The sequence below is a fragment of the Triticum aestivum genome, chromosome 2D (genome assembly GCF_018294505.1).
Source record: "Triticum aestivum cultivar Chinese Spring chromosome 2D, IWGSC CS RefSeq v2.1, whole genome shotgun sequence".
NCBI lineage: Eukaryota > Viridiplantae > Streptophyta > Magnoliopsida > Poales > Poaceae > Triticum > Triticum aestivum.
Window position 1 is genome coordinate 4,099,030 of NC_057799.1, and position 72,089 is coordinate 4,171,118.

The 72,089-nt window shown below is 44.2% G+C and overlaps 2 protein-coding genes and 3 pseudogenes across 2 annotated transcripts; 2 read left to right on the forward strand and 3 right to left on the reverse strand.

Annotated features, from left to right (window-relative positions):
- Window positions 1-10,842: 10,842 nt before the first annotated feature.
- On the reverse strand, window positions 10,843-15,101 carry LOC123048131 (desmethyl-deoxy-podophyllotoxin synthase-like; annotated as a pseudogene).
- A 1,654-nt stretch (window positions 15,102-16,755) lies between these two features.
- LOC123048132 (zealexin A1 synthase-like) lies at window positions 16,756-18,488 on the forward strand (annotated as a pseudogene).
- Window positions 18,489-29,744: 11,256 nt separating this feature from the next.
- LOC123048133 (tau-cadinol synthase-like) lies at window positions 29,745-34,353 on the forward strand. The gene is made up of 6 exons (XM_044471295.1): window positions 29,745-29,837; window positions 30,678-30,789; window positions 31,022-31,391; window positions 32,754-32,889; window positions 33,452-33,700; window positions 34,072-34,353. Exons 1-6 carry the CDS (start codon window positions 29,745-29,747, stop codon window positions 34,351-34,353), a joined length of 1,242 nt encoding a protein of 413 aa, XP_044327230.1.
- A 21,863-nt stretch (window positions 34,354-56,216) lies between these two features.
- LOC123048134 (desmethyl-deoxy-podophyllotoxin synthase-like) lies at window positions 56,217-57,116 on the reverse strand (annotated as a pseudogene).
- A 10,555-nt stretch (window positions 57,117-67,671) lies between these two features.
- On the reverse strand, window positions 67,672-71,934 carry LOC123048137 (cytochrome P450 71D11-like). The gene is made up of 2 exons (XM_044471296.1): window positions 71,029-71,934; window positions 67,672-68,295 (listed from the first exon to the last, which is right to left on the reverse strand). Exons 1-2 carry the CDS (start codon window positions 71,929-71,931, stop codon window positions 67,672-67,674), a joined length of 1,527 nt encoding a protein of 508 aa, XP_044327231.1. The 5' UTR covers window positions 71,932-71,934.
- Between the last annotated feature and the right edge of the window lie 155 nt (window positions 71,935-72,089).

The window sequence follows — 72,089 nt, forward strand, 5'->3', positions numbered from 1 at the left end:
GACTACCCTGAATGTCAGATGTGCTACAGGCATCATTCAGGAGGTGCATGTGTTTGCTGGTAGCGCTATGAAGAGAACGATCAGGAAGAGAAAGAGGCGCATGCTGTCTGTTATGGCGTGGATACAAACTGGTACGCCGACAGTGCAGCAACAAATCACATCACAGGTGAACTTGAGAAGTTGACAACACGGGAGAAGTACAACAGAGGCGACCAAATTCGCACGGCAAGCGGTTATGGTATGAATATCACTCACATTGGTAGTTCAGTTGTTAAAAACCCCATGAAAAATTTGCACTTGAAAGATGTCTTGCATGTTCCTCAAACATCAAAAAATCTTGTTTCCATTCATCGATTCACCCTTGATAACAATGTTCTCATGGAATTCTACCCTTATTTTTTCTTGGTTAAGGACTTGAGAACAAGGAGAATCATTCTTAGAGGACGGTGCGTGGGAGGCCTCTATCCACTCATATCATCATCATCTTCATGGTCCAATAAACAAGCCAACATTGTCACCAAGCAATCATCATCAAGGTGGCATAGTCGTTTAGGTCATCCATCTTCAGTCATAGTTAAATATGTCCTTAGCAAAAATAAACTCTCTTATGAGAATAGTGTTGAGTCAGTTTGTGATCCGTGTCAACAAGCAAAAAGTCATCAATTACCTTATCCCATCTCTACTAGTGTGTCTACTGCTCCTCTACAACTTATATTTTTAGATGTATGGGGGCCAGCCCCTACTTTAGTTGGGAGATTTTCTTATTATGTAAGCTTTATTGATGACTATAGTAAATTTACTTGGATTTATTTGTTAAAGAAACGGTCTGATGTCTTCCAAGTCTTTATCAATTTCCAAAATCTTGTTGAATGCAAACTGAACTCTAAAATCATTGCTATGCAAAGTGACTGGGGTGGTGAGTATGAAAAATTGAACTCTTTCTTCCAAAAACATGGCATATCACATCATGTTTCTTGTCCTCATGCTCACCAACAAAACGGATCTGCGGAAAGAAAGCATCGTCACATAGTTGATATGGGGCTTGCATTGCTCGCAAATGCATCCATGCCACTTAAATTTTGGGATGAAGCATTCTTAACTGCCACATATCTTATCAATTTGCTTCCAAGCAAAGTTATCAAATTTGAAACACCCATTACACGACTCCTTGGTGTCACACCAAACTACACATCTCTTCGTGTTTTCGGTTGTGCATGTTGGCCCAACCTTAGGCCCTACAATACACGCAAACTTCCTTTCCACTCCAAAAAGTGTGTCTTTTTAGGCTATAGTCCCATGCACAAAGGGGTTAAATGTCTTGATGTTCCTAGTGGTAGGGTCTACATATCCCGAGATGTTGTTTTTGGTGAGTCCGTGTTTCCGTTTGCATCACTTCATCCCAATGCCGGTGCACTCCTTCGCAAGGAGATTCTTCTTCTTCCTCCACATCTTCGGTCTTTTGATCATGGGGGCGACAATTGTACTAATCAAAGTGACGATATTTCTACTGGTACTTGTTCTTCTTTGTTGCCTGTGCAGGTCTCTGGAGAAAACGGGGCTCAAAATGATCAAAATCCTGAAAATATAGCCCAAGTTGATCCTATATTGCATGCTGAGGAAGAAGACGAACCTGGCACGGACAACGAAGGTGATCCGGCGGCGCTTGGAACACCTGTGCGCATGCAGACCTCGGATCGCGCGAGCAGATCTGCCTCGGATCGCGCCTCTGTGAGCTGCGGCAACGAATCAAGGGAGGGCCACTCCCGCGCCGCCACCTCAGCAACAGGCGGGACCAGCAGCGGGGCTGGATCCCCCTCGCCCCGCATGCTCCTGCAACCGCGGTCGGGCAGTGGATCTGCTATGCCGGCCCGGGCGGTTGGCCCTCGTGTGCGTACCGGGGAGGCGGCCACACCAGCGGCTGCAAGATCATCTGCGCAGGAGGCGACATATTCCCCTATGTCAGCACATGCAGACTCGTCATGATCTTCTGTGGGGAGTATTCCTGAGGTCCAGCCAGCAGCTCCTTGACGGGTTATGACACGTCTACAGAAAGGTATACGGAATCCTAAAATAAGGAAAGATGGAACTATACCATATGGAATGTTGTGTATTTCAGGAGAACCAACAACGTTGAGTAGTGCACTTGACGATCCTAAGTGGAAGAAGGCAATGGATGAGGAATATTCTGCACTTATGAGGAACAAAACCTGGCATCTTGTACCAAATCAAAAAGGCAAAAATATCATCGATTGCAAATGGGTGTACATAATTAGAAAGAAGGCAGATGGCTCCATTGACAGGTATAAGGCACGTCTAGTTGCAAAGGGCTTTAAGAAACATTATGGTATTGATTATGAGGACACCTTTAGTCCTGTTGTGAAAGCTGCAACTATCAGACTTGTGCTAGCCATTGCTGTATCTAAGGGTTGGAGCCTAAGACAGCTAGATGTACATAATGCGTTTTTGCATGGTGTTCTGGAAGAGGAAGTGTTTATGAGACAACCACCTGGATATGAGGATAAGAAGTCACCACAGTATGTTTGCAAGCTTGACAAAGCACTCTATGGTCTAAAACAAGCACCCAGAGCATGGTACTCCAGATTAAGCTTATAGTTGAAATATCTTGGTTTCATTGCCTCTAAAGCTGACATGTCTTTGTTTATTTAGAACAAGGCTGGAGTAGTCATTTTTGTGCTTATATATGTTGATGATATCATAGTTGCAAGTTCTTCACAAAATGCTACTAATGCACTTCTGCATGATTTGAGCTCAGAGTTTGCCTTGAAAGACCTAGGTGACTTGCATTTCTTCCTTGGGATTGAAGTCAGAAAAACTCAAGATGGTATTGTGTTAAATCAGGAAAAATATATCATTGAGCTTTTGTCTTGCATGGGAATGAAGAATTGCAAGCCAGTACCTACACCTTTATCTTCCTCAGAAAAACTCTCAGCATATGAAGGTGAGCCACTTCAAGAAGAAGAGAGCACATGGTATAGAAGTACTGTGGGAGCATTACAATATCTAACTCTCACGCGTCCAGATATCTCATTTGCTGTTAATAAGGTTTCTCAATATCTGCATGCTCCTACTTCTGCGCATTGGTCAGCTGTCAAGAGAATTGTAAGATATGTGAAGCATACTATGGGAACAGGACTTCATTTCAAACGTTCTGGCTCCTCTCTGGTGAGTGCATTCTCTGATGCTGACTGGGCAGGATGCAGTGATGATAGAAGATCAACTGGAGGTTTTGCAGTGTTCTTCGGGTCTAATCTTATTTCTTGGAGTGCTAGAAAGCAAGCAACTGTGTCACGATCAAGCACAGAGGCTGAATACAAGTCCTTGGCGAATGCAACTGCTGAAATCATTTGGGTTGAATCACTTCTTGAGGAATTGGGGATCAAGAAAAATCATATCTCATGTTTATGGTGTGATAACTTGGGAGCAACATACTTGTCTGCAAACCCTGTGTTTCATGCAAGGACAAAACACATAGAAATTGATTTTCACTTTGTGCGAGAAAGGGTTGCAACAAAGAAACTTGAGATTCGGTTTATTCCCTCTAAGGATCAAGTTGCAGACGGCTTTACAAAGGCTTTACCAGCAAGATCATTTGAGGAGTTCAAGAGTAATCTTAATCTAGGATAGTTAAGATTAAGGGAGGGTGTTAGAGAATATTGTTCCGTTGTAATCTCCAACTCCTTTCCTTCACATGTTCTACTCAAACTCTTGTAATCTTCCTTATACGCCAAGGCTTGGCTTTGGCCACATCAATATATACGAGACCGCGGCTCCCCTCGAGGGAGTAGGAACGCTTATCATCTTACAGGAGGGAGTACTATTTTTAATATTTATATATTAATGCAATTGTCGATATACTAATCGATTAACATGAAATAGGATTGTATATCACATTGGAGAACTTACAACAAAGGGTGTAGCAAAACCAGATTGGACAAGAAACCATCTATAACCATGTATGCATGCCTCGCCAAAACCTCGCAGGAAAAAAAAAAACGGATTTCTCATCTTATGCCGAGGTAGGGACGTCTTAGGATTGATCACATTCGAACGCGTTTGTGATTGTGTGAGCACTGAAGCCATTGTCGGCGAGGGTTGGAAGGAGAATAAGCGGCAACCGGGATGAAATGCCATGTGTTGAAATCAAGGATTTTGACCTATTGAGGTCTTGAGTCAAGGTTAATAGGTTAGAGGCATGTGGTATTTTTTTTCTCAGGTTGCAATGCATGGGCTCTTTTGCTAGTTATTCTTTATCAAAACACATGATGGGATCCTCACAAAGAAAAAAAACGCACATGATGGGATGGTATAATAACAATACTAATGGACCCAACAGACAGCGTCGTCGTGCCCCTATCGAGGATATCGGCGATGATGTCCCGCATGCTGGAGCTTGACGTTGGTGAACCAATGCCCCAACAGCAACGAAGGGAAGTGCTCGGTGAGGAAGAGGCCAGCCGGCGGGTCAATGATCTTGTCGGCCCCGCGGTGGTATATATGTCCATTCCTCCATCCCCTCGGATACCGCCAGGCTGGTGATGTCGTTGCTCAGCGCCGCCACCTTCTTATTGACATACACCGCAGCGGCGCCTGCCGAGGCCGCAACGGAGCGTACTCGACCGACCACCTCAGCGATTGAGACCGCAATGGTGGGGTCCTTGCAGAGCTCAAGGAGGGTCCGTGGCCCATGCCGGCGACACAACTCCGGGATGGTGCTGACGATGTGCTGGAAGCTGCCGATGATGGGGGGAATCCATGGTCCAGGAGGTAGCTGCGGCTTTCTTGGGTTGTTGCTCCCGCCGCCGGCGAACTTGAGAAACAAAAGATATAATAGGATGGATAGAGCTATGAAACATAACATAGCCTCCATGGCACACATGCAGCTAGCTTATGCTCAGTTCGTTGCTCAGCCGAGTGATACATAATATAGTGAGCTAGCATGCGCACATATAGGAGGCAAGGTATAGACGGAACATGCGTGGAACATAGCCGAGAGAGACCTTTCAATGGGTAGAAGCCATAGCCGCCGGCCATGAGTGTCAGCACATACGTATAATGTAAGGTACATACGGGGATCATGAGTGGAAGCCATAGCCCGTGGTTGGTTCGTAGAGAAAGAAGGAAAATGATAGCAGCCTGCTGTCGGTGCGCTCCCATGGATCTTAGCAGCCGGAAAAGATGGTAGCTCACAAAGCCGAGAGGCCTTTGAATATGTTTCCACGTCCTTAGTCGTGGGAAACTTTGACCGCACAACTGGCTAGTAACCAGATTAGTTCTATATATATAGCTTGTTCCACTAATGAAAGTGCTTCGTTCCATTAGATCTCACACATGTCTTGATACGGAGTACAATATTATAGGAACCTCCAACACACACATGTCCCCACAACCCCACCTTCCTATGACGGTATAACATCTGAGTCCGAACCGAACATGGTGTGTGTGTGCGCGTTCAGGGGTGAGCGTATGTGCGTATATATGAGCGCTTTAGTATACTATGTTAAAAAAAGAGATGAATCTCACTAATTTATTTGTACATGCATGCATGTCACATTAAAAAATGAATGATCACCTCAACATGCAACCTTGTATGCAAAACACCCACTGCCACATGCAACCATGCATGAGAAAATATTTATAATTCTACTTATATTGAAGAAATATTTTTCAACTATACATAATAAAATATAATAAGTCATGTGTATTTTTTTAATTATGATTCACATGTTATTAATCAAAATATTCATATTCCACACTATCAAATCTCACTGAAATATATTGCAACCGATTTCTGCAGCAATGCACGTGCTATCACCTGGTATTCATTAACATGGCAAGTCAATTTCCCTCAATCACCAATGATTTCAGTTATAGATAATATAATTCCTACTTACGCGAACAGAGAAAGTTAAAACCCAATCCTATATGCGGTCTATAGTAGGGGAAAAGTGAGTCGATCGCCCATTGACAAACAAAACATGAATCATTTCACAACGCTTGTTGTCGGTTCTTATTTACTTTCTCGGGTTTTGTAATTTTCTAGGTTTTTTCTTTTCCTAGGTTTCACTTTCCAATTTCTAGTTTCCCGCTTTTTCCTATTTCCTAATTCCTTCATCTCATATTAATTGACGCTCAAATGGATGTACCTAAACATATTTCAGTGCTAGATACATCCTTTTGAGGGTCAATTATTATGGTATGAAAGGAATGTTTTACCCTTTTAAGTTTCTTTTGAAATTCCATTTTATTTACATATTTGGTTTTAAATATGTAAATAATTGGCCGATATCATGGGCATTATTTATAACATGTGAACACTTTCGACCTATGGCCAAACATTCTTTACATAAATGGAATTTTTGTAATATAAATGACCATTTATCAAGGGATGTGCACATTTTTTTATAATTACACAACCATATTGAAAAAAATACGTGAACACTTTATTAATTAGACGAACATTTTTTAAATGGATGAACACTTCTAGTTACAAGTATATATATATTTTAAATATGGGAATACTTTGTTGTAGATTCATGATTTTTTTAAAACCCTAAAATACTTTTTAAAATGAAACAAAGTTTTCTTATAATATGACAAAAATCGTAAAAACTATTTTGACTTCCTCAATTCGATACCGAATGCTAAAAATCAGTGGCGAAGCCATGCATGAGCTGTGTAGTCAAATGACTACACAGCTTTTTTGGCAAAAACACCATACAATAAGTATATATCATGCAGAAAAAATTATAAGTACATACATATGACTACACAAGTTCGAATTGACTACACATGAATGAATTCCTGGCACCGCCACTGCTAAAAATGTAAATATATAATATCTATCTCTGTTTTTTTTCATATGCACATGTTGTTGGCTCTCTTTTTGCACGAACCTCCAGGTTTTTTTAAACCTTGGTTCTCTTTTTGTACAAACGTGCAAGTTTTTTAGCCTCAGATGTGTCAAGCCAGGTGGTATCGTATCAACATCGATGTGCTAATGGGCATATGAGCAGTACGGGTGCTAACGCCCGCAATAAGTGATGTATAGTTTTCCCCCGGTTAGAGTAGTATAATTCTGTATGTCAATATCTGGATTTGTGATTGGCATGGCCGGTCCCCCGGTCAAAATAGTAAAATGTGGCCAATCCTATTAGACGTCCGCAAATTGAGCTGGCTCGGTCTTTGCTGTTTCCTTCGAGTTGCTGCTCCAGCGTTTTGTTTTTTGCTTTTGTGCTGAAGTATTTTTCCTGTTCTTTCATTGTGCTTCCATTGTTTTTGTTGGTTTCCTATTGTGGGTTTTGTTCCAGATTTTCCGTGCTGTTTCATTTAGCATCACTGCTGCAAGTTTTTCTGAGTTTTTTGTTGTCGTTTTTCTTTTCCGCTTTTTTGGTTATCTATATCTGTCTCTTAACTTTTTCTTTTTAAAATAAAAGATGGACATTTTTAATCGTAGTGCACATTTTATTTTAACATTGTAGACATTAATTTAATAAAAAGTGAACATTTTTTATTACAGGATGACATTTTTTACATGGTGATCGATTTTTAATTGCACCACGAACATTTGTTAAGAACGGTGAAACAATTTTTTATACACAGTGGATGATTTTTAATACATGGCAAAGATTTTTTAAATATGTGCTGAATATTTATTGGAAGACCCAACGAACTATTTACTATGCTTAAATAATTCTAGAAAAACCATGGCAAGAAAACCACAAAAAAAAATCACCAACACATGAATGTACCACCATCTCTCATAAAAGATAGTGAGGCTGACACTGGGAAGCCACATCAACCAGAACTGGGCCCTCGGCCCATCATTGCTAAAGAATGCGCCACCTCTCATATATGACGTTAATGAGCGTTACATAGGAGGTCTCATAAAAAGTGGTCTATTGGCTGCTTCAAGATAATACGCAAGCTTCTGAAGTTTAAATTTTTATCAAAGTGGACCCAATACGAAAGCCCACATGAAAGGCTTTAGGGCGAGCATAGCCAAAACTTTTCATTAGTAGATCTCTAGCTTGCATATTTTTCTCAAATAGTTGTTCTAGTATTAACAGTATGGAATAACTACATTCTAGAATTTTATAGGGATGCCACATGGTTTTAGTTTTTGCGTGGTCCTGGATGCAGATGAGCACATCCTTAGTGTCATTTTTATTTGCAAATCACCTTTGTAAAGTATTTGAAGAAAATAGGATACTTGGTTCCACAACCGAAGGGGTTGAACTTGGTGGCTTCCCACACTAGTAGAAAAAGGGCATTTAGTCCCGGTTCATAAGGGCCTTTAGTCCCGGTTCTGGAACCGGGACTAAAGGGTCGTTACTAACGCCTCCCCCTTTAGTCCCGGTTCTTACACGAACCAGGACTAAAGGCCCTCCACGTGGCCGCTGCCTGGAGGTCCACCTTTAGTCCCGGTTGGTAACACGAACCGGTACTAAAGTAAATTTTATGATTTTTCTTGAAATTTTTTTTTGAATTTTTTTATTTTCTTTTTTGATTTTCAAATTTCTGAATTATTTTAACCTTCAATCTCTAATTACCCCTCATCACTGCTCAATTTAACATCTAATCTCTAATCACCCCTCATCATTCTAAATCATCTAACTTCTCGGACGGTCACCCATCCTCTCACTACTCCAGCCTGAGCACGCTTAACTTTCAGGTTCTATTCTCCCTCGTTTCCAAGTCTGCACTTGTTGTTTTCCTGACAATAGTAAGATGTCAATCCTATTAACCCTCAGGAATTTAGCTTGAGCATGAAGTCACACATTTCACTGTTTGAGTTTGAAACTATTGTTCTAAAAAACAATAATTATTTAGTAACACTAATATTTCTTGAATAAGTAGTTTGACCAGATTTGACCAAAATTCAAAAAAACTGAAATAATTATTTAGTAACACTAATATTTTTGAATAATTAGTTTGACCATAGTTTGACCACAGTTTGACCAGATTTGACCAAAATTCAAAAAAACTGAAATAATTATTTAGTAACACTAATATTCTTGAATAATTATTTAGTAACACTAATACTTCTTGAATAAGTAGTTTGACCATAGTTTGACCAGATTTAACAAAAATTAAAAAAAAGAAATTTGAGCATAACTTTTTTTCCTTTTAGAATTTGAGGATTCTAAAAATTTGCTAACAGGTCGGCCGTCAAAATCGGATGCGGATTTTCGTGCTGAACATTTTGATATATTATACTTTTTGCAAAACATGTCCAAATTTAAGTTTTTAAATTTTCCTAACTAGTATATGTAGTAACATAACTACATCTGGAAGGATTTTAATTTTTGAAGTTTTTATCATTTTCTTTTGCTTTTTACAAAACTGAAAAACCGATCCACCGGGGTGGGGGGGCAGAGTTTGAAAATGGGACCTTTAGTACCGGTTCGTGCCACGAACCGGTACTAATGCCTGAAACCCCATTAGTACCGGTTGGTGGCTCGAACCGGGACTAAAGGTCTAACCTTTAGTACCGGTTGGTGCCACGAACCGGTACTAATGGGCATCGCACCCTTTAGTCCCGGTTCGTGGCACCAACCGGGACTAAAGGTCCCATTTGAACCGGGACTAATGCCTGTACGGTGCCCTAGCCGCTCGAACCGGGACTAATGCTCACATTAGTCCCGGTTCGTAATGCAACCGGGATTAATGCTCTTTTCTGGCCGAACCAAAGGCATGTTTTCTACTAGTGCCATAGGAAGATACTGGACAAATTAATATGAAAACTAGAGAACATGGAAGGTATGTTACACTCGTAAAATAAGAGCGTGAAATGTTTTTTGAAAGTACTAATACGTTTGTGCTAGTGGCTATCAAGTTGTTCTTGCCAATACTCCCAATGAAGTGGAAGGAAGAAAATCCATCTCGATGGTCAAGCCACCATTGCAATATTAAGACCACTGATACCAGAATAATCCGACCATTTGAGCAACATGGAAGATGCACATAATGTTGACAATTGTTTAGGAGATTCCTGAATGTACAACTTCCATCAAAGATTCCAAAGTTTCTATGTTGACGAGCCAACTTAACATCTTCATAATTGCCAAGGTATATGGTGTTGTCACAACTACAAGGTGGTCGGGTGTGCACAGCAGGGATAGAGACATATGATTGTCTGCATATTTAAGTATGGTTGATGTCATTTGTGCGTGGAGAAGAAAATAGATATGAGGAAGGAAGGAAAGATGTCAATGGTGAGGTGGCATGGTAAAGCAAGTGATATGAGTGAGGCAGTGATCGACTGTTGCTATCGGGTGCCGGCCAAAGGAGGTAGAATGGGTGGATGGGATGCCAAGAAAATAGTTTTAGTGAATTTATCTATAATTTTTCCTAATATATTTTTCTAGTACAGACATGGAATGTGTGTCATTCCATTATTTTGGTCAATGCAATATATATAGGACAAATTTTATCTACCACCAGTGGTAGTTACCACCACTTGAATTTTATATGTTATATGTAGTATCTATCAAATCGGAGAGTATGTACGCTTAATATGTAGTATATAAGAATGTTTAGGTAGTATATATACTATTTTTTGGTAGTATGTATCTTATTTTGAGTATGCTCTCTTTTACGTACAAATATGTACGTATTTCACAAATATAAGAAAAACCATGGGCCAACTTGCAATTTTTCATATAACTCACTTTGGAGTATCTTATATATAGTATATGAACATACTTAAAATGATAAAGTAGAATATATACTACCACATGGTAGTACATGAGACATGTGGGGTAACTACCCCCAGGTGGTAGGATGGATTTTCCCCATGCATGACCATTTCTCTATATATGTCTACATGTCCTTGATGCATCCACGTGGAATAGCTATCAGTTGTAGGTCAGAACTTCTACCTACAGTCATCCCAAATTTTTCAGACATATCCAATGACTCTGGACTTGCCCCACCAGGAAGCACCCAATCAAAGTGGTAGAGCAGGTTTGCCAAAGTGATCTCTAAGGTTGATGCGCCGAATAGCATCCCAGGACATTGCCTTCGTCCAGCACCAAAGGGGGTGAATTCAAAATGTGTCCCATTGTAATCTAAGTTGTTGTTCTCAAACCTCTCTGGCAAAAAGGCTTCAGGGTTTTTCCAGTACTTTGGATCCCTAGAAACTGCAAAGACATTAATTAATATAGTGGTGCCTTTAAGCAGCTCATAACCCATAATTTTAAATCCATTCTGGCCATCCGTGGGATTAGTGGAGCTGGTAGGTGCAACCTAAGAACCTCCTTAATGACCATTCGCATGTAGTGGAGGTTTCCAAGGTCACTATTTTTTATGGTTGTTCGATCTTGACCTAATACTTTTCTTATCTCTAGTTGAGACTTAAATATTGTTTCAGGATGACGGACGAGCTCTGACATAGCCCATTCCAAAATTGTTCCTGTGGTATCTGTGGCACCAGAGAATATATCCTGCAAATGAAAATTAAGGTATGTTAAATTAGATCATACTTCTATATGTCGCACTTATAATGAAACAATTTGTGAAACAAAATATATCATTTGAAAAATTGTATGTGGTATTTTGAAGTGAACTATAGGATTTTTTACATACTTTGAAGCCTAAATCCCATTACAAATATTTTGTGAACATTTCGAGGCACTCAAGGCAAGTAACTTCTCAAAGTATGATATCATGTGAGGCCATATGCCTCCCCTCGGGTTACACTTGACAGAGAAAGAGGTGAAAGATCACAATTGCAAAAATGGGACACTCAAGTTTATGAGAATATGATTTCTGAGTGGTTTGATCAGGATGTTTGTTTATTCTTATAGAAAACATCACCACTTTATAGTCGATGTAGGCATCTCTATAGTGGCAAAAGGAAAAAAGCAAACTTAATAAAGCAACATAGGTTATCTTCATGATCTTTCACAAAATTCTTAGCAGCGCATGATTTCCTCGATTGCTAATGATGTGATGAAACTTACAAAAACCCATTTCATGCTAGGAAAATATTGTGGAAGGGCTTATTATTCATGGGTTGCATCAAAAGACAAGGGATTCTCAAAATTGTTTTTGGCGAGACTTATGACACTGTAAAGTGGATGTTCGTTCCACAACCAATGTTCATGGAATCTTTCGCCTTTATGTGATGTCACTTGAAGGTAAAATGTATGCAAGGTGGGTTCTTCGGTGTGAAAATCAATGATGATCTAGAACATTAATTCCAAGAATAAAAAGATCTCCATCAAGGGTTATTTATTTTCATCAGTGTCGCTCAACATTATGGCGGATATGTTGGTTGCAATATTAAAAGAAAGAAGGATTAAGGTCAGTGCCATGGTGTTCCACCCAGGTGGGTCATGATAGAATATATGTACTCATTATGAGGTTCATACCCTTATATTGCTACACCATGAAAATGGATAGGCAAATAACATGGCGTCCGTGTTATGAGTTTCTTTGAAAATACTTAACAGTAAAGATTATAATTTTCCACAAGGGTGAAATCCCATAAAGCTAACGGATATAGTGTGTGGACAACATCAATGTCTAGGTGTTTGTTTTGTCAAGTATGTTTTTTTCCTTATATTATCTTGTATTCGGATCTTCTACATGTGTCTTCACAATAGTGATTGGAAAGCAAGAGACTATTGAATTCATTCACACTATTTTTCACATGTTTATGAGGTCATTTCTGAGATATCCAAGCAGAATCTAGAAGAGATCCTATTTCAGCTCTAGCATCTACCGGCAGAGCAAAAACTCAAAAATACAAATAAATTTACCAAGAAGATTCATGTGTCTAGGAAAGAACTAGAGAGGTCTTAGAAGAAATGATTTGAATTTAGGACTACTATCATTTTAAGAAATTATTTTTAATTCCAAAAAGGTTACAATTTGTGATATGATCTCCTAATGTATATGTACTCATGGAGTGTGCCGCTTTCTCTTGCAAAGTGTGGGACTATGCATTAAATTTGCTTCAAATAGCCCACTCTGTTTTGATATATTTTCCTTGTTTTAGAGAATTATTGTTTGTATCCAGTTTTTTCTTGGATTTCTTTGAACAAGTTTGCTAATTTGTTCTTCAAGTAGTTTTTTTAGGAAATAAAATCATTTATATACTTCCTTTAGCAAATGGCCTGGAAGTATCGTGATGCTTAGCCATTCTTTCTTTTGTCCGACCTTTTTAAACATTCTGATAAATATAGGAAAACGCCAGTGCCTAGGTGGAAAAGATGGGCTTTAAAATGTCGAAAGGGAAAATAAAGAAAAATAAAAGTGAATGGATTGAAGAGTAAATTGAGCTAGAAAAATAAATAAATATGTGTTTTTCCTTTTTATTTGATGACTGAAAATAAATAATCTACAAAATAGGTACAAATGAACTCTGAGAAGACCAGGAATAGTAACATAGGATATTTGGAACATTTAAAAGATCGGACAAATCTTCCATGGTCAAAAACCAAGCAAGTATATATATGTGTATTTATAACTTTATATTTCGACAATTAGAGAAATATATTTATATGTCTTGTCAGGTAGTAATATGGTCTGGCCATACGTAGTGGACGGGTGTACAATGAGCATATGGGAGCCAATGATAAGATATTGTAGTTGGCTACCATGAAATTTATATTTCTAACTAAGGTTTTTTTATTCCAGTTTTTTTTGGGGGACGGGCTAGAATACCTATTTTCGGTAAATCATGGAATATTTTAGATTGAAACTTTTGAATGAATTATTTAACTTTATGTTGCATTAAAATATATACTATTTGACATCACTTAGACGAATACTCTCTTCTGTTCCATTGGTCAGCACATATGCATGGCCTTCTTCCCATAGTTGCAGAATTGTCATAGACACCGCACGTTTACACCAGTAATATAGTTGTGATAATACATGCATACTTATCCTATTTGACACAATTATAGTGTTTCAATTCAAATTCATTTGAATATTATCAAGTGTTACCACAGTTTCTCGGCGGTCATCAAATTTTCCTGTAACAGGTGGATTACCAGAAATTCTGACCAGAAAGAAATAATCTTGACATATATGACATAGATAATGGTAACTAAATGGTTAATGATTTAAGTTTGTCGGGACAAAAGTAATCAATCTTTCCTATCTGGTATCATATGTATGCATCTGTTACGAGTAGAAAAAGCTTGCTTGTTAAGAATACTCACAAATAAGACGGCGCATATGCTCTTTGTGGTTAGAGGGAATTCCAACGAATCATCGTTCTGTAGCCTGAGCAGCACGTCCAGCAGGTCCTCGTCATCGGTGCTTGAGGCCCCATCACCAGCAGCTCGCGCGGCCTTGCGCTCCTCAATCACGTCGGCGATGATGCGCTGCATGCGGCCGTAGCTCTTCTTCATGCGCCGCGCGCCAAAGCTGAGCCACCGTGCCAACCGTGACGACGGGAAGAGGTCGACGAGGCAGAAGCCGCCCAGCAGGGTGAGCACCACGTCCAGCTCGTGGATGTACTCGTCCTGCTGCGTGAACCTGCCGCCGAACACCGCCTGCGACACGACGTTGTTGCTGAGCTCCATCATTTTCTCGCTGATGTTGATGCTGTTGCGGGCCGCCGCGGCGGTGGCGATGTCAGCCAGGAGGTTGCCCACCTCCTCTGGCCGGATGCTCTCCATGCGCCTGACCTGCACGGAGCTGAGCAGCTCCACAATGCAGACCTTACGCATCTGGCGCCAGTGGTCGCCGTAGGGAGCAAAGATGATGCCCCTGCCGCCACAGCCGGCGATGTCCTGCGTCGGGGTGCCCGGCCGGGTGGCAAACGTGAGGTCGTTGGTCTTCATCACCTGGGCCACCGCCTCGGCGCTGGAGACCACCACGGCGTCCACCTCGCCTAGCTTGAGGTGCATCATTGGCCCATATCGGCGACACAGCTGCGTGATTTTCCGGTGTGGGACGAGGCTGACTACGTGGTGGAGGCTACCCATGATCGGGAGAGTCCATGGCCCTGGCGGCAGCTGGTGCTTCTGTGGCTTGTTCTTGCCGCCGGCGAGCTTGAGAAGCCAAAGGGCAAGCGGCATACCTAGTGCTACGAAACACAAGCTGAACCACCCCTCCATAGCAGGCAGCTTGCATTGGCAAGTGCAGTGGTAGTGGTACTGATAACTTACCTGTCTGGACTCTGCATATATATATAAATGTATAAAAGCATGCATGTTCTTTTTCTGGCGAGAGAGGAGCTTTCTCTCTCCGGCTGCTAAGTGAGTATACAGTATGAAAGTTTGAGCCGTTTTCTCTTGTCAATTGGTCTCGGCGATGGGGTTAGTACAAAAGGCATTACACGCATCAAACTCCACTTTGTACATTTCAAATCAATTTAGTTCTAATTTTTTCCCAGTTAAATTTCTCTATAGAAAAATTAATGAGCTAATATGTAGGAGTACAACACAACCAAACTATATTTAATGATGCATATAGTGGAACTAATTTGGGATTGTAAATGTTGACTTATAACAAAGCTCTATGACTTTAAATAAGTTATGGCGAAGAAAGAGAGAGCGGCGTTTGGTTCCTGGGCTTAGATGAGCCCGGGTGTGAACAGTAAATTCGTTAAAATAGCAAAAAAAAAATCCAAAAATCTTTTTTTGTGATGAAAGATGTTTGAGTGCGAGATGTCCGTGCCAAATTTGGTGAAGTTTGGACATTTTAGGAGCTGTCTGCAAAAAAACAATCAGGCATGTGAGGAAGTTTGATGTTCTGCACTGTTCGGAGGTCGTTTTGTCTCTTTTGACAAGGCTCATCGAATGTCCAAACTTCACCAAATTTAGCACGGGCATCACGAACTCAAACATGTTGCACAAAAAAATTGGAAGCTATGTGGTGAAGCTTCTGGCAATATTGTTCTGGTTTATAGCACTATGGGTCTGGTTTGGTTTGTGATTGCATCTTCCTTCAAAAAGCATACAAGTTGTTTTTTCCGCCAGATGTATCTTTTAATACTAAAACATACATGCTCTTTTTCTGGCGGCTATGTGGCGAAGCTTCCGGCAGAGAAGGTTTCTCTTTTCTGGCTGCTAGCTGAGTATGAACGTTTGGGCCGCTTTCTCGTTTCTGGCTGCTAGCTGAGTATGAAAGTTTCGGCTGCTAAGATTGCAAATTGGTTTCCCTGGGTTAGTGCAAAAGTCATTAGAAGCATCGAACTCCACCTTCTCCATTTCAAAGTAATTGAAGTTCATGAGCTAATACATACAACCAAAGTTTTAAATAGCGCGCTAAGCCACTTCTAAATGCTATAGCGTGCTATAGCGATGCTATAGCGCGCTATTTAAAATGTTTACTCATGTATTTGGACAAAAGACCCTTAGCGCAAGACCTTTTCTAAACGCTATAGCGTGCTATAGCGGTGCTATCTCGCGCTATTTAAAACTATGCATACAACACGACCAAAGTACATTTGATGATGATGGTGAATTATGCCTGATAGCAAACCTAGGAATTTATATAATTTAGAGCGAAGAAAGAGGTCTAGTACTGTACACTATTTTTGTCATCAGCAATCTAGCCGCCAATAATTTAAATTTTGTCATACTATCTTTAAATTTTGTCATCAGCAATCTAGCCGTCACCAATTTAGTTCTGTACACTAATACATCTCGACTAGTATATAGTTGCATACACTAGCCAGTTCATGAGTCATCAGGACTTGGAGGTGATCACATCACATACATATACCGCGTCTCACTCCAAGCTGCGCTTGCCAACAGCTTGTAGCCTGCCATGGAGGGCTGGTTAAGTTTGTGTTTCATAGCACTATGCACGCTAGTGGCCCTTTGGTTTCGCAAGCTTTCTTGTGGAAACAGAAAGCCACGGCTGCCTCCTGGGCCATGGACTCTTCCGATCATCGGCAGCCTCCACCAAGTCGCCAGTGTGCTCCCGCACCGCAGGATGATGGACTTGTCACGTCGGTATGGGCCGCTGATGCACCTTATGCTCGGCGAGGTCCCCACGGTGATCGTCTCCAGCGCCGAGGCGGCGGCGTTGGTGATGAAGACCAACGACCTCGCCTTCGCTGGCCGGCCGCACAGTGCGACGCTGGACATCTTCAGCTGCGGCGGGAGTGGCATCGTCTTCGCCCCCTACGGTGACCCATGGCGCCAGATGCGCAAGGTCTGCACCATGGAGCTCCTCAGCTCCAAGCAGGTGAGGCGTATGGACGGCATCAGGCCAGAGCAGGTGGGCAACCTTCTCCGTTATGTCGTGGCCGCAGCATCCACGGGCGCCGCCGTCGATGTCAGTGAGAAGGTGATGGCGCTCAGCAACGACGTGGTGTCGCGGGCGGTGTTCGGCGGCAAGTTCCCGCAGCAGGAAGAGTACCTATGAGAGCTGGATGAGGCGTTCGTGCTGCTAGGTGGTTTCTGCCTCGTCGACCTCTTCCCGTCATCGCGGCTGGTGCGGTGGCTGAGCAACGGTGAGCGCCACATGAGGAGGAGCTATGGCCACATCCAACGTATCAACGCCGACGTCATCGAGGGGCGCAAGGCGGCGCGAGCTGCCGCACAGGACGATGATGACTTGCTGGACGTGCTACTCAGGCTGCAGGAGAAGGACGCGTTCACATTCCCTATGACCACGGAGAGTATAGGCGCCGTCTTATTTGTGAGTAATTTTCTTTATGCTTCTTATTAATCTACCTATGTTATATCATATGTGCAAAGTTTTAATGCAAAAAGAAAACCCCTAGATTCATCATTTCATAAATGTGTTAGTCTCAACTTGTTTCATAGATTTACAAACGTAAATTGTTGTATCTGAATTGATTATTGTTTCGTACTACTACATATGCAGAAACAATATATAAACATACATACCACAACAATACTTTTCAGGACATATTTGCAGGTGCCACTCAGACCACGGGAGTTGCCTTGGAGTGGGCGATGGCTGAGCTCGTCCGTCATCCCGAAACCATGGCCAAAGCACAGCTTGAGATCCCAGAGGTGCTAGGTCAAGGTCGAGCTGTGTTTACTAATAGTGACCTCGCCGGACTCCATTACATGCGGATGATCATTAAGGAGGTTCTTAGATTGCATCCACCAGGTCCTTTGATCCCCCGCAGGGCCAGGGAAGACCGTAAAGTTATGGGTTTTGACATGCTTGAAGGCACCAATGTATACATTAATGCGTTTGCAGTTTCTAGGGATCCAAATTGTTGGGAAAGTCCTGAAGAGTTTAAGCCTGAAAGGTTTGAGAACAATAACATGGATTACAATGGGACATACTTTGAATTCACCCCCTTCGGTGCTGGTCGGAGGCAGTGCCCTGGCATACTTTTTGGCACGTCAACCATGGAGATCGCTTTGGCAAATCTTCTCTACCACTTCGACTGGGTGCTTCCTGACAAGGCAAATCCAGAATTTTTGGACATGACCGAGAAATACGGGATCATCGTAGGAAGAAAATATGACCTACAATTGATACCGATTTCCCATGGAGGTTTCCATGCCATATAATCATAGATGGATGTGCATTGCCTCATGATATGTCTGTATTTAGTTTGATGTATAGCAATATATGTTGTTGCACCAATAAGAATAAAAGAACCTCGTTGAACCTGCAATATATTATGGTGGATGACACAGACTATTGATTGTACCAAAACACAAAGTTTGGACTTTTTAAATTGCCCCAGTGAAGTGTTGTAAGGACCATATTTCAATCTACTTTCGTGGTCTGATGTCCTCCATGTAAAATTGAAGGAATGGCCTATAATTTCTTTCTTTTTTTGCTTTCTTTTGTGTCCCTTTGGAAGATCTACTGTCAGGTTTATCGATTGAAATCTAGATCCTTTGGACCGACTTTGCTAACAGTTATGGCCTCGCCCAAGGGCTCATCGGTTACTGTCTTGGCATGCTTTAGGCCAAATGTAGATTGAATTATTATTTTTAATATTCTCTAAGATCTTGCACTATTGACACACTGGTTTGGTTTTCCGACCAACTTTCCTCATAAAATAAACTGTTTCCTTATTATGAATCAAAAGGAAGTGTGCGCTCTCTTGAATAAAAAAAAGAACAAGCAATTATTTCGCTCAACTGATCTTCTGAACGGGCTACCATAATATCTTGCCAGATTTTTTTGGCCCAGTGTCGTATCCACTATATTGAGACTCTATTACTCTATGGTCTATAGACCATAAGCAATCACTCTCTCTTTTCAGTCCGCTCTCGCCTTCAACTGTCACTGATTTGTTGTCAAAATTCGCTATCGTCGAACTCTGAGTAATGATCGCCATGGTGGCAACTAATATACCGTGTTATCTTCCTAACTCCCAGCTCACTCAGTGTGTCGCATAGCGACACGTCTTAAGTTACATAGCGACTTAATTGCATGGCCCCAACAATTGTTTTCTCTCTAACCTTTCTCGTTTAATTGCACACCAACTCGATAGTGCTGCTTAATGGATCAAGTGCGTACCGCTAACAAATAGTATGGTACCACTTATTATATTTAAATTCTGCCTCTGTTTGTATAGATCCATGGCAGAATGTGATTGCTAGGTTTGGTTGGCAGACATGGAACAACATATGTATGGCCGTAACTTTAAGGAGGCGCATACAAATATTTATGTTCTTGTGTCAAAGAGCACCTTTGTTTCTCAACGAATTTATTAAATCATATAATTAGGCCGTCCGTCTGTATGTAGTTCCAGAAGAGTGGGTGCAATTGGCATGTAGAGACGTGGGACATGTCCATCTTAATACTATACTATTGAGTTGTGACTGCCTGTGTGACGTTTTCATCCATATATCTTAATAATGCACTATAGTTGAATGTGACTCCGCCGGCTGCTAACAAAGCAACAAACATGAATGCATCCGTGCAATTGGCGAGCAGGTTGTCTTGAACTTGGGTGCATGCCACCAGCACGCGGTTGCTAATATGCATCATGCATGCATCTAGTGCGTGTCACACAGAAGGAGTGCTCGTAAAAGATATATGCATTGTCACGCCCACGATGGATCTGTGCCTTTCTGGTACTCTAGCCTTGCAATGTTTTGGTTGGAGCGGCTGCTATGAAACGTCAATGCAATCTACGCAATGTTGTCTTTGGCCCACTATCAATCATATGAAGATAACAATAAAACATGTGGTCAGAAAACATTGTCATACTCAGACCATGCTGAAAAGCATACATATTCCATTAAACTATACTAATAAATCAGACAAAAAACTAATAAATCAGACAAACATCGATTAGTAAATGAATTACAAGACCTGAATAGCAAAAGAAAGGTGCATTTTAGTTATGAATGCTAGGTACCTGTAATTTTTTGTTTTCATTGATTTTTTATTTTGTCGCATACTCTATCAGGTTTAGAGAAATATGATCTTTTGGTATTGAGCCGACTCTGGAAGTCAATTCACCTTGTTTTACCTCCTAAGTATATGTATAATGTTCGGTCATATATATTGTTATTTAGGGCTTACTACGGCCCAAGACACGAGTGTTTTTCTATTGTTTTTCCTCCCATCCTCACCATGATCTCGACTACTGGTTGCCTGGTACTTGTCCTTGATTTCTCTTCTTTTTATCCACTTAGATCCGTGGCCATCTGAATAGGATTTAGCTCACCCTCGCGAGACCAAATTTAGATTCATGGCGCAATGTGATTGCTAGCTTCGTTTGGCAGAGATGGAGAATTATCCTGTCAACTTAAAGGAGGCCCTTACAAATACTACATGTTCTTCTTGTATCTGAACGCAACTACATTTCCAAAGGTAGCAACACATTTAAAAACTCACATACAATTAATTAGCACGGTACAAAGTGTGCGGGCACGTAGGGAGGTGAGACATGTCTATCTAATCTAATGGTAATGTGTTGACGTCCGACTGTCCTGTGACGTTTCCGTCCATATTATCCTCTAATAATACATTGTAGTTGAAGGTGACTCCTCTCGGCTGCTAAAAATGGAGTATGAATGCACGCATGGATCTTGAACTTGTTAGACTAAGTATATATTAGATATACGTGTTGTAACACAACTTGTATTTGTACGGTTCCCTCTTATAAATATATGACAGCCGTACCCACCAAGGGTATCGAGCATTGTTCCAAACCCTAATACGTTTAACATGGTATCAGACGACGCGTTCGATCCGCGTCACGCTTCCGCCGCCTCTGCTGCCGTCGCGCCGGCCCCCGCCGCCGCGCCGCCTCTCCCCACTCTGGCGATGGAGTCGCCGTTCCTGGTGTCGCCTCCACTTGCCTGGGCCCGATCTACTGCGTCGGGATCACAACCTCCCGTGCCACAGCGATCGCCTGCCATGCTGCCGCCGCCCCGGTCGCCTGCTGCGCTTCCGATCGCGGCCACCCCGATCCAGTCGCAGGACGCGCCTCCACCACCGGCCTCCTACGGCGCCAATGGGCAGCCAGCCTACGGTGGTCCTCCAGCCCCGGCCCCGTACCACGATGCGCCGCTGGCCTCGGGGCCCTATGGCTCTCCCATCCAGGCGCCGTACGGCGGCCCGTACCCGGCGCCCTACCTCGCGCCGTCTGCTGCGTCGTATGCGCCGTATGCTACTCCTGCCCCGACGTCCTACGCCGCTGCCCAGATGTATGCCGCTCCTCCTGCGCTCCCGTATGGTGCGCACTCCTCGGCGGCTTATGGCCATCATCAACAACCATCGGCCGATGCACTAATCCCATATAGTGCTGTCCTGCCGCCTGGTCCGCCGCCTGATCTGCCGCTCTCCGCGCCGATGGCCGAACCAGGGCCTTTTCACTTCGCCCATCTAGTGACGGTGAAGCTTTCTGCTGATAACTATCTCCTGTGGCGCGCTCAAGTGTTGCCGCTGATGCGTAGCCACTACCTTGAAAGATATGTTGATGGCTCCCTGCCGTGCCCTCCGGCTATGGTTCCGGTACCCTCGTCCCATGGTGGCTCTGTCATGGTCCCCAACCCTGCTCATCGTCGGTGGACTGCTCAAGATCAAGCCATCCTGGGTGCTATTCAGTCATCGCTCACTCCATCCGTGGCTGGCATGGTCGTCTTTGCCGCCACGTCGAGGGATGCATGGGCCACGCTCGACTCCAGCTTTTCCTCGCAATCGCTGGCCCGTTCCTCTGCCATTCGTAACCAGCTGGGTGAGGTCAAGAAAAATGACCTCTCCGTCACGGCCTTCTTCAACAAGGTCAAAAGTTTGGCTGATACACTGTCGTCTATTGGGAAGCCTCTTCGTGATGAGGAGTTTACTTCGTTCATTCTCAATGGGCTTGATGAGGACTATGATTCTCTCGTTGAAAACATTAATGGACGTGACACACCGATGCCGCCTCGCGATCTCTATGCACGCCTTCTCAACACCGAACAGAGGCTCGCTGCTCGCCGCTCCGTTGGCGTCTACACGGAGGGCCCTTCTGCGAACGCTGCTCTCCGCGGGGGCGCCCGCGGTGCCAAGCAGAAGGCGCCGCCGACCTCAGGCAACCAGCCCCGTCCGCCCGCTCCACCTCCGACGGCTGGCCGCAGGCGGCTCCACTGCGAGGCATGTGGTGGTGGGGTTGAGTGTCAACTCTGCGGCATCGAGGGGCACTTGGCGTCTCGCTGCCATCGTCGCTTTAAACGAGATTTTCTTGGCATTGGGAACAATGGGAAGGGCAATGACAAGCAAGCTGCTCTCGCTTCACCGGATCCCGGGTTCACTCCTTCATACTCGGTGGATCCTGCCTGGTACATGGATACGGGCGCTACGGACCATTTGACGAGTCAGCTTGACAAGCTGGCCACTCGCCAGCCCTACACTGGTCACGATCAGGTCCGCACGGCCAATGGATCAGGTATGCCCATCTCACATGTTGGTCAGGCATCTCTTCTTTCACGTACCACTAAAACCTTGCATCTGCTTGATGTCCTTCGTGTTCCCTCAGTCACACGTAGTTTACTCTCGGTTCCTAAATTAACTCGTGACAACAATGTGTTTGTTGAGTTTCACCCTTTCCATTTTTTTGTTAAGGACCGGGACACGAGGGACGTTCTTCTTAGTGGTCGAGCTCGCGACGGCTTATACGCACTTGATGTGCCACGAGTCTCTCAAGTTTTCAGTGGTGTTCGGGTGTCGTCGTCACAGTGGCACTCTCGCCTTGGCCACCCCGCTACTCCCATTGTGCGCCATGTGCTTCATCGCCATCATCTTCCTGTTGAGTCGAGTAATAAGGAGTTTCTAGTGTGTGATGCTTGTCAACAAGGCAAGAGTCATCAGTTGCCTTTTTCTGTATCAAGTCGTGTTGTCATGGCTCCTCTTGAGCTTGTGTTTTCAGACGTGTGGGGCTATGCCCAAACTTCTGTTAGTGGTCACAACTATTATGTCAGTTTCATCGATGCTTTCAGTCGCTTTACTTGGATTTATCTTATTAAGCGCAAATCTGATGTGTTTCATGTCTTTATGCAATTTCAAGCACATGTTGAACGATTGCTTAAGCACAAAATTATCCATGTTCAGTCAGACTGGGGGGTGAGTATCGTAACCTTAACACCTTCTTCCAGAAGCTTGGCATCTCACACCATGTGTCTTGTCCTCATACACATCAGCAGAACGGCGCAGCTGAGCGCAAACACCGTCACATAGTTGAAACTGGCCTGACACTTCTTGCACATGCCTCTGTCCCGTTTCGGTCCTGGAGCGATGCTTTTGTTACTGCCTGTTTTTTGATAAACAGGATTCCCACACGACGCCTTCACATGAAGTCTCCACTCGAAGTGTTGCTTAATGAAACTCCAGATTACTCCCTCCTCAAAGTGTTCGGCTGTGCGTGTTGGCCGCATCTTCGTCCGTACAATAAGCATAAACTTGAGTATCGATCTAAACAATGTGTGTTTCTTGGGTACAGTCCTCTCCACAAAGGTTACAAGTGTCTTCACATCCCGTCAAATCGTGTTTACATTTCTCGTGACGTTGTGTTCGATGAGACTGTCTTCCCGTTTTCCACGCTCACATCACCCACTGATACTCCCGTCACTGAGTTGCACTCTTTTCCAGTTTTGCCTGATCAATTTGTGGATGCTGCATATTCTCCTCTGTTGGTGCCTAACCATGGTGCAGGGACTGGACGAGGCGCTCGACTTGAGCTTCTGGATGATGATATAGCCACAACTGCGCCAGTTGCTGCCACGCCGGATGAGGCGCTCGAGGAGACTGCCCCCGCCACTACCCCGCTTGACCCCGACGTCGATCACGCGTGCATGACCCATGCACGAGGATCCGACAGGGTGACCAAGTCGCCGGGGCCAGCGGCCTCGCTGTCGCCTGGGCCGGCCGAACCTGCGGAGCTGTCGGCCGGGCCGGCTGGACCCGCGGCGCTCTCCCCTGAGCCGAAGGCCTCGCAGGTCACCGAGTCTTCGTCGCCTGGTCCGTCGACGCCGATCACGCCCGGTCTGTCTTCGCCGACCCTGACCGTGCCACCGGATGCGCCTGTTGACTCGCCCGCCGGTGCGTCCTCCTCGCCGCTGATGGATAGTGGCTCCTCTGGTATGGCAGCTCCAGCGCCACCTCCGCCTGTCGTCCTGCGTCCCCATACTCGCAGCAAAAGTGGCATCTTCCAACCGAAGAAGCGCACTGACGGCACTGTTGCGTGGCTTGCGGCCTGTGTGGCACATGCTGAGGCTGACCCTACGACTGAACCACGACATTTTCGAGCGGCGCTTGGCATCCCGCATTGGCGTGCTGCAATGTAGCAGGAGATTCATGCCCTTCAAAGAAACAACACTTGGCGTCTTGTTCCACCTCCATCTGGTGTTAATATCATTGACTCTAAATGGGTATTCAAGGTGAAGAAACATGCTGATGGCTCCATTGAGAGGTACAAGGCACGCCTGGTTGCCAAGGGGTTCAAACAACGGTATGGCATTGATTATGAAGACACATTCAGTCCTGTTATTAAACCAACTACGATTCGTGTTCTTCTCTCTTTGGCTGTTACTCGCGGATGGTCGCTTCGACAGCTTGATGTTCAGAATGCTTTTCTCCATGGAGTTCTGGAAGAAGAGGTTTATATGCGTCAGCCGCCAGGTTTTGTTGACCCTGCTCAGCCACATCATTTATGTCGTCTTGTCAAAGCTCTCTACGGTTTGAAGTAGGCCCCGCGTGCATGGCATGCCCGTCTTGGCGCTGCTCTTCGTGCGCATGGGTTTGTTCCTTCTACAGCAGACACGTCTCTGTTTATTCTACAGCGACCTGAGGTGACTATGTACATTCTGGTATATGTTGATGACATCATCCTTGTCAGTTCGTCTGCTTCTGCTACAGACCGGCTTGTGTCCTCTCTTGGTGCTGAGTTTGCTGTTAAGGATCTTGGGAGACTGCATTATTTTCTGGGCCTAGAGGTTCTTCATTCTGATGGTGGCTTGATTCTTACTCAGAAGAAGTACTCTCAGGATCTCCTGCGTCGTGCCGGTATGTTGCAGTGCAAGTCTGCTACAACTCCCATGTCTGCTACAGACAAACTGATAGCTCTTGCTGGTGACTTGCTTGCTCCTGAGGATGCCACAGAGTACCGTAGCATTGTGGGTGGACTGCAGTACTTGCTCATTACTCGACCAGACATATCATTTGCAGTTAACTGTGTGTGCCAGTATCTTCATGCACCACGTGATTCTCACTGGTCAGCTGTTAAGCGCATCTTGCGCTATGTTCGTCACACTGGTTCATATGGTCTCCATCTTCAGCCTGCGCGTTCTGGACTGATCTCAGCATTCTCTGATGCCGACTGGGCTGGTTGTCCTGATGATCGGCGATCCACGGGGGGACATGCTGTGTTCTTTGGGCCTAACTTGATCGCCTGGCAAGCTCGCAAGCAAGCTATGGTGTCTCGGAGTAGTACCGAAGCTGAGTACAAAGCTGTTGCTAATGCCACAGCTGAGATCATGTGGGTGCAGTCATTGCTTCGAGAGTTGAAGGTCTCCCCAACTCAGCCGCCTGTTCTTTGGTGTGATAACGTCAGTGCAACATATCTTTCATCCAATCCAGTATTTCATGCCCGAACGAAGCACATCGAAGTTGACTATCATTTTGTGAGGGAACGTGTTGCTCAGAAGCTTCTTCAGATTAAGTTTGTTTCTTCGAAGGATCAGCTTGCTGATATTTTCACTAAATCCTTGCCCTTGCCTTCTTTTGAAGGATGTCGTCGCAATCTTAACCTTCTGAGTGTTTCAGGACATAGTTAAGATTGAGGGAGGGTGTTAGACTAAGTATATATTAGATATACGTGTTGTAACACAACTTGTATTTGTACGGTTCCCTCTTATAAATATATGACAGCCGTACCCACCAAGGGTATCGAGCATTGTTCCAAACCCTAATACGTTTAACAGAACTAGTGGGGCAGAACATAAAGGCGTCATGGCCTGTATACTAAAAATGATTCAACCGGCTGCTAACATTCCCAGTGAAGAGCAGATCTTATAGTCGATCTAGTGGACGTCGCACCGAATTCCCAGTACGCACAAGATCGATATACCGGATTCCTCCGGCTGCTACTTGACTGTGAGAAACGTGGATGCATGCATGCGTTGAGTGGTCACAGTTACGTAAAGATAGGCCTGATTGTCACACTCACGATGGTATGTGCCTTATACTGTTCCAGCTGGTGCGGCTGCTATGAAAAGTGGATGCAATCTAGACGATGTTGTCTTTGACAAAGTATCATTCATATATATAAGGATAACAATAACACATGTGCCAAGAGAAGCAGTGCACAAAGTACACCGCATAGATGTCCTTTTCTTTGTAGCTTGTTTGCGATCTCGTAAGCACCACACCTCCAAACGAAAAGAAACACACCTACTCGGACTATACTGAGAAACTGGCACATGTTGCATTAGGCTGATAAACCAGACAAAAGAACGGTTACCAAACGAATTACAAGACCCAGAAAATTCTCTACTAAACGATAGATGAAGTAATTTCCACAAACACAACCATGGCAGACATGCAAAATAGGAACCAGTACCAAATTACACGCACAACGGCTTCATCTTAGAGAAAACTAAAACTTTTGAATTCCTGCTCCAATAGTTTTGTAGGAGACAAAATCTGCTAAATCGAGGGTGAAGAAAAGCCCCGTCATGGTTACGCCATGTCAAAGTTTTCCTCTTTCCATCCTTTTCTCTACACGCAAACCGGTCGAATGGCTGAGCCAGACCAGCCTAAATGTCACCGACCCGTCCATGCACCCGCTCGCAAATGGCTTAAGCTGCACCAGGTCGCACCTTCACCTGACTCGTGCACCACCAATAGTTGCCCTCATATGCATACGCGTAGGGGTAAGTATTTGAAGGAGGCGGCGACACCTATGGAGAAAATGAACACACATAAAGCATCTCCAATACAAGATTGAAAAATTAGTAGAGGTGCAAAGAAAATGCTCTTTACGACATTTTGACATAAAAACGGTGCTCCAACAGCTGTCCCTAAAATACACCCTCTTGTGCTGCAAATATACAACAACATGCGCAAGTCTCGCAAAACAAAAACCCAGCTGCGTGCAGCCAAACCACCATCCGGAACATTCCCTAAGGTGAACACGCAGAAATGCCTCCCCTCCCACTTTGCTGCTGCTACCAAATCCGTTCGAATCCGGCCGCTTCTGGCCAAGGACGCCACCACTGTACCGCCGTGAAGTCAGATCCACCGCGCCCTCCATCGCTCGGACTGCCGCACCACCGCAACTACTGAATCGCAACGAGCCGTCGCACCGGCCGATACAAATCACCGGTCCTACCGATACAAGATCCATGAGTGACTGCTATAAGATCCATGAAACTTCAATGCTATGAAACGTCGCTGCAATCTGTGGGCCGTTGTCTTTGACCAAGGATAAATGTTCCTGAAGGTACCTCATGTGTGTGCTTGTCTTTTTATTTAGCAAAAAATGTTTCATCTTCATCTTCAGCAAATAAAAACTCTTGAATTCCCGCCCCATCTGGAATAGGGCACAAAGTTTATTCAACACACCATGAACGAAAATCCCTACAATGGTTTAGTGGACCACATGATCCTGAAAACCTGATCAACAGACAAGGACAACTTAAGGAGAAGGAGAACTAGTATTTCGCAAGGCGCTGGTGTTGTTGCCATAGTCAAGAAAAAAAACAAAGACCTCAAAGAAAAGCTATAATATTTGCATCTCCCAACCTCACGACATAGTAGAGGCGATGGATCACAGGTAAAAACAGTTAAGATATTGGACCGGGCAGCTAGGGTTTGGTAGGGGGAGTTGCCGTCAAGCTATGATACTTAATAACATGGCATAACGATGGTAATGAATGCATGCCCTAATTTATTAGTGTTAGCTATCTAGAGTACGATGGTAATGAATGCATGCCCTAATTTATTAGTGTTAGCTATCTAGAGTTTTTTTGTACTCCCTGGGTCTCCGATGGTGGAGCAGGCACATGTGACTATCTATCCTTCCTCCGCAGGAAGCGGCAGCAAGCACAACACACAGTTCAATCACGGAGTAGAATAGCAGCATTTTCTTTGTACTCATTCTCCAGTTTATAAGGCCCACATGTACTGAACAATCATCAATTTGACCAACATAATGCTAGTATTATATCACAAGAAAAATATTCCATAGAAAACTTCTAAAGATATACCATTTATGATATACATTTGGTGTTACTTTGATTAAATGATTAATTTAGGGATACACTTGGGCCTTATAAATCGAAAGAGGGACTATCTAGTATAATTCGCCCGGCTGCTAATACGCATCATGCATTCATCTTAAACTCGATGTAGTATAATCGAAAAGTGATGTACAAGGGATTCTTGGCCCTACGCACAAGAGACCTGCATGCATGATGCATGCCTGAGAGATCACAACAATTGGCATGAGTGTTTTGCTGACTATACATTGTCACGCCAATTGCATGCGTTGAGCTAGCTTTATACTGTTCCTGGTGCGGCTGCTATGAGATGCAATCTTGGGGCTGCCATGGTCTTTGACCAAGGATCCGTCCTATGAAGATAAATATAACACATGCGACAAGAAATACATTCCTCAAAGTAACTTTGATTTAACTTTGGTAGGTCCATCATTTTTCTTTGTACATTCTACACAAATTAAAATAGTTTGAATTTTTTTACATTCTCTATTAAGTTTAAATTAGTGTGATATTTTGGATTATGACACGAGTTGAATGTAAATTTGGCAACTAGTTTTTGTCTATTAAGTACATGTATCACGAACAACTGCACCCAGAAAGGGCTGGAGTTTTCTGATCTGAGGTACATCTGAACCGCCAAAAAAAAGATATACTTTCAAGTTTCAAAATAAATGAACACAAAAGATTCATGTATATAGAGGATGGTTAAAAGTATGTGGATGTAAATTCTGAACATAAACATGACAATACTATGTGACATGTAAAAAACGGACAAAATGGCTAAGGAACAGTGCAAGTCACAAGTATAGCAATCTAAAATAGATTTCTCCACGCTGGAAATACACGATTTTATGCCCATCAATTGGGTGGGTCTAAAGGCACTACCGGATAATCAACCTGAAGGTAGGTAGATTAGTAGTGCATGCGGTCGTCTTTATAGTTCGGCCGGCCGGCTGCTAACGATGAGAAATATGCATGGACCTGCAATCGCTTGGACATTATTTAAAGGCCTCACGCACACATTCTCCTTCCTCCCCAAAGAAAGCTATCTATAGCCCAAGCTGCTAACTCTTGAAAACAAAGAAGCAACGGTTAATTTCCATGGCGTCCGGCAATGCTGCTACTCCTGCGTTCAGCTACGAGCCCTCACCATGGATCGACTTCTTTGCTGGATATGAGCCACCGCTGCTACAGGTATAATAAAAGCTAACTATTTATGGCACAAAATGTCACCATGCACGAAGGTATTTATTTGTAACTATTTTATGCATTTTTGTACTAGTATCTACTACCCGGCCTATGCTGGGCCGGCCCAAGAGGTGCCAAAATGTACACCATGCACCCACTACTTGCAGGCCCAAGTAGGAACACATTTCTAATTACCATCCGTGCTCCTCTAGAGATCCATGTCAACCGGTTGCTTATCGTGTGTACTTCACTAGTCGACACTTCTTATAGTATCTGAATATGTCTATAGACTTTATATTTCACATACCCAGCGGTACAGATTTGTCATATTCAGATATCTACTTTGTATATCATCAACAACACTCATAGTCATAAGTAAATCGTCTAGTGTAACTCCATGCTTGAGTGGAAGCAATTTGAAACCACATGCATGCTTTTGAAATTAAATATGCTGGCCACGACCGACACCCTTAGAAGATACATGTGAATAGCCTTTGGTTGGCACATGTTGGAAAGTTGGACTCAGTGAAAGGATATATGGTTATTTTATACAATCATGTACTTTTGGTCCATTTTGTTTCACTGGAGATACGAGTTGTTATATTTTTTCAACTATTTTTGGTTTTGGCGACATTTTCTTTACCTAGCTCACCCTTGTCCCTTTTGGTTAATTAAAAATGTTCAATTCTTGCATTGCAGAAATCCAAGCAGTGGATGACGCTTAGGGCAAAAAAACTGAAGGAAGACATATGTATGTTGTTTAAAACCAGCAATGACATAGTGGTAAAAATGTCCTTAGTGGATACACTACAACATCTCGGAATTGATCACCACTTTGAAGACCAGATTGACACCGCTATGAGGCAAATCCTGAAGAGTGAATTTAGTAATTACAACCTCTATGAAGTTGCCCTTCGGTTTCGCTTGCTGAGGGAACATGGACACTGGGTATCTCCAGGTATATATATTCCTAACAATTTTTTCTTATTATACATAGTTGGTTACGAAAAATTATGAAAGAAAAATCATGATGTGCAAATTTTTAACTGGCTAAGAAATTGAGTTATCAAGATTAGATTGGTAACCTTATTTGCAAAATATTTCATAATGTGGACGACATGTCTACAACAATAGAAGCTCCATTGACAATGTGGTCACGAGAACACCAACATTTATTTATCGATTTACAGATGTTTTCAATCGATTCAAAAGTGAAGATGGAAGCTTCGTCAAGGATATAACAAATGAACCCAGGACACTATTATGTCTATACAATGCATCTCATCTTCTAATTCATGGTGAGCCAGCACTTGAAGAAGCCATAGCTTTTGCAAGGCATCATCTTGAATCATGTAGTGGTACTTTAAAGACCCCACTAGCTCAACAAGTCCAACGTGCCCTTCACATACCAATGCCAAGGACAAATAAGAGGGTGGAAATGCTACATTATATCCAAGAGTATGAACAAGAGGAGCATAACCCGATGCTACTGGAGCTTGCCAAATTGGATTTCAACCTTCAGCAAAATGTCCACTCAAAGGAGCTCAAAGTTATTACCAGGTATGTTATTTATCTTTCTTATATAAACAGAATATATAACCCAGTAATGATTCACGGGTGGTTGCCCTCACATACTACATCTTCAAACAAACAAAAAACCAAAAGTCTAGTTAATACTACATTTCTAGTACTTAACATCATTGAAATTAAGAGTTTACGTGGTTGCCTTTTTTGATTAATATGAGAATGCATATTCATTAATGGTTCGTGATGCTTCAGTGTTTCATAGTTTCTGTGCATTGTAGGATAATTACATACATGGTGTAGTGAGAATGCACATGCTTTTAATAATAATTGACCATTGTTCTTTTATCTCTTAATGGGGCTAGCGATGTTATATTCTACATGGACTATATATGTACTAGTTCAGATAACATTGCTTAAGTAATTCACAGGTGGTGGAAACATTTTTTTGGATATATCGAGCTAAGCTTTATCCGCGATCGTGTGGTGGAGGGTTATACATGGGCCTCCGTGTTGTACTATGATACAAAATTTGAGCTCCCTCGAAGTATGATCACAAAGATGATTGTACTAATTACCACATTAGATGACATATATGACAACCATGCCACCCTAGAGGACAGTTGGAAGCTACATGAAGCAATACAAAGGTGGGATTGATTTAGCTCTACATTTTATCTCTCGAATTGTCAGTGCTTCTAATGTATATTCCACTAAGATAGCGATTCCATATCATATCAGTACGTCCTTAGAATCACTGGCAATCACGGTCAGTAAATATGTGCGCAACGTGATTTTTCCATGACGTTTAAAGTGATAAAGTAATTACGAACATGCGTGTACTGGATAATAACTATTTTTAATACTTATGAAGAAGTAATTGAACACCCTGCATTGCCGACCATAAGAGTGCAATTCTAACAAGAAAAAAATGGTATACAAATCATGCTTCAACCCAGGAGCATATTACTATTCTTTGGATAATTACCGCGTCCAGAGGTGGACAAGCTGAATCCGATGTTGACATGCATTTTTCATAAGTCTTAACACACTAGCACTCATTGGTACATACAATCTGGTTACAATTGCAATTTCAAATGAAAATGTGATGCATGATTAGATTATTATTTTATTAACACAAACATATATGTTGCCATAATAAGAGGTGGATGAAAGAAAATCTAAATGCAGTAACGAATGAGATATATTACCTATAATGAAATCTTGATGTCATGTTACACTATTTGCCTCATGGAGCAAAGTGAAACTAGTGGTTCTTGATGTGTTGAAGAAAGACGAAGAGTATAGAAAAATAAAATGTTAGGTTAACATGCAAACAAAGAATTTTCAAACTACGATAACTTGTTTTAAGATTGTTTTTGTGAATTGGCCTTCTAGATGGGATAAGAGCGCCGCTTTTCTCCTGCCGGAGTACTTGAAGAAGTTCTATATGGAGATGCTGAGGACATTTGACAATATTGAGGCTGAAATGCCAACCAATACGAACTACGATATAGCACACCTGAAAAAAGCGGTAAGTTCATGTACCCTTTTCTGTCTTGTAAAAAAAACATATAACTAAGTGAGGCGTTTTGGCTCCCAGGATCATCTGCACCTGCGCTCAGTAAAAAAATCAAACAAAATACTAGAAAAATTCAAAAAATTCCATTTTTTTGGCATGGTAGATAATTTATTGCATGATGTCTGGTCCAAATGTGAAATCATTTGGACATCTGAGTAGCTCTCGGCAAAAAAGACAAATTTGTGGTCTGTTAAATAGTGTACTGTTCACATACTGTTCTGACCCAATTTGTCTTTTTTGCTGAGAGCTACTCAAATGTCCAAATGCTATGAAATTTGGAGCGCACCTCACGCACCAAATTATCTACCTTCCACAAAAATTTGTTTTTTTAATTTTTTTGAATTTGTTAAGAATTTTTTATTGAGCAGGTGCAGATGAGCCTGGGCTCAGAATTGGATATTCCCATATAACTCTCTCTCTCTCTCTCTGTGTGTGTGGGGGGGGGGGGTTGTGCATCTCTCTCTCTCTCTCTCTCTCATTAATTTTGGGATTACATCTCTTTGTTTGCATGCAGGTCCAAAATAACGTGACTGGTTACCTGCAAGAAGCGAAATGGTCACACAGGAACCACAAGCCAAGCTTTGTAGATCAGGTCAAGTTGACTAGCCTGAACATTGGTGTGCCAACGATATGTGTGAGTATGATGGCTGGAATGAGTGATGCAATGATGAAGCCAGCACTCAAATGGGCTGCTAGTGTCCCGGATGTCGTCATATCAGTCGGGAAGATTTCCCGTTTCATGAATGATATCGGTGCATTTGAGGTATATATATAATATTTCAATTTTTTTGCATACATGTTACTTGCTCCTTTCACACATGTAAGAAGCTCAAGTTCAAGCATATTGAGATATAATTTTGACCAACAATTTGACAGCTAAAATGTGATTTATTTGACAAAAAAAATCATAGTATGGGTTACACTTAGAATTATTTTTCAGCAATGTCATTTTTGTGATGCTACCTTAACTTCATTGGTCTATATTTTATAAATTTGTACACATCAAAATGTGTGGGCACCTATGGAAAAGGGGGCAGGGCTCAGTTACCAAGTTTGTACTATCATTGTGAGCGGATGCAAGATATTAAATTGATACATACTTACATAAAGATGATTATTGATGTTATCATACAGCGTAGAAAATGCAAGGGGGATCTGGCAAGCACTGTAGAGTGTTACATCAGTGAGTACAACGTGACAAGTGAAGTGGCCATTATCAAAATTGTTGCCCTGATAGAACAAGAATGGAAGACTCTGAACCAAGCTCGCTTTGAAAATCATCTTCTCCCTGCATTGCAGCAGTTCATTAGCTTAGCGATTAGCACAACATTTTTCTATGGTAACAGAAATGATGTATACACGCACAGCGCACATATGCAGTGGACTATTGAGAGGCTCTTCCTGAAGAATATGTAAGCCTTGGCCCAATTCATCGTGTATTTGTTCCCTAGTTTTCACCATAGAAAGGGAAATGTTGATAAGCATGCATGTGATTCACTGATAATATGTGAAATGCAACAGTGCAAGAAAGTTGTAGCAGTGCATTTTATTACGGCGTGATAATTTTGGTTATAATTATATCTCGACTCAAACTTTATCTTATGTAAAGGACTAAACATATCGATGTATGTTTGAGTTCGTCAGAGATTGAAAGAGTTGTGCATATATCAAACTTAACTACTCATGGATAAGCTTGTTCATACTTTTTTACATAGAGGTACATGCAAACCTTTGCATAGAGATATTATTTGACATAGCCAATGTCAGTCAGAATAATATGAAAAATAATCTGATAGTCCAACAAGAGCAATGCAAACATCTACAGATGTACAGACTACAGAGCAACAAAAACATTCTGGTTCAATAAAGGTCCTCTATATAATTATTACTATATACATTCCATATGTATATCGAAATAGCTTTGGAGCGTGGCCGTAGAAAAGCTAGCAGCTGAAGGTCAAACTTTCTGCTTACAGTTATCCCAAATTTCTTAGACATGTTCAGTGACTCTTTAATTGGCTCGTCGGGAATTAGCACCAGTCAAAGTGGTGGAGAAGATTTGCCAAGACAATCTTTACGGTGGTCATGCTGAACAGCGCCGAAAGAGGTGACTTCAAAATGTGTCCCATAATAATCCACGTTATTCTCAAACCTCTTCGGCTTGAACGATCCCTCGCTCGCTCTCAGAGTCAATCGCACAAACCAGGTTATGAGCTCAACGAAAAAAAAGGATTTTGTGGGATTGCCTGGAAAACCGCCTTGCGAGCGTTAGCGTTAGCGACAGCGCCATCTCCTGATGGATATTTTTCCCGCATCTCCAATAGTGCTGATACGTCTCCAACGTATCTATAATTTTTATTGTTTCATGCTATTATATTATCTGTTTTGGATGTTTTATATGCATTAATATGCAAATTTATATGATTTTTGGGACTAACCTATTAACCTAGAGCCCTGTGTCAGTTCCTGTTTTTTTCCTTGTTTTTGAGTTTCACAGAAAAAGAATACCAAACGGAGTCCAAATAGAATAAAAATTTCGCAGTGATTTTTCTTGGACTAGAAGACACCCAGGAGACTTGGAGTGCAAGTCAGAAGAGCCACGAGGCAGCCACAAGGGTGGAGGGCGCGCCCCCGACCTTGTGGGCCCCTCGGCGACCCCCTGACCTAGATCTTCCTCCTATATATTCTCAAATATCCAAAAAATTCCAGGGGAGCCACGAAACCACTTTTCCACCGCCGCAACCTTCTCTACCCATGAGATCCCATCTATGGGCCTTTTTCGGCGTCCTGTCGAAGGGGGATTCGATCATGGAGAGCTTCTACATCAACACCATTGCCTCTCCGATGAAGCGTGAGTAGTTTACCACAGACCTACGGGTCCATAGCTAGTAGAACTACAAAAAAAAGACACATCCGTGACATTTTGGGCCGAACGAATTTTTTTCCTGTCATGCTTATGACACTTCTAATTCATTGACAAAAAATCAAGATAGAAAATGGGCTTTTCGTCCTGGGCGGGCCGGAGACGCAGTTGCATGACATTTTTTGGGCAATCCATGACGGAAAAAACCATGGTATAAGCGAGGGCGAGGAAAATATCGAGGAGTTCCCGGTTATGGTGGGTGGTCGGGGGGCCGAGCGATGCGCGTTTCTCTCGTACACGTACGCGCGTGGGTGCGAGGCGTTGGGCTCTAACTGAACCCGAGCGAGGCGTTCACCTACTGAACCCGAGCGATTGCACTGCAGGCTATGCGTTACTGAACCCGAGCGATCGATCGATGAGTGTTAATTGAACCCGATCGAGCGATTCCTTCGCTACTGCTGCTAACTGAAGCCGATCGAACCTGCTGCCTCTTGATGAACAGTGAGCATTATTGGGGGGGTTGGATGAACAGTTCCCGGTGTGGAGGTGGATGAACAGGACACCGTGGTAGTAGAGGCCGTTGCCGCTGGATGAGCAGGACCCCGATCGAGCTGGTTGGGGGTGGATGAACAGGACCCCGTGGAGGGCTGGTTGAACAGTAGCCGATGGAGGGCTAGATGAACAGTAGCCCGTGGAGGGGTGGTTGAACAGGACCACGTGGAGAGGGCTGGTTGAACAGTAGCCAGTGGAGGAGCGGTGGAGGCTGGATGAACAGTGGCTGGTGGAGGCAGGAGAGAAGACGCCATGGATGAAAAGTCGCAGGTGGAGGCTGGAGGAGGTCGACGGTGGATGAACAGTAGCCCGTGGAGGCAGTCGACGATGAAGATGAACAGTATCCCGTGGAGTCCCGTTTTGCGGTATGCCACACCCCTCCCGATGAACAGGACCCCGTTTCGACCGTAGCGCTCCAGCACAACTCCGTTTCCTCCGTTTTGCGGTACGCCACACCCCTCCCGATCAACAGGACCCCGTTTCGACCGTAGGAGGTCCAAGAGAAGTCCGTTTCCTCCGTTTTGCGGTACGCCAGACCCCTCCCGGTGAACAGGATCCCGTTTCGACCGTGGCCGGTCGAACACAAGGCCGTTTCCTCCGTTCTGCGGTACGCCAGGCCTCGTTTCGATCGGTTGTTCCGTCCAAGCCGGTTGGCTCCCGATGAACACAACGACGATGCAGTTTCTCCGTTCTGACCCAGCCATGTAGACGAGCTCTGGTCGTACGTATGCGCGAGTAGGCGTTCGAGACCCCGCCCATATGTACGTACGTGGCCGTATTTACTTTCTTGCACCCTGGCCGCTGTACGTATGTGTACATGATATTAACGGGACTGCGTGATATGCTACGTGCGCGCCTCTACTACAACACGTGCGTGCCTCTACTACGACACGTGCCCTTCCTTACACGGCCACGGTTCATCTCTGTAGCCTGCAGACAGACCGATCGACCAGTATGTACGTACACGTTCGCGACCAGAGTGACAACGCTACGTACGCTTCAACCAAGTGGGTCCCGACTGTCAAGCACTTCCTTGCGTGCGAAGATGTAGCTAGTGGGTCCCAGCAGTCAGGGGGCGAATCATATTTTTTGCCCGTAATATGCACGCACTTCCTTGTGTGCGAAGATGTAGCTGGTGGGTCCCAGCAGTCAGTGGGGAAACTTTTTTTCATAAAATACTGTGGCCCGTCCGGTGGGTCCCTGCTGTCAGGTGGAGGAATCATTATTTTCCGCATAATACTGAGGCACTTTCTTACTGCGGCCGTGGACCCAGCTGTCAGCCTCTCCATGTACAGTACTCTTCCGATGGAAGTCGTTCCTTGACCACGCCGCGCCGAGAGCACCAGGGCGGTGGACGACGGCGAGGCGTAGGAAGGGGACGACGCGGAGCCGGGGAATACGCGGCAGTGGATGCCCACGCGGAGAGGAGTACGAGGGTTCACTGGTTCGGCTGTGGTGTGAGGCTGTCGTCGCCGCAGCGCCTGGCGAGCGGTGGGAATAATAGGGGGTGGTGAGGCTTCCGCGGTAGCACAGCCAGCCACGGGAGGCAGGAGCATGCGGCACGACCGGCGCTGGTTTGGGCGGCTAGAGCAAGAAGACCAGAGGTTGAAGAAGCACTATAGCCGTTGAATGGACATTGTACGATCACTGGAGCTAGAATCGTTCATATTGACTAAGTTGACAAAGCCCTCCATCCCCGTCAACTTAGTAGGCCCACAAGTTAGCCTCACACTATGGTGGGTCCCAGCTAGCAGGGGGAGTATTCATTTTTTTGTGCGTAATAAGAAGGCACTTCCTTGCGTGCGAAGATATAGCTAGCGGGTCCGAGCTGTCAGCGGGGGGAACGTTTTTTTTTGCAAAATACAGAGGCCATTCCGATGGGTCCCACCTGTCAGGTGGAGGAATCATTATTTTGCGCCTAATAAGGAGACATTTCCTTGTGTGCGGCCGTGGACCCAGCTGTCAGCCTCTCCACGTACCGTCCACTTCTGATTTCGTTCGTTGACCACGTTGACCATGCCGCGCCGAGAGCACCAGGGCGGTGGACGACGGCGAGGCCTAGGAAGGGAATGACACGGAGCAGGGGAAGATGCGGCAGTGGATGCCCACGCTGAGGGGAGTACGAGCGCTGAGTGGTCGGCTGCGGGGTGAGGCTGACATCACCGAAAAATAACAGGATGTGCGGGTGGGTAGAGGGATGGCCTGGCGGCAGCACAGCCGGCCACGGGAGGAGGGAGTAGGCAGTCCCGCCGGCGCTGGTTTGGGCGGCTGGAGCAGGAAGATCAAAGATTGAAGAAGCACGGCGGCCGTTGAATGGACATCCAACAGTCACTGCTCTGTGTTGACTAAGTTGACAAAGCCTTGCGTACGCGTCAATTTTTTTAGGAAAACGTCATCATGAACCTAGTAGGCCCAGAAGTCAGCCTCCAAATCCGTGGAAAACAGCATACAGCCCATTATCCATTATTTTCAATAATTTACAGCTCGTTTGCTAATTCTTAAGGATATTTTGAAGCCCATATTCTTTTTATTAGCATTACAGACCATATATTCTGGGCACTGCTAAAAAATTCAACGAAAATTTTCATATTTCGGTGGGGTCTGAACTCTTTTAATCACGAAATTTCTAGTCATGTTAAAAATAATTTTAAAAAATTTATATCAAAATAAAATTCAAAAAAATTCTCTGCCAAAAAATGAATGACTCTGGAGTCCGAGAAGGACTCTTGCCTTTCGGGTGAAACCGACTTTGTGGAGGCTTTTACTCCAAGTTTTGACCCCAAGGCTCAACATATAAATAGAGGGGTATGGCTAGCACCCAAGACACAGCAAGAAACACCAAGCCGTGTGCCGGCAACCCCGTCTCCTCTAGTTTATCATCCGTCATAGTTTTCGTAGTGCTTAGGCGAAGCCTTGCGAAGATTGTTCTTCACCAACACCGTTACCACACCGTCGTGCTGCCGGAACTCATCTACTACTTCGCCCCTCTTGCTGGATCGAGAAGGCGAGGACGTCATCGAGCTGAACGTGTGCAGAACTCGGAGGTGTCGTGCTTTCGGTACTTGGATCGGTCGGATCGTGAAGACGTATGACTACATCAACCGCGTTGACATAACGCTTCCGCTTACGGTCTACGAGGGTACGTAGACAACACTCTCCCCTCTCGTTGCTATGCAGCACCATGATCTTGCGTGTGCGTAGGAAATTTTTGAAATTACTACGTTCCCCAACACAGCAGCCCCCGCGTTGGGAACGGCGGCGGCTGCAGCCCCCGGGCCGGGTTGAGCAGTCCCCGGGCCGGGTTCGGCAGTCCCCGTGCTGGGTTGAGGCGCGGCCGGGACATAGATGGACTCGGAGTCCGGAGACGGCTTGACGGACTGCTTGTGCAGGTGCTCGAGGGAGACGCCGGACAGGATGGATTGCCGGGACGAGGCGATCTTGGCGAGTGTGCTGGCCGCCTCATTTTCCGTGCGCGGGACGTGGAGGAACTCGCAGCCCGCGAAGAATCCGGACAGCTTCTGGACAAGGAAGCGGTAGCTCGCCATGTTGGGGTCGCGGGCGTCCCACTCGCCGGAGCACTGCTACACCACCAGATCCTAGTCACCATAGCATAGGATGCATCGGATGCCGAGTTCTTTGGCAAGCCGGAGGCCATGCACAAGAGCTTCGTAGTTGGCGACGTTGTTGGAGGTGGTGAAGTGGATCTGGAGCGCGTATTTGAGCCGGTCGCCCTTCGGGGAGGACAGCACAATGCCGGCCCCTAGGCCGAGACGCATCTTCGAGCCATCAAAGTGCATGTGCCAGTGCATTGAGTCCGGCGGCGGCGGCAGGTACTGGGTCTCGGTCCAGTCGACGAGGAAGTCGGCCAAAGCTTGGGACTTGATCACAGTGCGAGGCTCGTAGAGGATGGTGTGGCCAGCTAGCTCGAGCGCCCACTTGGCGACCCGGCCAGAGGCATCCTGGCACCCGATGATCTCGCCGAGAGGGGCCGTGTTGACCACGGTAACAACGTGCTCTTGGAAGTATTGCTTCAAATTCTTGGCGGTGAAGTACACGCCGTAACACATTTTCTGGTAGTGCGGGTAGTTCTACTTGGAGGCGGAGAGCAGCTCGCTCAGGTTGTAGATGGGACGCCGGATGGCTTGGATCTTGCCCTTCTCTAGTCGCTCGACCACCATCACCGTGCTGACCGACCGCGAGGTTGCGGCGACGTAGAGCAACAACGGCTCCTTCTCGGCCGATGCGGCTAGGACGAGTGCGGTGGAGAGCATGTGCTTGAGGTCCCGGAAAGCCTCGTCCGCCTGGTCGTTCCATTCGAATGGCGTCGTCTTCTTCATCTGCTGATACAGGGGCAAGGCCCTCTCGCCCAGTCTGCTAAGAAACCGGCTGACAAAGGCCAAGCAGCCGGTGAACTTCTGGACATCGCGCAGCCGAGCCGGCTTGCGCATGCGCTCGATGGCCTTGATCTTCTCCGTGTTTGCCTCAATGCCGCGCTCCGAGACGAGGAAGCCGAGTACCTTTCCGTCCGAGACGCCGAAAACGCACTTTTCCGGGTTGAGCTTGACCTTGTACTTGCACAGGTTGCCGAAGGTTTCCTTCAGGTCGTCGAGGAGCATGAGGTGCTGCTTGGTCTTCACCATGATGTCGTCCACATAGACGTGGACATTGCGGCCGAGTTGCGGCAGCAAGCATTTCTGCATGCAGCGCTGGAAGGTGGCGCCGGCCTTCTTCAGGCTGAACGACATGGTGATGTAGCAATACGCCCCAAAGGGCGTGATGAAGGACGTCTTCAGGGCGTCGGCCGGGTCTAGCTTGATCTGATGATAGCTGCAGTAAGCATCCAGGAAGGACAGAAGCTCACACCCGGCAGTGGAGTCGATGACTTGGTCGATCCACGGGAGGGCGAATGGATCCTTGGGGCAGGCCTTGTTCAGGCTAGTGTAGTCGATACATATGCGCCAGGTCTTTTTCTTCTTCAGGACGAGGACTGGGTTGGCCAGCCACTCGAGGTGAAACACTTCCATGATGAAGCTGGCCGCCAAGAGCTTGGCGACCTCTTCACCAATGGTTCTTCTCTTCTCTTCTAAAAACGTCGCAGGGGTTGACGGACAGGCTTGGCGTTCTTGCGGACGTGGAGTTTATGCTCGGTGTACTTCCTGTGGATACCCAGCATGTCCTTTGGGGTCCATGCAAAAATATCCCGATTCTCATGGAGGAAGTCGACGAGCTCGCCTTCCTATTTGCTGTCAAGGCGGGTGCCCACGACAATGTACTTGCTGCAGCTGGGCTCTTTCGGGTTTAGCTTCACTTTCTTGGTCTCCTTGGAGGGCTTGAACGAGGCCTCGTCGGCCGGCTCCTCGACCGGGATTGGCGCGGCCGACGTCTCGTTGGCCAAGGCGACGATCCGGTCGAGTTGGCGCCGCTCCTTGGCTACGACCAGCGACTCGGCCAGCTTGGCATCGTCTCGGGCGCACTCTATGGACTTGCGGTAGTCGCCAACATTGCTGATGAGGCCCTTCGGACCCGGCAGCTTCATCTTCAGGTAGGCGTAGTGGGGAACCGCCATGAATTTGGCAAGCGCGGGCTGGCCCAGCAGCGCATGGTACGCGCTGGTCAGGTCCACCACCTCGAACTAGAGCGGCTCGCGTCAGAAATGGTCGCTATCGTCAAACAGGACGTTGAGGCGGACCCGGACGATTGGAGAGCAGGAGAGGCCGGGAACGATGTCGTGGAAGATCGTCCGGGTCGGCTCCAGCTCTTTGGCCTCGAGGCCGAGCTTGGTCATGGGTCGCGATAGAGGATATTGATGCTGTTGCCGCCGTCGATGAGGACTCGGGAGAACTTGCATGTGCACCGAGGCACGACGATGGTGGGGTTGAGGACGAGGGCGTAACCACCTGGGTTCGGCATGACGGCCGGGTGTTCCTCCCGAGTCCAGGTGACCGGGCGCTCCGACCAGTGCATGTATTCCGGCTTGGCCGGAATGACGGTGTTCACCTCCTGCCGAAGGAGGTGCTCGCTGCGTTCGTCATCGCCGAGGCTGGTGAAGACGACGTAGGTCGCGTTTTGGGCCAGGTAGACGTCGTCGCGCATCGCGCCGCCAGCCGGAGGTAGCGGTGGAGGCGGAGGCAGCTAGCCCGCTCCCGGAGCCGGGGCCAGAGGAGGCGGGATGTCGCCCCTCATGAGGCGCTTGGTGATGGCGCACTGCTGAAGCGTGTGCGTGGACGGCCTTGCGCCGCTGTGGTGCTTGCAAGGGGCGTCAAGAATCTCCTCGAAGTTCATGGCGGGTTGCCACGTCGTCTTGCCGGTCTGCCGGCGCTTGGCGGCCGGGTCGGTCGTGGGCGCCTGTTCAGCGGTCGCGACAAGCCGGTTGTCGTAGCGCTGGGCCGGCTGATCGGCCCTGCGCTTGTTGTTCTGCTGGTTGTGCTGCTGCCGGCTTCCTTCGTCGGCTGGCTTCGGAGGGGGAACCGCTTTGCTTTGCCGGCTTCAGCCAGTGCTACCTGGATCTTCATGGCGGAGTCGGCATTTGCGTACTTGTCCGCCGTCACCATGAGCGCAGCCATGGTGGCCGGCTCAGAGCGTAAGATCTTGTGCTTGAGGAGGGTGCCATCCTGGCACCCGTTGATGAAGTATTGGATCCCTTGGACTTTGTCGACGCCCTCGCAGCTGTTCCGGAGCTCGGTCCAGCGTGCGAGGTACTCACGACCGGTTTCCGCCGGTCCCTGCACGCACATGGCGAGCTGACTGGGGCGGCCGGGTCTTTTGTATGTGCCGGTGAAGTTGCACACGAAGGCCTGCTCGAAGTCGACCCACGCGTTGATGCTGCCCGCCGGCAGACTGTTCAACCAGGTGCGGGCCAACCCCCTGGAGCATGAGCGGCGCGTAGCGCACGGCGAGGCGGTGGTTACCGTCGGCGATGCCGATGGTGGTGGTGTAGTCGGTGAGCCAGTCCTCCGGCTTCACGGTGCCGTTGTATTTGGGGGTGTCGCGGGGGAGCGTGAACCCTTTAGTAAAGGGCTCATTCCGGATGCGTGGTCCAAAGCACACGCCCGACAGGGCCGCTCTCCTCCAGCTCCTGGGAGAGGGCGAGTCGGTCGAGGCGGTGGCGGGCGTCGGTGTCGTCGATGGTGCACGGGCCCAACCGGTTGGTGACTGCGCCGCGGGGGGCCGGATCGACCGCAGTCGGACATCGGCTGGGTTGGAGCAGGGGGTTGAGTCGGTGTCGGACCTCCGAGATCGGCTCGTCGCCCAAGCCGCTGGCAGTCGTCCGGGCGGGGTTGCGCCGGGTCCGGGTGCGGCCGGAGTGCGCCTCGCCGGGTGGCTAAGACGCCGTGTTCTGGTGGTCGCCGGGTCCGCCGGCGCGGGCGGAGCCGGATCCCGCCGGCTTGGCAAGTTGGTTGAGGCGGTCCTGCTATGCGTTAGCCGCAGCGAGGAGGTCATTCACCCTTTTGAGGCGTTCCTGCAGCTCTTCGCCCGCGAGCTGATCCAGGCCAACTGCGACCGCCTGAGCGGCGCACATGTTCTTCAGGGGAGACTCGTAGACGGGAGGGATGGCGCCGAAGGAGCGTCCGATCGCGCCCCCGGGCCCGCACGTCGGCGACCTAGCTTGGCTCAGGCGTATTCGGCGTGAAGCCGTAGGCGGCGTTGCGCTCGAGCTGAGCGGAGTTGAGGCGATACTGCATGGCGGCGAGCGTCCTGGTGAGGTCCAACAAGCGCTGGCAGTCCTCGTCGAGACGAGTCCGGGCCTCGGCGATGTTGGAGGCATCGATGTCGGTGCCGATGGGGACGCGAAGGCTCTGCATCGTGCCACGCAGCGGGTTGGGCGAGCCGGCCCGTTCCGCTGCGGCCCTGGCTTCGGTGGCCTTCCTGGCCACGCTGGACGAGGAAGAGGCGCCGGTGTCGGTGATGAAGACCTCCATGCAGACGTCCATTGCCCTGGCGGGAGTGCTACCGCCGAGGGTAAGGGGGGAGTCGGAAAAGTCAAGTACCTCGCTGGGGTACTCGTCGGCCGCAGGCGCATCAGAGATGCGCAGCGCGGCGAAGGAGGCGGCAGTGCGTCGATGACGTCGTCCGCCAGCGTGACGGGCTCGTCGGAGTCGGAGAGGAGCCCCGTCTGAAGCATGCTGCCGGCCAGGACCTCGAGCTGCCCCACGGTTGGCGCCAACTGTCGTGCTGGGCGCACGGCAGATGCTAAGGGATGGCTAAAGATAGGAGGAGGCTCGAGGGCACTGGTGGGCTCCAGAGGCGAGGTTGGCATGAGCGAGCGCGGGACGCAAGACATACCCAAGTTCGGGGCTCTCCGGAGAGATAACACCCGTAGTCCTGCCGAGTGTAGTTGATGTGTATCAGTACAGAGTTGCTCCTAGAGCTGTATGGAGGAAGAAGGAAGGCAGTCCAAGGCTTAGGCTGCTCCCTCTCCTTGGGTGTTGCTTGCTATGTGTGTGTGAGTGAGTGATCGCCCGTATGCACGAGGGCTCCTAGGAGGTTTTATAGGTAAACCCCCTAGGAGTACAATGGTAATGTTACAAGGCCGTGGGGCCAGGTTGTCATCGTCTGGGAAGCCGGTGCTGGGACCCGCCGGGTGTCAGGGCTCGCCGGGTTCTCCGGGTGCGGGACCCGCCGGGAGTAGGGGCACTGTTGGCTGTCTTATCGGTCGTCAGGGAGTAGCCGAGTTGAGTCCGCTATAGGGGCGTTCCGTCAGGTCGCCGCTTGCTGGCGTCGGCAGTGACGACGGGCGCACTGTAGCCATGCCAACCCTGGTCAGCGGGTAGGTGGGGCACTATTGCCACGCCCGGCTGACCAGAGGCATGGGCGGGGCACTGTTGCCTTGCTCATCTCTGAATGAAGACTCGTCCTATCGTACGGCCTGGATGGGACGGGAGCTGACCCGTGGCCGGGTTGGGGAATACGCCAAAGGGAAGCTTTCTTGTTGGGGAAGTCTTGATGCGCCGGGTTCGGCTGCCTTGCATCGGCCGTTAGGGCCGGGTTGAGGAATTTGGCCAGGTCGAGGAGCTTAACCGGGTCAAGCGTGGGCCGGCTTGAGGGGCGTTGCTGGCCCCGTTGTTTTTAAAAAGGATCTGGGTTCCGTTGCCTACCTGGGGTTCATCCCCCCGACACAGGCTAAAGTACTTTAACCCTATCCGCTACTCACCCCATCACCTGCAACGCTCAGGTATGGGCCGTCCCAGTTTATGCTTTTTTTAAGTACTCCGTGTGTCCCAAAATAAGTGTCGCTAATTTAATACAAAATTATACTAAATCAATGACACTTATTATGGGACAGAGGGAATATCATGCTAGCATTGTCTCAAAAAAAGGTAGTATCATGCTAGCACCAGTTTCCTGCAGTGTTTCCTATCGTCAAGCAAAAAACACTCGAAAATGTTTGATAATTTGAAAAAGGTATGCAGATTCAGAAAAAGTCCATCAATTTGAAAAATAGTTTCTGAATTCAAAAAACATTCACAAATTTGAAAAAGTTCGCAAACTCAAAAAAATGTTCATGGTTTCCAAAAATGAACTCACATTTGGAATAAGTTGGCGAAATAGATTTTTTCACTATTACAAAAAATTTCAGGAATTCAGAAAGTTCACAAATAGAAAATACTATATTTGTTCATGAATTCTAAAATATGTTCTCAAACTCGAGAAAATACACTATGAACATTTTCTTGTAAAAAACAATTTTTTGTACTATATTTTTTTCTAATATACTGTGAGCATTTTCTAAATATATGTTGAATACTTTCAAAATACAGTGAAATTTTTTTCAAAAAAATACACATTTAATTTTTTAATATAAATTTTTTTTTTTTAATGTATTGTGAATGTTTTTCCAAATACACACTGAACATTTTTCAAAATACACATTGAACAGATTTTGAACTTTCAATCAATTTTCTAAGATTTTGAACATTTTGAAATTTATGAATTTAAAAAATAAAATGGTGAAAAACAGAAAACCAAAATAAAATATATATTGACTTTTCTAATAAAGGGAGGTAAGAATTTTAGCCTGTCATTTTTATTTGCAGAAAAGTCCATGTGTTTCTTTCAATTAACCCGCATTCCACGGTTCTTTCGTACATCCGTCCATTGGCTTGGCCGCACGGGATCGAGCAGTGTATCGAGCAGCCTCCCATTTCGTATGTCGGTCTCGAGCATCCCATCTTGCACGTTTTTCTTAAGGGCCGCTAAAAACATCATGGGCCAGAGTTTCTTTTACGGGCCATTAAAAACAGTTGTTCTTGTTCTTGACATAACTGTTACTCCACCTACGTTCGCCTGGAAACGAGGAGGACCAATGATATAGGAGAGGAACAAGACACTCCAGGCTGCAAATTTTTCGGTGGTCGACACTAGAATTCTGCTGGGCAAGAATTTTGATTTTGCATATGAATTTGGAGACTAAGATGGTCAAATCAGATGTTAGCCTCTGCTCATGTGGGGAGAAAGTTTAACTGAAAACTAAAAAGGTGCATTTTGTGATGCTAATACAATTTGAGATAATATAGCATGGAGAGTTAAACATTTTTGGCAGAATAGTAGAATATCGAATCAGCGCATCTATCAAAACAATATTATTTAGAGGTAGAATAACCATGTGCATAGAATTGCATTGTTTAATTATTCAGGGCATAGAAGAGTAATACTTTTTGCAAACACAATACCAAAACATAGTTACTTGTGAAGACAAAGTTGCTGATCATTTGATCATGTAGTAGCATTCGCACAGAGGCGATATATTTACTAATGGAAAACTAAATCACTTGAAAAGATGGATGTATGCCGAACATCGCCATTCCTTTTATGAGCACTTCAAATGCTGATCGAAGCTCTTTTTAGGATTATTAGTGCATCTTCTTTGGTGGAGGCAATTTCTTGGCTTTAGTTCCATCCAAGTAATCCACAAATTTGTTCCTAAATAAATATTAAGCATACATGGAGAAGTTTTAGCTTCTAAGTGGTAGTTTAGACCTTTTGTAGGACTTCTTTCTAGTTCTGGGTGAATCATTTTTGGTTGCAGTACCAATATCAGAAGATCGTGCTTCTTGTTCCTTGTCTGAATATGGTGCTATGTGTTCCTACAATTATTCAAAGAGAATCACAGTGATAATGAAGCAAATTATTATAGTCAAGGGTATAGAAAAGTAAGAAATGTTGTACAGTTGCAACATGTATAGGAGAAATCTGCACTCCACTGTTATCATTTCCATCACTGTTGTCACTGTCCTTGTCCTCGAGTTCTTTCTTGTTACTGATTGTGTTTACCTATCAAATACATATCGTGATAGATTAGTTTAGTACAACTTGAGCAAGGACATGTGAGTATTTAGTTGTAGTTTTGAGTGATTACATCGCTTCCATCCGCATGAGCATCAAAGATTGAGTTGGCTATTGCCTGACAATCATGTAAAGTGCAATTATACATTAGGTAAAATATATATATATATATATATATATATATATATATATATATATGTGTGTGTGTGTGTGTGTGTGTGTGTGTGTGTGTGTGTGTGTGTGTGTGTGTCGGTAAAGCAAAAGTACACACTCTGCTAGCTTGCCAAGATGACTTAGTTGATGTGTTGCTTGACCCAGAGCAGTGTGTTGCTAAAATTAGTCCTTGTATACAAGCTGCATTTTTTCGGCACAAAGAATAACTTCAGTGATAAAAAAAAAGTCCATAGATGGAGAAAGAATTGGGGGAAGAGGAGATGGAGGAACGAGGAATAATTGGAACTAATTGCAGACATAAGAATCACCAATCGTTGCTGCAGCCTGCAGAATGATTTGCAGAAGTGAGGAGAGTGGAGAACGAGCAGAGGCAAGGTTGGGATTATATGGGCGTGCATGAATTGAGTGAAAATTATGAATCCCCAATTGTAAGAAATCTGCAACAATTGGCGTCTGGCGCATCAGACTGTGAGTAATGGCTGGTTAAACTCTCAATCAATCATCGTTGAATTGGCGATAGAACCTGAAAGGACGCATACCTTTTTGCCGCCACAAACCATGCTGCCGTGCCGTGCAACCAAACGGGTTGAGTAAATCAAGCTTCCACCGACGCCATGAGCCGGATTCCAGAACAAACGAAACTAAATAAGCAAGAGAAAAAGGTGGAACCAGAACAGGGAAAATAAAGAATGTGTACGACAGTTTGTACCTTGGATAAAGCATGTGCATGTCAATCGATTAGGCTTCCCATTGAGAAGCTGAAAGGATGTAGACAAGTACTTGTGTCCTTTTTTGAGGATGCTGCACCCTGATGGTAAGCCGGTCAGGGGGATGGGACATGAAACGACACTGACTGGAGATCTTTTGCTTCCGCGAGAGGAATGGTTGTGGTTTCGTAAGAGGCACGACCGTGCCTCTTTCGGGAAGGAAAAAAACCGTGCTCCTGGTTTGGTTTTTTAGTCCGGTTTTTTCTTGAAAAAAGTTCGTCAAAACCTATCAACATCTGATCTAGTTTTGAAGATCTCGACGCGATAAACCCAACGATGAAAATGATTCGAGATTTGAACACACGGTATAAGAGATAAATGTTTTGAATAAATGGATCTACAAAAAAGGAAAAACTCCCAGGTTGCGACAAGTGGCGCACATGTAGAGCGCCACTTGTCACAACCTGAGGAGGCGGGAGTGATCTTTGCAAGGAGTACTCCTCAATTAGTGATTTCTCCCTTTAGGAAAGTTGGGCCAGGAATCAAATGTGCAGTGGAAGTAAAAAAGACACAGCAAATCTGACGGTGAAGAATGCACAGATCATGAAAATAGACGGCCAGAAACACTCAGTGCGTGAGAGGGCTGGGAAGCTCAGTTTTATTGTCCTAAATTAACAGGAGTGACTGTGGGGTGCGAGCTTTGCACACTTAATTAAGATGGGGGGGGGGGGGGGGTAAACTCTATTGGGATCGCATTAACCGGTTGCACACATCAATTGGGCATTAAATCGACAACGTAAAAAAAATCCGAAATAGATTTCCCTCGGTTCGTTACATACGCCCAGAACGAAACTTCACAAATAAATGCACCTTTAATGATTATTTCAGTTACAAAATTTTCCACATATTCTAACTTCTATATTGACCCATGAAAATTCCTTTTTTTCTTTTGGTAAATTTTTAAAAAACTATATGGATAAACCACATTGTATTACACTAATAAGCTGCATTGCATAGAGTAATACATTAATGTGCTACTTGTCAATTACCGTTTGATTAAAGTTGAATCCTTACACTCTAATTTTTTTCGACCATGGTACAATGCTCACATACGCACATATACACTCACCCTATGAATGCATGCATACATGCACACCCTATCCCTATGAGCACCCCCTAGATGCGTAGACGAGGGACCTACACGAGCTGTACGCCATGCCGAGGAGTCGGAGGGGCCGACAGAGAAAGACTCGACGACGGTTGCGGCGCCAATCGGCGCGGGGCCGATGTCGCCAACGATGGTCGGAGTAGACGAAGTGGTCGGGGAAGATGACGGCGACGCTGGCGAAGAGCAGGTGCTGGACGAAGCTGAAGGGGGTGGAAGGGCGGCGTCGGCGGTTACAGGGTTAGCAGCGGCGACGGCCGAAGAAGAGCGGTGATAGCGGCCTGACGACGGCGACGGCTGGGTTAGGAGTGCGCCGGTGGTGCTCGAAGTAGGCGAGGAACCCAACAGCATGACGAAGACTGTCGCGGACGGTGGCGTTCCCGCACCAAGGGTGGCGGCGCGGCGCATACCATGGGAGGTCGACGCATGGGGACGTCAGAGTGGACCGCGGGCCGCGATGCTACGACCCAAAGGGATTACGCAGTGGCGGGCAGGTCGGGGCAACGACGAGAAGACATCGGAGTGGTGCGTGGATCGCTTGCCGCATCGCTACGGCCCGAAGGGGCGGTGCAGCTGCGGTGTGCGGGCGGTGATGCCGCGCGTGCGGCCTCGGGCGGCGGCGGTGACTGTGTTTCGTGATGCTATAGCTCGAAGAAGGGGTGTAGCGGCGGGTCGGGGGTCGGGGCAGCCGCGAGGAGAACCACTGGACGGGGGCGACGACCCGATAGCCCTAAGGGACGATGCAGAGGCGGTGGCTACGGGGGTAGCAGGCGGGAGGATCTCGGGGTGGCGGCGTGGACCGCGTCACGTGATGCGACAACCTGAAGGTGCATCGGCGAGAGTGGGGCGCGGGTCGGGGCAGCCAGCGTGATGACCTCGGGGTGGCGACGCAGTGATCCGAAGGGATGACGCGACGGCAACCTATGGCTCGATCGGTGGTAGGCGCGTGCTCAGGGACGGCTTGACGAGGACATGCGCGTGATCGGTTGATCAGACCGATGCAACGCTGTACGCGCCATGGCGGGGACGACCCGCAGATCTGAGTCGATGGCGAAGTTGTCGGTGATGTTCCGGGCGATGACGACAAAGACAGACCGGCGATGGAGACCGCACGGATGAGCGGCCGGCAGCGAGGCACGAAGGCGTCCCTTGGGCGGCGCGTCCAGCCTTGCCACGCTGTTGATGACGAAGTGGCCGGTGTAGTCGATGCCGATGTTGGAGTAGAGGCGCGGGGGTTGACGGTGGCGGCGGGCGACGTAAACCGATCTTAGATCGGAAAACCCGAAAGAAAAGGCCGATCAAAGTGACTGGCCAGAGAGAGAAAACCCGGATCAAAGGATCGGGAAAAAGACTCTTTAGGGCAGCCGGTCAACATGACCGGCGGATGAACCCTAGGTACGGACGGCGCGGCCCCCAACGGCGGTCATGGAGGCCGACCGCCTCAGGGGCGACGCGCGGGGCGGAAGCGGCGGGCAAGGGCTAGGGTTGGATCGGTTAGGTTGATACCATGTTAGAAACGATAGAGAGAGATTGATGAAATTAATTGATGTATTGCTTGAGCCTCGTGGGCATATACAGGGGTACATAATCTATTTTTTTTTTGCATGGTGAAAGGGAGTTTTACTCCAAAATGATAGGGTTACAATCTCGAAACAACTGCTCCTCACAACATGAAGGACTCGAGTTCAACCATACCGCAGTACAATACTCGGTACTACTATAGTGTGCCAAAAGATGTGCTACTCTATTCTGCTCTCCACCAATTTTATAAGAAACAAACTCCCTAGCAACCGTATGAGCTTTAATCTCTGCGTCAAGATGACCATAGGCTGATCTGGAAAGTGTGGCGTCTACTTGGAGTATAAGAAAAGACAGAATACTTCTTAGTCTATCCTATGTTTCCAATACAATCACGATACTCAACAGTGCATAAGTACGTATGTACTCGCGCATCTATAACCGGAATCAATTAACCTGTTTAGGGATTTAACTTCGCTATGTATACGTGCCTGACTGCCTATGTGTTTGTACGATGTGAGTGACAACTCTCCTCCTCTCTTTTATGACTAATGTTATTTAATCCGATGATCAAAACTTCATCAACTTTGACCAAGTTTATAGAGAATAATATCTACATATATACTATCAAATTCATATCACTACATAAAACACAAGATAGACTTTCATATTATATTTATTATTGTATTATTATTGTTTATATTTTTCTCAATAAACTTGGTCACTGTTTGACTTTAGAAAAAAACTATGTACACTACATTGTGGAATTAAATATACAGACGATGGAATTGTTGATATTTCCATGTTGCCGTGTACTATCTTTACCTTTCATTGATATATCTATATCTATATCTATCTATAGCTACTATTAAAGCAAAGTGATATTCTTAGTTTCGTTCCGCTTAGATGATTTTGTATTCAACATATATACCTGAGGTGGTACTAATTCGAGGTGCTTCGTAACTTCGTTCGGTGCTTTCAGATCGATCGCTGCAAAGGGCTGTGTCTTGCTCCACCGGTACGTACTGGGCCAGGAGCGAACACTAGTAGAAAAAAGGCCTTTAGTCCCGGTTCTGGAACCGGAACTAAAGGGTCGTTACTAAAGCCTCCCCCTTTAGTCCCGGTTCTTACACGAACCCGGACTAAAGGCCCTCCACGTGGCTGCTGCCTGGAGGTCCACTTTTAGTCCCGGTTGGTAACACCAGCCGGTACTAAAAGAAATTTTATGATTTTTTTTTTTAAAATTGAATTTTTTTGAATTTTCAAATTTCTGAATTATTTTAACCTCTAATCTCTAATCGCCCCTCATCATTGCTCAATTTAACCTCTAATCTCTAATCATCTAACTTCCCGGACGGTCACCCATCCTCTTACTACTCCAGCCTGAGCACGCTTAACTTCCGGGTTCTATTCTTCCTCGTTTCCAAGTCTGCACTTGTTGTTTTCGTGACAATAGTAAGATGTCAATCCTATTAACTCTCAGGAATTTAGCTTGAGCATGAAGTCACATATTTCACTGTTTGAGTTTGAAACTATTGTTCTAAAAAACAATAATTATTTAGTAACACTAATATTTCTTGAATAAGTAGTTTAACCATAGTTTCATCAGATTTGACCAAAATTCAAAAAAACTGAAATAATTATTTAGTAACACTAATATTTCTTGAATAATTAGTTTGACCATCGTTTGACCAGATTTGACCAAAATTCAAAAAAACTGAAATAATTATTTAGTAACACTAATATTCTTGATTAATTATTTAGTAACACTAATACTTCTTGAATAAGTAGTTTGTCCATAGTTTTTTCCTGACATCGTATGCAAAAGTTATAGCCGTTTTACATTTTGCCTATAGTTTTTGCAAAACATGTCCAAATTTAAGTTTTTAAATTTTCCTAACTAGTACATGTAGTAACATAACTACATCTGGAAGGATTTTAATTTTTGAAGTTTTTATCATTTTCTTTTGCTTTTTACAAAACTGAAAAGGCGATCCAGGGGGGGGGGGGGTAGAGTTTGAAAATGGGACCTTTAGTACCGGTTCGTGCCATGAACCGGTACTAATGACCCCTTTAGTCCCGGTTCGTGGCACCAACCGGGACTAAAGGTCCTATTTGAACCGGGACTAATGCCTGTATGGTGCCCTAGCCGCTCGAACCGAGACTAATGCTCACATTAGTCCCGGTTCGTAATACAACCGGAATTAATGCTCTTTTCTGGCCGAACTAAAGCCCTGTTTTCTACTAGTGGAAGCAAGAAAGTGGGCCTTCCAATAATTTTTTTCTTGTGGGCTAGGAGTATATGGGTGGGCTTTCAGAATATTAAAAAAATTACTACTGCTTGTATGGTTGTTCGATCTCACGATCCTAAAAAAAAAGGTTGTTCGATCTCACGACCAGCTAACTATACAAAACGTTTCTAAAAAAAAGACTAACTATACCAAACAAATAATAACGTGGCCAGAGCTAGCTGAAGATTATGCTTGTCTAAATAAAGAGGTTTGTTTGCTAACATAATAGTCCCACCTCACTTTTTAACACGAAATATGACCAATTTATATAATTGCGTGAGGTGCATGTACAAACAACGAGCCGCTTGGAGAAGCAACAAACAAATGGTTATCCGCAAGAATTAACTTGGATTGGGGGCTGCATGAGATAAATAGAGGAGGGCCCAAAAAGCCTAGGGTTTCCGCTGCCCCCCGCCGCGTAGCCGCCAGGCTGCCTCGTCTCCTGTGCATCCCGGTCCTTGCCGGCTTGTTTTTAGGTTTTTTATAGTTTTGATAGGGTTCATGTCCTATCAGAAAGACGGGGAGGTAGCGGCTCCCTAACGATCCCCGCCATGATGATGTAGCATAATCGGAGGATGTGCGTAGGTTTTTCCTCGACGGATATCGCGGGATTTGGTCGGCGTTTGTCTTTCGTGGATCAACTTGGATCCGCTCATGGTTTGTCTATGTCAGTGTGTCTACAAGTTGAATTCTTCCGATCTACGATTCTCTTTATCGGTGGCAGTTATTGTTCCAGTGGTTGTAGTCGACGCTAGATGGTCTACGGACCTGCATATATATTTAAATGGGATTGTGGGATGTGTCTGAGATACAAGATTTCATGGGATTTTAAGAGAGAATAATATTTAAAGATGCCCTCGTGCCACTTTGGTGAACTTTTCAATGGAAACATATTAATTTACTTTTCCGTTGCAACGCACGGGTATTTGTGCTAGTACCTACTAATAAAGCAAGGTGATATTCTTGGTTTCGTCCAGCGATTAGTATTTTCTGTTTAATTTTTGCACGTACTAGCGGTCCGTCCGTCTTATTTTGCTCACGTACGAGATGGTACTAAATGTTGTTTGATCTCAGTTTTGAGTCCGTTGCAGGGTGCCTGGGCCTGAGCCTGCTTCGTACAGATACTAAAAAAGGCCACATGAGTCATGCTGGTCAGCTGGCTTTGGGCCTTGCCAGGCCAAATTGTCCTGGCCCACCCAGGTGGCCGATGCAACAAAATTCTGGCTGGTGGGCAACTTGAACACACAACATCACGTTCGACAGCTCGACCAACTAAGCTGGATCACAAGATCTGAGAATACAATGTTGATTAACCTATTAAATAGTCCCACCTTGTTTGTTTAGATCTAATTTTTCTAATTTATATACGTCTTGATTTTTTTGGGGTATCAAGGAGCCATCTCAGGAATCATTGAGGAAATAAGACATCTCATAATAAGGAAAGATATTGAGAGAATAAGGAAAGAAAGAGGGATTGAGAGAATAAGGAAAGGAAGAGGGATTTCAGACGTGATTACAAAAACAAAGAAGGAAAGAGGACCGATATAGAAGGAAAGAGGGAATTAAATAAGAAGGCAACCCAGCGTCTGTCGTGACCGAGGATCGGATTCCATCTGTGAAAGATGTGAAGTAAAAGGATATATTGGAACAAAAAGCATGTACGTCACAACTCAATTATGAGTCGGGAATATATAGAAAACATGTGTACAATTATTTTTGATGGAACATGCAAGTTGAGTTTAACTTGAACACATACAAAAATAGATGTCTTTGCACTAGAAAAGAAAACTTAGATCATGGCCGATCAAGATTTTGAGTTATTTAAAAAAATAATGAGATGCACTAACGTGCGGCGGCCGATCCCCCATATCAAACGGTGTGGCGCCCATCACGTTGGAAGGCATGAGCTGACACGCCCGTGCATTAATAATACAATTTGATTTATATACTAATTGCCAAATAATAAAAAGAAATAAAGTATTACATATATATTATTTCTTTAAAATTAGCTTATAGGGCTTAAACATAAAAATTTAACCAGTAAAACAGGAGATAAGATTAAAGCTAAAGTAAAGTATAATCCAATTCAAATCAAAGTAGACTATATTTTTTAATTCGACAAGAAAAATTAATATGAATAGTTACTTCGCCTCATATACCAAGACAATTTTTAATTATTCTCCAAAAATATTATAATTTTCATACATGTTATGAGGCTTATTCAGTTAATGAGCTGATGAATTTCTTCTTTGTGTGTAAATTTGTTGATCTGCTTTGTTTGTAACTGAATTGGTAAGTATTTTGTTTAGGTGCACATGCCACAGTTGAACTACTTCTTTATATCAGAACTGTTGACGTCAAGAACTAAGATATGATGTTGTAATACTAATATTTGACATATCAAAATTGTTTAACTCAAGAAAAAAGTTATGTATAACACACGCAAAAGAAACTATGTCTAAATCATGATAAAAAGTCTTCATTTTTTGTTGGTCATATGCTATATTTTTTTGAGAACAAAATAAATTATCATTCTTATTTTTCTGCTCGACTCAGAAGCACTCGTCACCAAAGTACAAGGAGTCAGACTCGGAGTACCTGCTATGTGAGACACAAACTCTGCATTTTTCTCTGTTATATTATACAAAGATAGGGGATCTTTGTACTACGCTCCTAATATTATGTTGTTTCTCATCTAACAGTGTGGAGGATTTCAAGAAGTTTGTTCATGTCATCATGTCTTTGACGTGAGCCATTGCATTAGTGAAGTGAGGTTTTTGTCTCCCGTTGCAACGCACGGGCATTTGTGCTAGTAGTATGATAAAAGAATCACCAGCACTCCCTAGATAATTTTTTTATAACAAGGCAATAAAATATTCAAGTAACATAATTGGTAAACCATACATATATGTAAATTATACTGATAATGATAGTTCCCTTTCGCAACATGGTATCCAATACTGATTGTTGCATGTTATCAGTTGCAATGGTTCTAAAATAGTTATTATTTTACTTTTTTGCATGGAATGAAAGTTAATTGAACTAAAACTCATCCTCGTTGCTGCAGGAGCCATCACTGCTGCTGGCAGACGCACTGCCTTGCGCTTGTTGATGATGTCGGCGATGATGCATAGGACGCTTCCACAGCTCCTCTTCATCCGGCGCTCGCCTTTGCTCAGCCGCCGTACCAGCCACGATGACGGGAAGAGGTCGACGAGGCAGAAGCCTCCCATGAGATCCATGATCTCATCGACCAGGCGGAGGTACTCCTCCTGCCACACGAATTTGCCGCCGAACACGGCCCGCGTCACGATGCCGTTGCTGAGCGCTGCCACCTTCTTGCTAATGTTGATGGTTGCGGTGCCAGCCGAGGACGCGATGGAGCGGACAAGGTCGTCCACCTTCTCAGTCCTGATGCCCTCCATGCGCCTCACTTTCTTGGGGCTGAGAAGCTCCATGACGCAAACCTTCCGCATCTGGCGCCAATGGTCACCGTAGGCGGCGAAGATGATGCCCTGGCCGCCGAAGCCGATGATGTCCTGCAACCCGGTTGTCCGCCGGTTGAAGCACGCGGCGTCATTGGTCTTCATCACCTGCGCCACCGCCTCGGCGCTGGAGACCACCATGGCAGGGAGCTTGCCGAGCTTGAGGAGCATAACTGGCCCATGCCGGTGACACAGCTCGGTGATGGTGCGGTGTGGGAGGGTGCTGACGACTGTTGGCGCCGCCTCTCCTCGCGGCGCCACTTCTTCTTCTTCCTCTCACAACTCTCTTGGAATATATCTCCAGAATACACACCATGGAAGAAACCGAGAAAAAACACACACACACACACGTACCAAGGAAGAAAGCCAGCTAGCTTTGTCGGGAGGCTATCCTCCTTAGTGGCACAAGTGCTACATTTTGTTGCTGCCCTCACGGCCTCTTTTCCATTGACTCAAAGCAGTACATATATAGGGGACTCAGGCACTTGTGCCACGAACTCACGCCACTAACCGGCCTCCACATTCAGCCACTAACCAACTAACCCATGCACTAAGCTAGCTAACAACCAGTGTTTTAAATAGCCCGCTATATAGCCTTTTCAGCATGGTGCCGCTAAATGATCGCGTTCACAAATAGCCCGCTATAGCCCGCTATAGCTGATTTGGATGCCCACTGCTATTTTCCATAGCCCGCTATTTAAAACATTGCTAACAACCCGCTGGCACACATGACACATCCACCTCTCCCTGGAATCGCTCCATCCTACGGAGGACTCGCCGGCCGGCACTAATTCTTATACTAATCAACCATGCATATGTGCAATGACTAGGTCGAACCCACACAACGTGTAAAAATGCATGTGTACAACTAATGTCAAGATTAATGCTAACAACGATATGGTGGAGGCTGTCGACGATGATGGGGAGAGTCTATGGTCCAGGCGGCAGCTGCGACTTCCTTGGGCTGTTGCTCCTGCCGGCGGCGAGCTTGAGAAACCAAATGTATAACAGGGTGGATAGGGCTACGAAGCACCAGATAGTTTCCATGGCAGGTAGGTATAGCTAGGTTATGGTCAGTTCGTTGTCAGCCGAGTGATACATAATATAGCCGCGCCTACTGTCATGTCGATAATAAAGAAAGAAATTATGGAACCATCGCAGCCTCCTGTCACGCCCCCCTTGATGACCATAGAAAATGATTGATCTTTAGCAGTTAGCAGCCAGAACCGTAGAACTAGCCTTTTTTGTCATGGAAAATTTGACCATAGACATGGGTTGTTTCATTTGATTTCCATAGCTGCCGCTAGCATATATACAAATAACCAGCAGCCGGGCATGCATGGCTAGCTTGACTATAAAACGAGCATGTAACTTGGTCAGACCATATAATATATCCAAACATATATGTGGTAGCGTGTGTTTCCCACCTTTTGTTCTATTGGTTTGTTAATTGCTTCCAGGATGATTTATTTACGGTTTACGCCCACAAAAAACCTTGAGATGCTATTACGAAAAAACGATGCAAAAATGGGGAAGAACTCAATTATGGAACGGGGGCGACCCATGAACAAGCTACACCTTGTTTATATATATAGATAAACACAGCTAGCAAACATTAATAAATTCCTTCCTGCTCCTATAAAGAGTCACATATAATCCAAAGTGTTATAATCGGTGGATTTGCTAGCTTAGTCCAACATCAATCGTCTGATCTGGACAAGGCGACCCTCCCCACCATGTAGCGTACATAGTATTCTGGCATAGTTGACACAATATTTTGGTCATTTAATTGTGGCATGCTTAACTTTTTGGGTTATGGTTTTTTTCCATTTCTTTCACAAATCGCTCATATTTTCTCTTTAGTATGATGCAATGAACCTATACTTCAAGTAATATTTAGAAATTATATCTTCAGTTTCCATTGCAATGCGTGGGAACCGGATCCTCTAACATTGAGACGGAAAGTTAGAGGAGCTATACAATACCCTAACTTTCCTTCTTTCTATCCATATGATTATGGCTAAAATGACTAAAATTAATTTGCAAATTGATGATCTACCGTGTACATTTATAGTAATTACATACAATCAAATTGATGGCGAAATAAAATTAATTTTAAATTATTTATATCTACAGTAAATACCAACAGTAAACAACCTACTAACTACCTACTAACAGTCCCTAACTTTCCTTCTTCAGTTTACACTAGGCAAACACTGTAGCACTGTGACTTTCCTTCACAATGTTAGAGGATCCGGTTCCCAATGCGTGGGGTACAATTTAGTTCGTTAAACATGATAGGTAATTTTCCCGCAACTTCTTGGACTTCATTTACGATACTATCATATAAAATGACCCAGGTTTAAAAAGATTTCATAAAATGACCCATTTCCATGATGCCCGGGTTCGGGGCGCCACGATAAACATCACGACGCCCTAAGGCCATGGAATCAGCGCTGACATACCACATCAGAATTGCTTGGGACCAGGACGCCCGGGGTCAGGGCGCCATGGGCAATAGCATGTCACCCCAGCCCAGGGCACCATGCACATGAACCAGGACGTAACTCATGTAGTTGTACTAGCACTTAATCAGCAGCTATGCTCCTTACGGCCAGCTGGATGGGTCAAGTCCAAGTGATCACATACTGATGCTATGCAGAGTAAGATGAGACGAGACTGAAGTTTCTGAACATGACTAGAATAATCTGTGTTGGTAGGTGTAGAATAGAATACTCTAGTATATTTTGTGAGCTGTTGTTAATTAATCATTTAGATGTGCAATAACTTGGGCCGCGCTATTTGTCACCCTGAGTGAGACTCCTCTCTTATTACATCACTACACTACATTTTTACGCCCCGTAAATTTTGTCCTACATTGAAAGTGAAAAAGAGAACTTAAGAAAATGTATGTAAGTCGAAAACAACATTTCACATGATGTAAAATTATGAACATAAAAGTATAGTGCAAATATACATGTAAATATAAAAATTTATTATTTAATCACTTATATCTTACTTTTCTTATACCGATTTATGTGTAGTGAATCGATATGATGTAATTATTCGTAGCCAAACATAAATTCTAAAAGTAACAACGTACATTCTAAAATATATTTTTCGTTTTTGATGCACAACTCTCACTGTAATGTTCACTTGTAGTATGTCTACAGAATAAGTGTAAATATATAGGAAATAAAACTATTTTACAAGACAAATACAATGATACCATTTATACATGCTAAATTCACATAATTTCGTATATATTTGTGGTCAAAATTATGCGTTAAAGACCATGCAAAGTCAAGCGCGCCTTATATTTTATATTTTGGGAAGGAGGGAGTACAATAGAAGCTCGCCGTTGCACACAATGATTATCATCATATATCATCCCATATCTGGTTTATCATTTCACATCCAACTTGACATATATCACAAAGATACTCTCTTCATAAAAAATATATAGGGCCTAATACCTTTTTTGAGGTTGCCTCTGACCACGGTTTAGAGCAATAATATATGACATGCATGTTACACAAAGCATACCGTCAAATTTGTATGTGAAAGGGGCTTCAAATGATATAATTTTATAGCATGCATCTCATGTATTATTAATGTTATGAATGGTCAAAGGCTATCTTGAAAAATGTACTAGACCATATACATCAGGATGGAGGTGTTAGAGAATATTGTTCCGTTGTAATCTCCAACTCCTTTCCTTCACATGTTCTACTCAAACTCCTGTAATCTTCCTTGTATGCCAAGGCTTGGCTTTGGCCACATCAATATATACAAGACCGCGGCTCCCCTCGAGGGAGTAGGAACGCTTATCATCTTACAAGAGGGAGTACTATTTTTAATATTTATATATTAATGCAATTGTCGATATACTAATCGATTAACATGAAATAGGATTGTATATCACATTGGATAACTTACAACAAAGGGTGTAGCAAAACCAGATTGGACAAGAAACCATCTATAACCATGTATGCATGCCTCGCCAAAACCTCGCAGGAAACAAAAAAAAAACGGATTTGTCATCATATGCCGAGGTAGGGACGTCTTAGGATTGATCACATTCGAACGCGTTTGTGATTGTGTGAGCAATGAAGCCACTGTCGGCGAGGGTTGGAAGGAGAATAAGAGGCAACAAGGATTTTGACCTATTGAGGTCTTGAGTCAAGGTTAATAGGTTAGAGGCATGTGGTATTTTTTTTTCTCAGGTTGCAATGCACGGGCTCTTTTGCTAATTATTCTTTATCAAAACACCTGATGGGATCCTCACAAAGAAAAAAAACGCACATGATGGGATGGTATAATAACAATACTAATGGACCCAACAGACAGCGTCGTCATGCCCCTATCTGGGATGGTTGCAATGCATGCTGGAGCTTGACGTTGGTGAACCAATGCCCCAACAGCAAGGAAGGGAAGTGCTCGGTGAGGAAGAGGCCAGCCGGCGGGTCAATGATCTTGTCGGCCCCGCGGTGGTATATATGTCCATTCCTCCATCCCCTCGGATACCGCCAGGCTCGTGATGTCGTTGCTCAGCGCCGCCACCTTCTTATTGACATAAACCACAGCGGCGCCTGCCGAGGCCGCAACGGAGCGTACTCGACCGACCACCTCAGCGATTGAGACCGCAATGGTGGGGTCCTTGCAGAGCTCGAGGAGGGTCCGTGGCCCATGCCGGCGACACAACTCCCGGATGGTGCTGACGATGTGCTGGAAGCTGCCGATGATGGGGGGAATCCATGGTCCAGGAGGTAGCTGCGGCTTTCTTGGGTTGTTGCTCCGGCCGCCGGCGAACTTGAGAAACAAAAGATATAATAGGATGGATAGAGCTATGAAACATAATATAGCCTCCATGGCACACATGCAGCTAGCTTATGCTCAAATTCGTTGCTCAGCCGAGTGATACATAATATAGTGAGCTAGCATGCGCACATATAGGAGGCAAGGTATAGACGGAACATGCGTGGAACATAGCCGAGAGAGACCTTTCAATGGGTAGAAGCCATAGCCGCCGGCCATGAGTGTCAGCACATACGTATAATGTAAGGTACATACGGGGATCATGAGTGGAAGCCATAGCCCGTGGTTGGTTCGTAGAGAAAGAAGGAAAATGATAGCAGCCTGCTGTCGGTGCGCTCCCATGGATCTTAGCAGCCGGAAAAGATGGTAGCTCACAAAGCCGAGAGGCCTTTGAATATGTTTCCACGTCCTTAGTCGTGGGAAACTTTGACCGCACAACTGGCTAGTAACCAGATTAGTTCTATATATATAGCTTGTTCCACTAATGAAAGTGCTCCGTTCCATTAGATCTCACACATGTCTTGATACGGGGTACAATATTATAGGAACCTCCAACACACACATGTCCCCACAACCTCACCTTCCTATGACGGTATAACATCTGAGTCCGAACCGAACATGGTGTGTGTGTGTGTGTGCGCGTTCAGGGGCGTGAGCGTATGCGCGTATATATGAGCGCTTTAGTATACTATGTTAAAAAAAAGATGAATCTCACTAATTTATTTGTACATGCATGCATGTCACATTAAAAAATGAATGATCACCTCAACATGCAACCTTGTATGCAAAACACCCACTGCCACATGCAACCATGCATGAGAAAATATGTATAATTCTACTTATATTGAACAAATATTTTTCAACTATACATAATAAAATATAATAAGTCGTGTGTATTTTTTTAATTCTGATTCACATGTTATTAATCAAAATATTCATATTCCACACTATCAAATCTCACTGAAATATATTGCAACCGATTTCTCCAGCAATGCGCGTGCTATCACCTGGTATTCATTAACATGGCAAGTCAATTTCCCGCAATCACCAATGATTTCAGTTATAGATAATATAATTCCTACTTACGCGAACAGAGAAAGTTAAAACCCAATCCTATATGCGGTCTATAGTAGGGGAAAAGTGAGTCGATCGCCCATTGACAAACAAAACATGAATCATTTCACAATGCTTGTTGTCGGTTCTTATTTACTTTCTCGGTTTTTGTAATTTTTTAGGTTTTTGCTTTTCCTAGGTTTCACTTTCCAATTTCTAGTTTCCCGCTTTTTCCTATTTCCTAATTCCTTCATCTCATATTAATTGACGCTCAAATGGATGTATCTAAACATATTTCAGTGCTAGATACGTCCTTTTGAGGGTCAATTATTATGGTATGAAAGGAATGTTTTACCCTTTTAAGTTTCTTTTGAAATTCCATTTTATTTATATATTTGGTTTTAAATATATAAATAAATTGCCGATATCATGGGCATTATTTATAACATGTGAACACTTTCGACCTATGGCCAAACATTCTTTACAGAAATGGAATTTTTGTAATATAAATGACCATTTATTAAGGGATGTGAACATTTTTTTATAATTACACAACCATATTGAAAAAAATACGTGAACACTTTATTAATTAGATGAACATTTTTTAAATGCATGAACACTTCTAGTTACAAGTATATATATATTTTAAATATGGGAATACTTTGTTGTAGATTCATGATTTTTTTTAAAGCCTAAAATACTTTTTAAAATGAAACAAAGTTTTCTTATAATATGACAAAAATCGTAAAAACTATTTTGACTTCCTCAATTCGATACCGAATGCTAAAAATGTAAATATATAATATATATCTCTGTTTTTTTTCATATGCACATGTTGTTGGCTCCCTTTTTGCACGAACCTCCAGGTTTTTTAAACCTTGGTTCTCTTTTTGTACAAACGTGCAAGTTTTTTAGCCTCAGATGTGTCAAGCCAGGTGGTATCGTATCAACATCGATGTGCTAATGGGCATATGAGCAGCACGGGTGCTAACGCCCGCAATAAGTGATGTATAGTTTTTCCCCGGTTAGAGTAGTTTAATTCTGTATGTCAATATCTGGATTTGTGATTGGCATGGCCAATCCTATTAGACGTCCGCAAATTGAGCTGGCTTGGTCTTTGCTGTTTCCTTCGAGTTGCTGCTCCAGCGTTTTGTTTTTTGCTTTTGTGCTGAAGTTTTTTTTCCTGTTTTTTCCGCGGTTTCTTTCATTGTGCTTCCATTGTTTTTGTTGGTTTCCTATTGTGGGTTTTGTTCCAGATTTTTCGTGCTGTTTCATTTAGCATCACTGCTGCAAGTTTTTCTGAGTATTTTGTTGTTGTTTTTCTTTTCCGCCTTTTTGGTTATCTATATCGGTTTCTTAACTTTTTCTTTTTAAAATAAAAGATGGACATTTTTAATCACAGTGCACATTTTATTTTAACATTGTAGACATTAATTTAATAAAAAGTGAACATTTTTTATTACAGGAAGACATTTTTTACATGGTGATCGATTTTTAATTGCACCACGAACATTTGTTAAGAACGGTGAAACAATTTTTTATACACAGTGGATAATTTTTAATACATGGCAAAGATTTTTTAAATATGTGCTGAACATTTATTGGAAGACACAATGAACTATTTACTATGCTTAAATAATTCTAGAAAAACCATGGCAAGAAAACCACAAAAAAAATGACCAACACATGAATGTACCACCATCTCTCATAAAAGATAGTGAGGCTGACACTGGGAAGCCACATCAACCAGAACTGGGCCCTCGGCCCATCATTGCTAAAGAGTGCGCCACCTCTCATATATGACGTTAATGAGCGTTACATAGGAGGTCTCATAAAAAGTGGTATATTGGCTGCTTCAAGATAATACGCAAGCTTCTGAAGTTTAAAATTTTATCAAAGTGGACCCAATACGAAAGCCCACATGAAAGGCTTTAGGGCGAGCATAGCCAAAACTTTTCATTAGTAGATCTCCAGCTTGCATATTTTTTCTCAAATAGCTGTTCTAGTATTAACAATATGGAATAACTACATTCTATAATTTTATAGGGATGCCACATGGTTTTAGTTTTTGCGTGGTCCTGGATGCAGATGAGCACATCCTTCTTGTCATTTTTATTTTCAAATCACCTTTGTAAAGTATTTGAAGAAAATAGGATACTTGGTTCCACAACCGAAGGGGTTGAACTTGGTGGCTTCCCACACTAGTAGAAAAAGGGCATTTAGTCCCGGTTCATAAGGGCCTTTAGTCCCGGTTCTGGAACCGGGACTAAAGGGTCATTACTAAATCCTCCCCCTTTAGTCTCGGTTCTTACACGAACCGGGACTAACGGCCCTCCACGTGGGCGCTGCCTGGAGGTCCACCTTTAGTCCCGGTTGGTAACATGAACCGGTACTAAAGGAAATTTTATGATTTTTTTTGAATTTTTTTTTTTGATTTTCAAATTTCTGAATTATTTTAACCTCCAATCTCTAATTACCCCTCATCACTGCTGAATTTAACCTCTAATCTCTAATCACCCCTCATCATTCTAAATCATCTAACTTCCCGGACGGTCACCCATCCTCTGACTACTCCAGCCTGAGCACGCTTAACTTCCAGGTTCCATTCTCCCTCGTTTCCAAGTCTGCACTTGTTGTTTTCCTGACAATAGTAAGATGTCAATCCTATTAACCCTCAGGAATTTAGCTTGAGCATGAAGTCACACATTTCATTGTTTGAGTTTGAAACTATTGTTCTAAAAAACAATAATTATTTAGTAACACTAATATTTCTTGAATAAGTAGTCTGACCATAGTTTGACCACAGTTTGATCAGATTTGACCAAAATTCAAAAAAACCGAAATAATTATTTAGTAACACTAATATTTCTTGAATAATTAGTTTGACCATTGTTTGACCACAGTTTGACCAAAATTCAAAAAAATTGAAATAATTATTTAGTAACACTAATATTCTTGAATAATTATTTAGTAACACTAATACTTCTTGAATAAGTAGTTTGACCATAGTTTGACCAGATTTAACAAAAATTCATAAAAAAAAAGAAATTTGAGCATAACTTTTTTCCCTTTTAGAATTTGAGGATTCTAAAAATTTGCTAACAGGTCGGCCGTCAAAATCGGATGCGGATTTTCGTGCTGAACATTTTGATATATTATACGTTTTTTTCTGACATCGTATGCAAAAGTTATAGCCGTTTTACATTTTCCCTACATTTTTTGCAAAACATGTCCAAATTTAAGTTCTTAAATTTTCCTAACTGGTACATGTAGTAACATAACTACATCTGGAAGGATTTTAATTTTTGAAGTTTTTATCATTTTCTTTTGCTTTTTACAAAACTGAAAAGCTGATCCACGGGGGGGGGGGGGGGGGGGGTAGAGTTTGAAAATGGGACCTTTAGTACCGGTTCGTGCCACGAACCGGTACTAATGCCTCAAACACCATTAGTACCGGTTGGTGGCTCGAACCGGGACTAAAGGTCTAACCTTTAGTACCGGTTGGTGCCACGAACCGGTACTAATGGGCATCGCACCCTTTAGTCCTGGTTCGTGGCACCAACCGGGACTAAAGGTCCCATTTGAACCGGGACTAATGCCTGTACGGTGCCCTAGCCGCTCGAACCGGGACTAATGCTCACATTAGTCCCGGTTCGTAATGCAACCGGGATTAATGCTCTTTTCTCGCGAACGAAAGGCCTGTTTTCTACTAGTGCCATAGGAAGATACTGGACAAATTAATATGAAAACTAGAGAACATGGAAGGTATGTTACATTCGTAAAAGAAGAGCGTGAAATGTTTTTTGAAAGTACTAATACGTTTGTGCTAGTGGCTATCAAGTTGTTCTTGCCAATACTCCTAATGATGTGGAAGGAAGCAAATCCATCTCGATGATCAAGCCACCATTGCAATATTAAGACCACTGATACCGGAATAATCCGACCATTTGAGCAACATGGAAGATGCACATAATGTTGACAATTGTTTAGGAGATTCCGGAATGTACAACTTCCATCAAAGATTCCAAAGTTTCTATGTTGACGAGCCAACTTAACATCTTCATAATTGCCAAGGTATATGGTGTTGTCACAACTACAAGGTGGTCGGGTGTGCACAGCAGGGATAGAGACATATGATTGTCTGCATATTTAAGTATGGTTGATGTCATTTGTGCGTGGAGAAGAAAATAGATATGAGGAAGGAAGGAAAGATGTCAATGGTGAGGTGGCATGGTAAAGCAAGTGATATGAGTGAGGCAGTGATCGACCGTTGCTATCGGGTGCCGGCCAAAGGAGGTAGAATGGGTGGATGGGATGCCAAGAAAATAGTTTTAGTGAATCATCTATAATTTTTCCTAATATATTTTTCTAGTACAGAAATGGAATGTGTGTCATTCCATTATTTTGGTCAATGCAATATATATAGGACAAAATTTATCTACCACCAGTGGTAGTTACCACCACTTGAATTTTATATGTTATATGTAGTATCTATCAAATCGGAGAGTATGTACGTGTAATATGTAGTATATAAGAATGTTTAGGTAGTATATATACTATTTTTGGTAGTATGTATCTTATTTTGAGTATGCTCTCTTTTAAGTACAAATATGTACGTATTTCACAAATATAAGAAAAACCATGGGCCAACTTGCAATTTTTCATATAACTCACTTTGGAGTATCTTATATATAGTATATGAACATACTTAAAATGATAAAGTAGAATATATACTACCACATGGTAGTATATGAGACATGTGGGGTAACTACCCCCAGGTGGTAGGATGGATTTTCCCCAGGTATGAACATTTCTCTATATATGTCTACATGTCCTTGATGCATCCACGTGGAATAGCTATCAGTTGTAGGTCAGAACTTCTACCTACAGTCATCCCAAATTTTTCAGACATATCCAATGACTCTGGACTTGCCCCACCGGGAAGCACCCAATCAAAGTGGTAGAGCAGGTTTGCCAAAGTGATCTCTAAGGTTGATGCGCCGAATAGCATCCCAGGACATTGCCTTCGTCCAGCACCAAAGGGGGTGAATTCAAAATGTGTCCCATTGTAATCTAAGTTGTTGTTCTCAAACCTCTCTGGCAAAAAGGCTTTAGGGTGTTTCCAGTACTTTGGATCCGTAGAAACTGCAAAGACATTAATTAATATAGTGGTGCCTTTAAGCAGCTCATAACCCATAATTTTACAATCCATTCTGGCCATGCGTGGGATTAGTGGAGCTGGTAGGTGCAACCTAAGAACCTCCTTAATGACCATTCGCATGTAGTGGAGGTTTCCAAGGTCACTATTTTTTATGATTGTTCGATCTTGACCTAATACTTTTCTTATCTCTAGTTGAGCCTTAAACATTGTTTCAGGATGACGGACGAGCTCTGACATAGCCCATTCCAAAATTGTTCCTGTGGTATCTGTGGCACCAGAGAATATATCCTGCAAATGAAAATTAAGGTATGTTAAATTAGATCATACTTCTATATGTCGCACTTATAATGAAACAATTTGTGAAACAAAATATCTCATTTGAAAAATTGTATGCGGTATTTTGAAGTGAACTAAAGGATTTTTTTACATACTTTGAAGCCTAAATCCCATTACAAATATTTTGTGAACATTTCAAGGCACTCAAGGCAAGTAACTTCTCAAAGTATGATATCATGTGAGGCCATATGCCTCCCCTCGGGTTACACTTGACAGAGAAAGAGGTGAAAGATCACAATTGCAAAAATGGGACACTCAAGTTTATGAGAATATGATTTCTGAGTGGTTTGATCAGGATGTTTGTTTATTCTTCTAGAAAACATCACCACTTTATAGTCGATGTAGGCATCTCTATAGTGGCAAAAGGAAAAAGCAAACTTAATAAAGCAACATAGGTTATCTTCATGATCTTTCACAAAATTCATAGCAGCGCATGATTTCCTCGATTGCCAATGATGTGATGAAACTTACAAAAACCCATTTCATGCTAGGAAAATATTGTGGATGGGCTTATTATTCATGGGTTGCATCAAAAGACAAGGGATTCTCAAAATTGTTTTTGGCGAGACTTATGACACTGCAAAGTGGATGTTCGTTCCACAACCAATGTTCATGGAATCTTGCGCCTTTATGTGATGTCACTTGAAGGTAAAATGTATGCAAGGTGGGTTCTTCGGTGTGAAAATCAATGATGATCTAGAACATTACTTCCAAGAATAAAAAGATCTCCATCAAGGGTTATTTATTTTCATCAGTGTCGCTCAACATTATGGCGGATATGTTGGTTGCAATATTAAAAGAAAGGAGGATTAAGGTCAATGCCATGGTGTTCCACCCAGGTGGGTCATGATAGAATATATGTACTCATTATGAGGTTCATACCCTTATATTGCTACACCATGATAATGGATAGGCAAATAACATGGCGTCCGTGTTATGAGTTTCTTTGAAAATACTTAACAGTAAAGATTATAATTTTCCACAAGGGTGAAATCCCATAAAGCTAACGGATATAGTGTGTGGACAACATCAATGTCTAGGTGTTTGTTTTGTCAAGTATGTTTTTTTCCTTATATTATCTTGTATTCGGATCTTCTACATGTGTCTTCACAATAGTGATTGGAAAGCAAGAGACTATTGAATTCATTCACACTATTATTCACATGTTTATGAGGTCATTTCTGAGATATCCAAGTAGAATCTAGAAGAGATCCTATTTCAGCTCTAGCATCTACCGGCAGAGCAAAAACTCAAAAACACAAATAAATTTACCAAGAAGATTCATGTGTCTAGGAAAGAACTAGAGAGGTCTTAGAAGAAATGATTTGAATTTAGGACTACTATCATTTTAAGAAATTATTTTTAATTCCAAAATGGTTACAATTTGTGATATGATCTCCTAATGTATATGTACTCATGGAGTGTGCCGCTTTCTCTTGCAAAGTGTGGGACTATGTATTAAATTTGCTTCAAATAGCCCACTCTGTTTTGATATATTTTCCTTGTTTTAGAGAATTATTGTTCGTATCCAGTTTTTTCTTGGATTTCTTTGAACAAGTTTGCTAATTTGTTCTTCAAGTAGTTTTTTAGGAAATAAAATCATTTATATACTTTGTTTAGCAAATGGTCTGGAAGTATCGTGATGCTTAGCCATTCTTTCTTTTGTCCGACCTTTTTAAACATTCTGATAAATATAGGAAAACGCCAGTGCCTAGGTGGAAAAGATGGGCTTTAAAATGTCGAAAGGGAAAATAAAGAAAAATAAAAGTGAATGGATTGAAGAGTAAATTGAGCTAGAAAAATAAATAAATAAATATGTGTTTTTCCTTTTTATTTGATGACTGAAAATAAATAATCTACAAAATAGGTACAAATGAACTCTGACAAGACCAGGAATAGTAACATAGGATATTTGGAACATTTAAAAGATCGGACAAATCTTCCATGGTCAAAAACCAAGCAAGTATATATATGTGTATTTATAACTTTATATTTCGACAATTAGAGAAATATATTTATATGTCTTGTCAGGTAGTAATATGGTCTGGCCATACGTAGTGGACGGGTGTACAATGAGCATATGGGAGCCAATGATAAGATATTGTAGTTGGCTACCATGAAATTTATATTTCTAACTAAGGTTTTTTTATTCCAGTTTTTTTTTTGGGACGGGCTAGAATACCTATTTTCGGTAAATCATGGAATATTTTAGATTGAAACTTTTGAATGAATTATTTAACTTTATGTTGCATTAAAATATATACTATTTGACATCACTTAGACGAATACTCTCTTCTGTTCCATTGGTCAGCACATATGCATGGCCTTCTTCCCATAGTTGCAGAATTGTCATAGACACCGCACGTTTACACCAGTAATATAGTTGTGATAATACATGCATACTTATCCTATTTGACACAATTTTAGTGTTTCGATTCAAATTCATTTGAATATTATCAAGTGTTACCACAGTTTCTCGGCGGTCATCAAATTTTCCTGTAACAGGTGGATTACCAGAAATTCTGACCAGAAAGAAATAATCTTGACATATATGACATAGATAATGGTAACTAAATGGTTAATGATTTAAGTTTGTCGGGACAAAAGTAATCAATCTTTCCTATCTGGTATCATATGTATGCATCTGTTACGAGTAGAAAAAGCTTGCTTGTTAAGAATACTCACAAATAAGACGGCGCATATGCTCTTTGTGGTTAGAGGGAATCCCAACGAATCATCGTTCTGTAGCCTGAGCAGCACGTCCAGCAGGTCCTCGTCATCGGTGCTTGAGGCCCCATCACCAGCAGCTCGCGCGGCCTTGCGCTCCTCGATCACGTCGGCGATGATGCGCTGCATGCGGCCGTAGCTCTTCTTCATGCGCCGCGCGCCAAAGCTGAGCCACCGCGCCAACCGTGACGACGGGAAGAGGTCGACGAGGCAGAAGCCACCCAGCAGGGTGAGCACCACGTCCAGCTCGTGGATGTACTCGTCCTGCTGCGTGAACCTGCCGCCGAACACCGCCTGCGACACGACGTTGTTGCTGAGCTCCATCATTTTCTCGCTGATGTTGATGCTGTTGCGGGCTGCCGCGGCGGTGGCGATGTCAGCCAGGAGGTTGCCCACCTCCTCTGGCCGGATGCTCTCCATGCGCCTGACCTGCATGGAGCTGAGCAGCTCCACAATGCAGACCTTGCGCATCTGGCGCCAGTGGTCGCCGTAGGGAGCAAAGATGATGCCCCTGCCGCCACAGCCGGCGATGTCCTGCGTCGGGGTGCCCGGCCGGGTGGCAAACGTGAGGTCGTTGGTCTTCATCACCTGGGCCACCGCCTCGGCGCTGGAGACCACCACGGCGTCCACCTCGCCTAGCTTGAGGTGCATCATTGGCCCATAGCGGCGACACAGCTGCGTGATTTTCCGGTGTGGGACGAGGCTGACTACGTGGTGGAGGCTACCGATGATCGGGAGAGTCCATGGCCCTGGCGGCAGCTGGTGCTTCTGTGGCTTGTTCTTGCCGCCGGCGAGCTTGAGAAGCCAAAGGGCAAGCGGCATACCTAGTGCTACGAAACACAAGCTGAACCACCCCTCCATAGCAGGCAGCATGCATTGGCAAGTGCAGTGGTAGTGGTACTGATAACTTACATGTCTGGACTCTGCATATATATATATAAATGTATAAAAGCATGCATGTTCTTTTTCTGGCGACAGAGGAGCTTTCTCTCTCCGGCTGCTAAGTGAGTATACAGTAT

Bases quoted from the DNA above. Each gene is read 5' to 3' on its own strand.
- LOC123048137 (XM_044471296.1), bottom strand. From the start codon at position 71,931: ATGGAGGGGTGGTTCAGCTTGTGTTTCGTAGCACTAGGTATGCCGCTT. The intron at 68,296-71,028 runs GTGAGTATTCTT...TTTCATTTGCAG, and splicing joins GCATATGCGCCGTCTTATTT to GATATATTCTCTGGTGCCAC.
- LOC123048133 (XM_044471295.1), top strand. From the start codon at position 29,745: ATGGCGTCCGGCAATGCTGCTACTCCTGCGTTCAGCTACGAGCCCTCA. The intron at 31,392-32,753 runs GTATGTTATTTA...TTGGCCTTCTAG, and splicing joins GAGCTCAAAGTTATTACCAG to ATGGGATAAGAGCGCCGCTT. The intron at 33,701-34,071 runs GTATATATATAA...GTTATCATACAG, and splicing joins ATGATATCGGTGCATTTGAG to CGTAGAAAATGCAAGGGGGA.